Source organism: Camellia sinensis, chromosome 13 (genome assembly GCF_055761805.1).
Source record: "Camellia sinensis isolate YWXY chromosome 13, ASM5576180v1, whole genome shotgun sequence".
Taxonomy (NCBI): Eukaryota; Viridiplantae; Streptophyta; class Magnoliopsida; order Ericales; family Theaceae; genus Camellia; species Camellia sinensis.
In genome coordinates this window covers 32,247,443-32,319,531 of record NC_138973.1, presented here as the reverse complement: position 1 = coordinate 32,319,531, position 72,089 = coordinate 32,247,443, and the positions used below count along the sequence as shown (strand labels likewise).

General features: G+C 40.8%; 2 protein-coding genes across 2 annotated transcripts; both read left to right on the top strand.

The window, feature by feature from the left end:
• Window positions 1–15,239: 15,239 nt before the first annotated feature.
• On the top strand, window positions 15,240–61,569 carry LOC114259872 (uncharacterized). Its single transcript, XM_082900399.1, has 7 exons — window positions 15,240–15,517; window positions 53,374–53,418; window positions 53,529–53,575; window positions 60,524–60,616; window positions 60,717–60,996; window positions 61,099–61,265; window positions 61,406–61,569. The coding sequence occupies exons 1-7, from the start codon at window positions 15,240–15,242 to the stop codon at window positions 61,567–61,569; spliced, it is 1,074 nt and encodes a 357-aa protein (XP_082756525.1).
• A 4,492-nt stretch (window positions 61,570–66,061) lies between these two features.
• LOC114259864 (uncharacterized) lies at window positions 66,062–68,876 on the top strand. The gene is made up of 6 exons (XM_082901864.1): window positions 66,062–66,230; window positions 67,230–67,371; window positions 67,475–67,644; window positions 67,759–68,041; window positions 68,137–68,303; window positions 68,556–68,876. The coding sequence occupies exons 1-6, from the start codon at window positions 66,134–66,136 to the stop codon at window positions 68,711–68,713; spliced, it is 1,017 nt and encodes a 338-aa protein (XP_082757990.1). The 5' UTR covers window positions 66,062–66,133; the 3' UTR covers window positions 68,714–68,876.
• The last annotated feature ends 3,213 nt before the right edge of the window (window positions 68,877–72,089 follow it).

The following is a 72,089-nucleotide window of genomic DNA, read 5'->3' as shown; positions in this document are numbered from 1 at the left end:
TACTATTAGTGTTAGATGGATACTTAAGTGGTATTCTAAAGTTGATCTGTACATATAAATATACTCATAGAATGGAAATGTATGTGTGTGCATGTGCGCACACTACTTTCATGTAAAATGGAATGTAAATAATATTTTTTACCAAGGGAGAAACTATAGGTCTTGTTGATCCTTCCTCGCTTGCTTGCTTCTGACACCAAAAAATGAAAGACAATAATGTAATTATGTTAAAAAGTTTGAAACCTATATAAGTAAATTTAATAAATACGTAAAACTACTTGCCTCATTTCTCATTAAATGACTAACTACGCTCTCCAAATGTGCCACTCTTTCTTTCAATTGAGTAGCTTCTTCTTTTTCCTGAGTTTCAAAACTATCCCTTTGCGAGAGTACACATAATTTAGAAAGAGTAACTCCTTTGCCAAGCCCTCTTATTCGCCCGCGATTCTCACGACCAAGTATTTTTGAAAGAGCATCTTGTTTTACCTTAAGAACAGATGATGATACTGGATCATCAAGTTCAACTTCTTTCAATTTATCCTGAAAAAAAAATAATATTATTATTATGTCTGAGTAGATAAGGATGACCAATATGAATATCAAGATATATTATAAAAAAATAAAAAATAAAAATTATTGAATAGAGAAATGTTCTTACAATAGTTTCAGCAACAGTTGTGTTTATGGGTTCACCACTCTTTTTGGTATGTGCCTGAATCCAGACAGGAACTCTAGATAGAGATGAGGAGGTTGCACCCTTGTTTTTCTAGGGGGAAAAAAAAGACTAATACTATAGAAAAAATACAAACAGAACTAAATAAAATTTATAATAAAATTTGATGTTACCATGTCCTTAGTCAACCGTGCATATCCCTTGCGACTGCATGTATGTGGGAGTTGTTTCCTTCTAATTGTTTTGAATTTCTCACTTTTAGCCTAAAGCAATTAATCAATTTTAGTTTTTTTTTTGGGTCAACGAAAACATTCTATTTTATTGAAATTGCTACAACATTATAGTAAAATAGACAATCATGTTTAATGGAATAGCAGGATGCTCCCTAACAAAGATCAATCAACAATGATGATTAGTGATCCCCTTGCAACAAAACAGGACAAAAAGGTAAAGAAACATAGCACCCAAAAGAATGATACGCTGAAATTGAATAACAACTTTAGCCTTGCATATACAAAAACACAGATCCTTAGTTACTAGGGTATCCCCAAAATAGGAAGCACCCAAACAATAAAATGAAAAATCAAAACCCATAATGGAATTTTCTAACATCCTGATGCATAATTAGAACAATTATAATATCTATTTTTCAAATTTTCTCCATTTAACAAAGTGGTACTTTGTTAACTTTTTCATCTATGCAATTGTCTACATTCTGATTATGCACAAGTATAGGAGTTCCATAATAGTATTGATACGAATACAATTTTGCCTTTATAAAATAGTGTTGATAACAATAGAATTTGTCTTTATCATATGTTGCCTTTATAAAATAGTAATGACCACTTGAGAAATTTCTTACCTTAAACTCTTTACTTGTCTTTTCCTTCAAGAAATCCTTCCACTCATGAATTGATTTGATGTTATCAGGTCGTAGTTTAAGCCTTTCTTCTTCGTTTGATGCTTTCCTTATTTTGGTAACTAATCTTGGTTTGGAGGCCCTCCAAAGATCATCCATTGACATAAATAAATGATCTTTTTGCCACTCTTCATCTACCTTAAATCTTACCTGCAAGTCGTATTAGCATGAATGTTATGATTATTTTATGTTCAAAGCAAAGATATTTAAGTTTGGTATACTATACCTGAATAGATTTCCATAAGACTTCTCCTAGCCCCGAAGGAAGTTTCCTCCAATCAATAAGTGTTACAGGTACAATTTCTCGAACAAGAGCTCCTAAGAAGGAGGATAATTTGACCGATCCATCACCAATTGGTTGACCCAAGTCATTGTACGCTATTTCAATTAGACTTTCACCATCCACTGCAATCATTTTCAATTTGGTTGGGCCCCTTTTTCGTTTAAGACTTTGTGAACCCTCTGTAAGAACTGCAGTTGTTTCTAGGGAATCTTGAGGCAAGAGGTTGGATGGTCCTTCAAGAGTGACTTCACTTGATGTCTGCCTGGGACGTAACCTCCCTTTACAACTAGCAACCATGGTAGCCAACCTATTCAACAAAATAATAACATAGCATCAAATTCCAAACTTAGTTAGAGAAATGAATTGAAATAAAGAAAGTATCTTGAAACAAGAATTGAGTTGTATACCTTATAAATACATAAAGGCTACAAAAGGATAGAAATGACCAAGCAAAAAAAACCTGTACATACCATCATTTCCGAAAAAACTTTAAATAAAAACTTGTAAAGTGTAATATTATACATTCATCATAAGTTAAAACTCTTTTATCTTGTTTCAAACCACCATAAATAATTCTGAAACAAATTTAGAATGTAAACTAGTGCTTCAAAAAGAAATTTCAAAATAACATTATAAACTCAAAAAGACTTGAGATAAAAACTACATTCTTTTCAAGAGTAGCACACAAATCACACCAATATGCCCTCACAATCTTCTCTCACAAAACTGCATTCGTCATTATCATCATCAATGTTCAAATCAAGTGATGAAACGTGTGGTGGCCTGGAAGACATATCCTCATTCTCATCATACATTTCCAACTCATAAGAACCTCTTGGTGGTGCCTTTAGTAAAACATACCAATTAGATGAATCAGTTTCCCTCGAATAAAACACTTGTTTTGCTTGTGAGGCCAATATAAAAGTCTCCCTCTCATATTAGTTCTCACATTCGGGTAGATTAACAAGTGTAAAACCATCTTCAAATCTAACACCATGTCCAATGTTTGCCCAATCACACTTGAATATTGGAAGTTGAAATGTATGGTAATCTAATAAAATTATATCTTTGATCACACCATAATATGCAATGACATCAATAACTTGTGAAGTGTCCTTTGCACTTGCTCTGCACATGGTGCTAGCTTCAATAGAAACACCACTATTTTGAGTTGACTTCTCTGCTTCCTTTGTGTGGAATCACTGCCCATTAATTATATATCCATTATAGGACATTGCATCCTTTTCTAGGACCATATGCAAGCCATTTTAGTTTGTCCACCTCATTATTGTCCAACTCATTAGTTGATGGGGTATGAAACTGAATCTGTTAAAAAATAAGGGAATAAATTCATATGTTATGTTATCATATTCTTCTAAACAAACTAATTTGAAATAACATGTAACCTTTTCCTTTAACCATGCGGCGAAATTGTCAGCATGTCTCTTCAAAAGTAAGCTTTTATTTTTTTGAAGACCAAGGCTCCTGTTTGATTGCTTTAAGTCCTCTAAATGCAACCTGATTGAAACCAAAATATGTAAGTGGTTTATAAGTGATATCAGGTACCTAGTAAATTATGCATTGGAAATTCTATCATACTTACTCCAAATAGGGTTCCACTATGGCTGTATTGAACAACACGGCACGATGTGCAGTTTCCAACAATTCATCACTCAATGTGATTGATGTTCCACCTGAAATTGGACGACCTTCAAGAATCACATCATTATCAAAATCTTGATTGCGGCCTACTTGATAATCTACATCAATAGTTGTCTTCACACTTTTATTGCAAAATAACATGCACTCATCTGCAAGATAGCATTCTGCGATACAGCCTTCAGGTCGTGCAGGATTCCTAGCATATCCTTTGAGTATCTTCATATATCTTAAGAAAAATGAACATCACATTAAAATGATACTTCTTAACACATAGTCATATTTAATAATCATGAAATAGGTGTTCACCTTTCAAAGGGATACATCCAACGGTATTGGACTGGTCCACATAATCGTGCTTCTCATCCTATGTGAATTGTTAAATGAATCATGATGTCAAAGAATGAAGGTGGAAAGAACCTTTCAAACATGCATACGGTTTCAATGACTTCTTCTTCGAGGGCCGCTATTTGTTCTCTATCAAGGACTCGTTGACATATTCTGTTGAAGAATGAACACAACCGAAGTATGGCATTTCTTGGTCCGTTCGGCATTAATCCTTTCAAAGCTACAGGCAACAATTGTTGCATCAGAACATAACAATCGTGGGATTTGAGGCCTATAATCTTGCATTCCTCCATCGATATACAATTCCCAATATTTGAGCTATACCCATCAGGTAACTTTAGGTCAAATAACCTCTTGCAAAATATTTTCTTTTTAGTCCTTGATAGTGTATGTGCAGCTGCAGGGAGGTATGTTCTAGTCCCATGGTCTTCTGGATGCAAGTCATGTCGTATTCCCATTTCTTGATTTTCCATTGATATCCAACAAGGTGCCAATGATGCTTTCACAAACATTTTTCTCTATATGCATTACATCTAAGTTATGACGTAATGTAAGTTCCTGAGAAATCATTATAAAAACACTTATAAAATTTTTACTATCAAAAACTCAAAATAAATAAATAAATAAATAAATAAGATATATCAAAATAGTCAATAACAATTACCTTCCAATAAGGTAATTCAAAAAAAATTGACCTCTTTTTCCACGTTTGAATAGGTTCATTATCTTGCTTTCGCTTCTTCTTTCCACTTTTTCCATAATCATTCTTCATGTCTTTAATAGAAACCCGAATGTTGTTGCCAGTCATGATTTTTGGATTTCTTCTCTTTTCTTCCTTACCATCAAACCAAGTTTTTTTCTTTCGAAAAGGGTGAGATGGCGGAAGGAAGCACCTGTGGCCCATGTATGTAAATTGCCTACTAAATGTTAGCCACTGTGAATATATATTGTTGCCACATATAGGAAATGCTATTCTACCCTTCGTAGTACACCCAGAGAGATTTCCATATGCTGGAAAGTCATTTATTGTCCATAATAAAATTGCCCTCAAATTGAAAACAGTTTTTGTGAAAGCATCATAAATATTCACCCCATTATTCCACAACTCTTGCAGGTCTTCTATAAGCGGTTGTAAATATACATCAATGTCATTGCCTGGTTGCTTTTTTCCTGGAATCAATAATGTCAACATAACATTTTCTCTTTTCATACATAACCATGGTGGGAAGTTATATGCAACTAGCATCACGGGCCAACAACTGTACGTAGAACTCAAATTACGAAATGGATTGAAACCATCAGCCGCTAGACTTAGTCTTAGATTGCGAGGATCTGATGAAAAGAGTGGCATTAACCAAGTCCCATGAGCAAGAATCAACTGGGTGTCGCACCTTGCTATCTTCACTTTTATGAGTAGAATGCCACCGTAAATCTTCAGCCATTTGTAATGACCTAAACATCCTCCTAAACCTTGGGATTATAGGAAAATATCTTACCACTTTAGCAGGAACACCTTTTTTAATTTTATTGGTGCATTGATCGACCTTCCATCGTGAAAAATCACATTTTGGACAACTTTCCATTTCAGCATTCTCTTTTCTAAACAAACAGCAATCATTCACACAAGCATGAATCTTCTCATACCCTAAATCAAATGCTTTGAAAAAAAAATTCACAGAGTATACAGACTTTAGAATGACATTTCCCATTGGTAACATATCATGTAATATCTCCAGAAGTTTATTAAAATTGTTATCAAACCATTCATTTACAGCTTTGAGCTTGTAAAGAGCTACAATTGCTGACAACTTTGTGTATTTTTCACAACCTAAATATAATGGGGTTTCTGCATCTTCCAGTAATTTGAAAAAATCATCATCCCCACTTTCGTCAACAGATTTTTCATAATTGTCATCTCGCACACATGCAGCTTTAAATAAATTGTATGAGCCTAACATTTCCATATCAGGTTTATCACTGACATTTGGTTGGTCTCCATGATGAAACCAATTTGTATAAGTTTCTTCCATTCCCTTTATGACCAAATGCTCGTACACAACCTCAATACAATGGTGACTTAAGTTTCGACAATCTTTGCAAGGACATATAATCTTATCTGGATGCCCTGCATTCCTTTTAGCCATGTCCACAAAATTCCATGCTGCTTTCATGTATTCATCTGTAGTTTTATTTTACCATTCAAAGTCCAAATTTATCAAAACATTTGAGAATGAATATTTTAAGCACAACAGGTTCCAAATATAATTTTCAATACCTATTAAGATGTACCCAATCTTTCTCCATCATTAATCGTGAAGTAACTGTTTTCCTAATATGGCCAAGTAATACATATAGTTGCTTAGATCAGAAAGGTGGAGAAATTTCACACAAATAGAAGTGCATAGAAATTTCACACAAATAGAAGTGCATCTAAATAGTGAAAATAGGGATTTCTTAATAAACTATGATACATAAATATACAGGTCTTCGAACATGACCTTTACGAATTTTAGTCGTAGGCAATGCTACACCAAGGCTATATTAAGGTTTGAGACATTTTGTGATAACTGTAACGAATGTTTTAAAAGTGTCTTATAGGCATCAATTCCATTGTCTTAACTTTCATAAGAAGGAAAAAATATAAAATTGCCTATAAATGGTCATGTATAATGAGAAGATCATATGATTAGAGTAAAAAAAACAAGAATGCAATAAAGAAAGAGAATCATAATATACATGAATTTCCATAAAACAAATATAGTTCTAATAAACAGCAAAGCAATATCCAAATCAAATAAAAATACATATAATAAATAAATAACTAAACTAATATAGTTTGACGAAATTTGAACCACAAAATTTGAATAAGCCAAACAATCCCTCCCCTCCCCTCCCATAGGGAAAAAAAAAAAAAAAAAAACCCTTCTATATTGCATGATGGAGTACATTCATGCTGTACATTTTTTCCTCATCTTTCTGCATGTATTGGCTGGTTGTGGGGGTTAGGGAATTCCTATTGAGGGTTGCGTGACAGTGAGACTTAACACTAAGGATAGGGTTAAGCAGTTTGGTATTAGTCAATCTCCAGAGTGTTATGTTTGCCATAACCCTTATGAAGATCACAACCACCTGTTTTTCCACTGCCCTTTTCTCTGATAGAGTGTGGAATGTCATGAAAATAAAGTTAAATGTTTCTGGCCAGATCTGCCATGGTTTGAGCTAGTTCAGCTTCTGTCTCAACAAATTTGGGGTAAATCCCTCGGGCCGGTCATTTCCAGATTGGTTTTTAATTGCACAGTTTACCAATTGTGGATGACCAGAAATAACAGATTTTTTAATGGGGAGTTCCTCCCCGAGGAGGTGGTTATTAAGAAAATAATTGATATGGTTCGATTTTGGATGTTTTCTGTTACTAACCTGAATAGTAATCAAAGTGACAGGTTCTTTCTGGAGACACGGAGGCTGCCAGATTCAATTTTGAAGAATAGAGTTACCTCTCTGGATCCGGTTAGAAGAGTTTTGAGGGATGTGAGATCACTTCAAGTGGGTTGAGTGAATGGGAGCATAAATAGAGTGTTATCTAATTGTTTGGTTAATGTGCAGGTTGAAAGGTGCTGTTCTGGGAGCTAGACCATATCATAGAGGGTTGAGTGTGGGGAGGACATTAAATCACATAACTTTCACTGCCCATATTAAGAGAGTTTTGTTGCTAACTTGTTTACATGTTTATGAATTATTGTTCTATCTTGCAAGTTGCTTGCTGTCAACATTTCTAGAGTGTAGTGAGGTCTCATATTGTGGGTTGAGTGATGTGAGTTCATATAATGTGGGCTGTTTGTGGTTCGTATGTAAAGCTTTTTCTTGCCGATTGCATAGAGCATTGGTTCTTAGCTGTGATAGGAATTCATGTATCAGGTTGCGTGTTTGTTTCAAGTCTGTTGCTGGAAAGAAGGGTTACATAAAATGTCTGCTGGATGTCTTCTGCTGCTGGGAACACTTGCGGGCAGTTTGCCCTCTGGAATTAGGAATTTGGCAGCAAGGGATGGTGGCTGCTCTAAGCGCCTCAAGTGTGAAGAAATCCTTTAATTTTGATTGTAAAAGTCATTCTTATTTAGTCTATACTAGTATTGATGTTCAGGTGAATATTTTGTGGCCTACCCTTGCGGGCTGTGCAAGGGAAAATACTCATATCTTTGTGCTGACATTGATTCAGCTTTTGGGATTATGGGCTGACTAGTATTGACTCAGAGTGTAGTGAGGTCTCATATACTAGTATTGACTCAGATTTCGGGCTGTAGACAACCCATTTTTGACCATCCTCAAGACTTTGACGTCACCGCTTGAACACTCGGTGATCATCCATGTTCGTGTTCGTCTTGAGTTCCCGGAGGTCTCGGCTACGCGCCTTGCCTCAGGATCTCTCGACTCGACTGTTTTGTGTTTGTTTTTGCACCAAACACTTGTGTTTTTGCTTTGGAGGACAGGGAATGGCTTGTTGGCCATCCCCACACTCCACCAGCCATGGCTTGAGGCCACCGACTGTGTTTTGTTGTCATCGGCCAAATATTTGGCCGACCGGCACTCTGGATGGTTGACCGGCCATCTATTTTGGTCAAATTGCATTTTTGGCTGGCCGACCACTGTTCATCTGCTTTTGCAAATATTTTTATGCCAGCTGTGCTAGCTGGCATACACTTTGCTCCCCTCCATACACGTGTATGGAGGGATCTCCCTCTTGACTAGCTTGCTTGAGAAGCTTAACAAGAGGGATTGTCTATATAAGAGACCCCTCTTCTCCTTTGATTGGGGGAGAACAAAAACCAGAGCAAAATACATATATATTCTGATATATATACCTCCTCTCTCTATATCTCTCTCTCTCTCTCTCTCTCTCTCTCTCTCTCTCTCTTCATTTTGTGTGTGTTTAAGGGCCTAAAAGTGTGTTTTGTTCTTAGTTTTGCACTAAGGCGCACACCATTACACCATACTTCGACTTGGGAGGTCTTAAGGGTTTGTTCTTGAAGTTTTGGGTCGGTTTTGGACAGAAGAAGGTGGTTGACCTTGCTGTTCTTGAGGTGTTCTCCAAGGGTAACATTCTTACTTTAAATTCCCCAATCTTGCACTAGCTTTTGACCTACTTTGCATACTGTTTTAGACTTTGTGTATAACTAAAAAAATTCTTGTATTTCCATGCTTAAGATACTTCATTAAGATTGTTTTGGTGTTGGGGGTCGACCTCCCCCTCTAAGGCCTTGTTTGCCCCTTTTTGTGCTTCCATTGTTAAGGTTTGGTTACTTTTGTGTTTTGGCCTTCTTACCACTAAAATCCAGTGGATTTTTAGTGGTGATGAAGAGGGTTTGAAGTCTTGCACAGGGGAGGGACACCCCTCTCCCTTTTGCCTCTCTTTTGTTTGCATTTTTAGCTCATAAGGGTAACATGCATGATTAGTTGTCTTTGGCTCCATTTCAGAGGTTTTTGGGTGTCATTAGGTCATAACATGCCTCTATTTTGGGTCGGATTAATGGCCCCTCTCATGCTTAATACACTTGCTTTGTATTCCCCCCATTTTGCATATTGCCATTAGACCATCATGCTTGCACATTTTTGCCTAGCTTTGTGAAACTTTTAGTCATATTTTGCCATGCTTGAGGTCTTTTGGGTGTTGATTTGGTCATGTATTTCATGCTTTGTATAACCCCTTTGCATTCTAGCATGTTGGCATCGGGTGTGTGAGTCATTAGCATGCACTATCTCAGCTATTTTAGTGATTTGGAATCACTTATTATGTCATTTTAGTCCAAGTTTTATGCTTGCTTGTTTGCATTTTGTTATCCTTTCAATCCTTTTGAGAGACATGGTCCTATGCTCCATGTATGGCCTTTTGTGCATGCCTCTTATTTTGTGTCTCTTAGCTGCCATATCAGTGGGTTTTGGGGCATGTTTTGATGCATAAAAACTCTGTTTTGGGTTGCTTAGTTCATGCCATGTTTGCTTGGGGTAGGTGTTGAGCAATGCTCTCTTTTGTGGCCTTGAATACCTTCTATTTCGCATCCATTCCCTAGCATGTCTTGGTGTCATCTTTTGCATGCTTTTCAGGGTTTAACACGAGTGTTTAATGTCCGAGCATATTGCCTTTAAGTGTGCTTAGAGTTGTCACCTTTCATGGTTAGATGATAGGCCTTGATGTGTGCATGCTTGCATGCATAAAGTTGTACCTTTTTTTTTTTTACCCTTTTGGCCACTGTTTTAGGGTGTGGCCGAGGCTCCCCATTTCAGTCTAAGTCCATTCTTGTACATAATTGTATGTTTGATTTGTTGCCTCTCCTTGCATGCTTGCATTGAACCATACTTGCATCACATGTTTAATTGCATTGTATTGTCTCTTGCATGATTAGCACATTGCATGCTTGCATAATAGATTGCATTGCATTTGGCATGTTTTGCATCTTAGCCTCATGTTGCATTCTTGAACCATGTTTGTATACATGCATTGCATTGCTTAGTTTGGGGTGTCAAACCAAGCATGAGGATAGAGAGTGTTCGTACTCCAAGTGACGTAACATGTCTCAATCCTCGGTCGCCGACGCCCTTGATCTCAATATGATAGGGTGTTGGCATTCATCTCTTTTGTTGCATGCATTTTACATTGAACGGAAAACTTGGCCTCTTAGGCCATCATGCATCAATATGCATAATTGATGGCCCGAGGGTCGAGGGTCATGTTCCCTTGAGTCCATTGCATGATAGGGAGTGTGGCCATGCTCACATTTGCTTGAAAATTCCATGCCATACACTGCTTGCCCTCTGCTGCTGTCAACTGCAGGTTTCTGCAGGAAGCAATGGCTGGCCGGCCACCTACAGTGCCGACCGACCATCAGTGGCTGGTTGGTGGTACAAAATTTGGCCGATAAGCCCATTACCATGGCCGGTGAACTTTAATTATGGTCAGTGACATCCCAGAGCACTCAGAGGATGACTCAAAAGGGGTCTGGAGACTTTCAAAATTTTCAGAGGAGTAAGGCAGTGAAAGCAGAGGAAGCAGTGCTATGGCAGTGAATTTCTGGGCGAGACGAGCCAAGCATGCATCATTCACACATTCCGAGGAAGGGCTGCGGCCACCTTTCTTCTGCATTTAATTTGTTAATTAGTTAGGAATTCTGTAATAATTAATTTAGCGGTATTCATTTGGTTGTGTAATATTTATTCAGACCCTCCGAGTGGGGGTAATTGTGTAATAAGTGTGCATGAGTGTGTGTATGTCTCCCAACCCCACGTCTTTCTTCCCTTTTATTTGCTAGCTTTCGATGGTTAGTCTAGGGAATGTTTCAATTAGCATACAGTATGATAGCATGTTTGCATCCATTCATTCGTTTTGCAAGCACTGGGCTCGGCGCATCATTCTAACTGCATTTGTATTTCAATTCCAAATTGAATACGTGTTAGTTGTAGTATTTCACATGTCATTATAGATTAGCCGAGCCTATCTTAATTACATTTTGCATGTGTTACATTAGCCATTTTAACATGAACTAGGATCATGCATATGATTACTAACTAGTTTATGTTTTGGCTCGGAGTACACTGTAACCTTTTTCGCTTTAGTATCCCCGTACGAGTGTGAATGTTAACACGACAGCATGCTTACCATGTGGCTAGATGCTTATGTGATATAACTCCTTGAATGCCTGTGGGTGGAGGTTAAATTACCTAAAATTGGAATAATGCATTAAAACTGTGAGTTTTAAGCCCGCTAGATAGTGGCAAAACCATCTTTTCTAAAACCCACTTGAGGGTGACAAAACCTGCATTTTAGCCTACTTGCGAGTAGCAAACCATTTTCAAAACAAACATGCAATGTTTTGTTCCAATTTAGGCGATTTGGTCTATACTTATTTGCTGTGAACATAACGTAGTAATTCTAGGCTAATAACCGGATAAGAACACATAACATTTTCAAAATTGGATATCATGGTTAGTAGAGGCCGATCTTCGGATCGGGCGAGAGGGGGTGCTCATAGCTGACCTTTCCCAATCGTACCCAAGTTTCCGAGCCGAGGCAACTTTGGTGATGACAGACACGTGGCCTTTGGCACCGAGTCAGGGTTTCCTAAATTTCCCAAAATAAAAATATTTAGGTGGCGACTCTGTATCTAGCAAAGCAGTCTATGTTTGACACTTCTTTTTTAAAAATCTGTTTTCCAAAATGATTTGCCGGATTTGGACTCTTTGATTCAGATTTAGAACCGTGACAATTTGAGAGTCCTGAACTGTAGTGAACCCAAAAAATAAACAGAACGGGATTCATCCTCCTGGGGCATTCAGGGACGTCCACAGTTTCTGGTGACTCCGCTGGGGAGTTAGAGAGCTTGACTCGAACTCGTGATATCCTGTTTTGATTTCACTTATGTGTTTCTTTGCATTGCATGTGCATTGGTGCGCCTAGGACACCGTGTTTGCCATCTGCCATTCCTGAACGGTTTGCCGGAGGCTTGTCTTGTCAAGGCATGACCATAAGGCTGACTGGTTACGGGCTCTGCCAGTATGGGAACACAAATCCCGATTTTACCGGGGCACCCTTTTCCACCATTCGACCTAGTGCATATTCGGAATCCATAGTGACCATTCCAAACTAGGACAGGTTGCTTACCCGATGTTAGGTTGTTTGAAACCATTGCGTGCGTAGCGAAACCCTAGCTCCTGACAAAATAGGACAGGGAAACCCTACCCCAACATAGGGGTGTTTTGGCTCTCACTTATCTGCTATGTGCTTTAGAGTGTGTCTCTATAGGAATGCGTGTATCAGTTTGCAAGTTTGGGCATCAGGCCTGCGGGCGCCAGCTCAGTATTTGAGGATCAGTTATTTGCGGCTATCAGGTTCAGTTTTGGAAACAGTGATTCGGGGACAATAATCAGTATTGAGGAACAGTATATTCAGCTTATCAACCGTGTGTTGTGATACCCGACTATGTGTTGTGTATTTATTTTACGCTGTTATGCTGCCCGTTTGTCTGGTTATTTATTTCCTTATTACTTTATTTATTTTCTTGCTAGGTAGTTTAGCACGATTGCTTCTGACCCAGTAGATATTCCCCAAGCACTCTGGACTAGAGGTCGCCGACTCCATCGATCTGAGGATCTGGTAGACGGACAACCAGTGTTTCACTCTTTACCCCCGGTTGTCAGACGGAGTTCGAGAAGACGCAGTGTATCGGTACCAGGATTGCCAGATCAGTGGTCTGTGAATAGTCAGGTTGAAATTCCCGAGTCTACTACAGAGGCAGATACACCAGTAGTTCAGACAGACCAGGGCAGTATGGCGGTAGCAACAGAAATTGAAGAAATGATGCGCTAGTAGTTCAGACAGACCAGGGCAGTATGGCAGTACCGACAGGAGTTGAAGAAATGATGCGCTAGATGCAAGAGACCATGAGAGCCATGCAGCAATACGCTGTTCGCCGGGATGAGTTTGCCAAACAACAAGCCGAGATCATGGCCCAGCAGGCCGAGCTAATCACCAAGCTGCAACAATAAAACGGAGCCTCTGCTTTACACCAGGTTCCTCCCCCAGCAAGAGTCCCAATACCTGAGGAAACGGCAAACGTCCAGAATACTCAAGAAGATACATACATCCCAACGGGGCCAGCTTCGCCCCCGATTCCACCGCAACTATCCAAGGCACCCATGCCTATCAATGCAACGGATTCTCCCTTCGAGTTCGAAGTGGACCCCACAGCATTAAAACTGAGCAAGTTGGAAAAGATGTTTAAGAAATCCCAGGGAGTTAAGACCATCCCTGATATTGAGGACGGGTATACTGACACGGCTGTGACGCTGCTAGATCGGTTCAAGATGCCGCACATTGACCGATTTGATGGGTCCGGGGACTCCGTAGTGCACCTGAGGTTGTTTTCAGATATCTTAAGGCCGATGGGCCTCACTCGATTACAGAAGCTATCTTTGTTCGGCCGGACCCTGTTGGGTGTGGCGGCCGTCTGGTACGCCAAAGATGACATCAAGAGAAACTGGGATGAGATGGCTGAGGCCTTCATTGCACAATACTCATATAACACGCAAATCGAGATTACGACTCGTGACCTCGAGACGACGAGGCAGGAGCCTAAGGAGAGCTTCTCAAAGTTTGTGACCAGGTGGAGGGCCAAGGCCTCGATGATGACCCTAAGGCCCACAGATAAAGATCAGGTTAGGATGATTGTGAGCAATCTCCAGCCTAAGCTGATGCAGAAAATGATCGTGCTCCCCTTCCCTACCTTTTCAGATCTGCATGAGATGGGAGTACAGATTGAGGACGCCTTGAAGCAGGGCTTAATTGATAATGACCGGGAGTAACCCCGAAGAACTTTCAATCGCAACAACAATGCAGGCCCGAGCGGCGCTACAACTACAAGGCCCTCCGAAGTGAGCATGGTCACCACCACCCCCCCTCCAAGACCCATGGCAGCCACGCCATTCTCCGGTGCGTCCGGAAGCCATACACAAACAGCCAAATACCCACCCAAAAACCAAAGAACCTTCGCTCTACTATATATGCTCTTGTCCAAAGCCCTGGGGGTTTTAATTAGAAAAGGGCACTTGAAGCCCCTAGAGCCGCGGCCACTACCAGAAAAGCTTCCCCCTACCCACAACCTAGCCAAATATTGCGCATTTCACCAACAGCACGGTCATGACACCAACCAATGCTTCCGATTACGTCATGAGGTTCAAGATCTCATCAATAACGGGGTGATTTTGCCTCTCGAGAAACCCAATGTTACAACAAACCCTCTCTCACCGCACAACCAAGCTCCACCTCCCAAGAGAATCAACTTTATCCAGACTGGGGTCGTGCCTTACGATCCCAGCACATATATTACCCCAACCCGCCTACCCAAGCCGGAGGTGCCCCTTCCTGACTACACTGACTTGTGCATGTTGGACATCTCCAAAACCCAACTCGAACCAATGGTGGTGACTGTTAAAGATAGAAGAGGGGAGATTTCAGAGGAAAACGGGATTGTTGAGCCAGAGTTTGAGGAATCTGGGAGTTTTATTGAGAAGGTATACAGTCCGAGTGACTACATTTCATTAATAGGCCAGGATGGGCCAATGTGGAATTGCCGACAAGGGCAGAGCTGTGTATGATCCAAGGAGATAGATTTGGACAGAGGACAGATGGCTTGACAGCTGTGGAAGGAGACCTTGCCAACCTCCAGTTTTTCGATGACCAAGATTCAGGGGACACAGCAGTCAACTGGTTTGATTATGAGGAATCGACAGAGGCTACCGGGTGGCTGAATGATCAACCGGATGTCATGGAAGAGTTCCAACCAGAACGAGGCTCGACAGGGGCAAGAATGTCAATGACGGTCGGAAGGGCTGAAGAGCAGAATATATCGCCGGAGAGCGCTGGTGTCAAGAATCTCACTCAGGAGTGGAGCATTTTGAATACAGAAATTGTTGAACAGCTAGCTGTACTGACACAATTGGAACGGGAAAGGTTTGAGGATTCTGAGAGAATTAGGAAAACTAAAGCCCACGAGGGGACTGAAACTGCTATGTACACAGAAACAGAGAATACTGCGAGCATACGGATGGAGGGTACTACGAGTACGAGAACAGTCATACCGGAGCCGGACAGGTGTCTGTCGACTGCCGATGGAATGTGGTGGGAGGACGATGATTTATGTCTTGCCCACACGGATGAGGATTGGGGGAGTAACCAACCAGATGATACCTAGTACATTGGCGAAGTCGATCACATGACTAGAAGTGGACGGTATTTCAAGCCCCCACATCTAGATCAGCTAGAGGCGTCTGGGAAAGATAAGGAGGCAGAGAATCAGAAAGAGAAGCAACTCGAAGAAGAAGCGGTATTGAAGCAGTTGAAAAAGATACAAGCAGACATCTCCATCTGGGGACTGCTTATGGCATCACGTGTTCATCGACAGGCCGTCCTATCGGCAATGGACAAGGCCAAGCTTTCAATAGAAACCACGCCAGAGCAGCTGGTGGGATTAGTTTTTCCGGGAGGGGCTACCCCGATGCTGACTTTTTCCAACAAGGAATTGCCACCCGAGGGGGCGAACCACAACAAGCCGCTCTACGTTTCGGTGGAATATAGAAACCAATGGATCCCAGTGGTTCTTGTTGATACTGGATCCGCCATCAACGTTTGCCCGGCAAGGACAGCGTATGCAATGGGTTTAAAAATCGCAGACTTTGTGCCGACGGCCCAGGTGATTCGGGCATATGACAACACGAGCAGAGAGGTCATGGGGACAGTGAAAATCCAGACCAAGGTTGGGCCGGGACAGCATGAGATAGATTTCCATGTCTTAGAGGTTCCTGCAACTTTCAACCTGCTTTTGGGGCGGCTATGGCTGCATCAAGTGAAGGCAGTGTCATCCACCTTGCATCAGATGATGAAATACCCCCATGGGAAGGGAGTAGCCATTGTTTTTGGGAATTCGTCGATCCATCCACCACCAGAAGTATCCACGCTGGTTTTGGAAATTGAGCACGGTATGGAGGATGTGTTCATGTCAGGTTTTACCTTAGCTGAGGCTCGGGTTGTACGGAACATCATGGAAGCTAATGAGGGCGTGTATGCCAGTGCTCAATCAGTATACCTCATGAACAAACTCCAACACGTCCCCGGGATGGGATTAGGAAAGAGTGGCCGGAAGGGCGTCGCAGCATTGGCCGAAGTGCCACACAACCCACATACCTTTGGCTTGGGTTATCTACCCACCAAAGAGGATTGGATAAGAAAAGGTAAGGAGATGGCTGGAAGGGCCAGAGCGAAACAGATGGGGAAGCCTTTTGAGTTGATACACCGGCCCATCTAGGGTACCCTAAACGGACGCTTCGTCCGGGAGGGGGAGGACTTTCCATTTTATGGCTTCCCAGAGCCATGGTTGAACGCAGAGAGGAAGCGCGTGCCGGGGTTCGAGATCTTCTTTGACCTGCAATTATTCGGGAATGATGTTGCCGAAGAGCAGACAGACCCAACAGTTAAGTTTAAGCAGAGTAGGAAAGTGGAGTCTGAGGACTTTGAAATTGAAATGGGGGTAGCGCTGACTTGTCTACTTTCAGATCCTCCGATCGAACAAAAGTGCTTGGGGGATAACTTCTCGGTGTCCATGATCGAGAATGAAATGGCTGGGGGCCTACCAGCAAGCATTTTGGATGCATCCATCGCACTCTCTCTCATTTGGCAGTACGAAGAGGGATTTTTGTCAAGCAGCACCGGGTCAGGTAGTGAGCCGGAGTCTGATTCCCCTGAGTCTTGTGAGTCAGAATCAGGTTCCAGCTCGACTGAGTCTGAGTTCGATATTCCTGGGGGTGACAAGCCGGATGCCGCGGTCCTGTCTAGGTCGTCTTTTTCTTTCTCTTTCGAGTCTGTTGTAATGGAAGAATCGGACGGTTTGGAAGTACTCAATGAGAATGATGTGGCTGTGGTTTCTGAGTACTTTTCTGTGCCCTTGATTTATTGCTTGAATAAGGACTTTCAAAATTTTGATAAAAACGACGAGGAAGAAATTCCTCCGGTTTTGCAACGCTTAATTGAACAAGAACAGGAAAGATTTGTTAAACCTTTAGTTGATGAAATCACTACTGTGAATATTGGTACTGAGAAGGACCCGCGGCTGGTCCAGATCGGGTCCACGTTGTCTTTGGAGGAACGCGAGCGCTTAGTCGCTTTATTAAAAGATTTCAAAGATGTTTTCGCGTGGTCCTACGAAGGCATGCCTGGAATCGATCCTGACATTGTACAGCATCGGATCCCTCTTGATCCCGAGGCCCGACCCATCAAACAGAAACTCAGAAGGATCCGCCTGGACTGGGCCCTCAAGATTAACGAAGAGGTCACCATGAAAATTGACGCAAGATTCCTGCTGGTTTCCGAATACCCGACTTGGTTGGCCAACATCGTTTTGGTGCCGAAAAAGGATGGTAGGATTAAGGTGTGTGTGGATTTCAGGGATTTGAACAAAGCTAGTCCGAAGGACGACTTTCCCTTGCCGCATATTGATAAGCTAGTGGACTTCACAGCGGGGCATGTTTTGCTTTCGTTTATGGATGGCTTCTCAGGTTACAACCAGATAGTGGTGGCACCTGAAGACCGAGAAAAGACTGCATTCACCACCCCGTGGGGGACATACTACTACAGAGTAATGCCGTTTGGGTTGAAGAATGCTGGAGCTACATATCAATGGGCCGCGACCACAATATTACACGACATGATCCACAAAGAGGTTGAGGTGTATGTAGACGGCATGATCGTCAAGTCCAAAGAAAGAGAGGGCCACTACGCCGCCTTGCAAAAGTTCTTCCAAAGGATCAAGGAGTTTCGGTTGTGGCTGAACCCTCAGAAGTGTACGTTTGGCGTTACAGCAGGAAAGATGCTGGGGTTCTTAATTATGCAGAGAGGTATCGAAGTCGACCCTTCCAAAATCAAGGCCATCTTAGAAATGCCACCACCAAGGACTGAAAAGGAGGTGCGAGGCTTTCTAGGTAAAGTGCAATTCATAAGACGGTTTATCTCAAAATTAACCTTGACTTGTGAACCACTTTTTGGCCTCCTGAAGAAAGGAAAGAAATTCCAGTGGGATGGCCGATGCCAAGCTGCTTTTGAACAGATCAAGGAATACTTATAGAACCCACCTGTGCTGTCACCGCCTGAGCCGGGGAAGCCGTTGGTTCTGTATCTTTCAGTAACTGAAACTACAATGGGTTATATGCTCGCACAAGAATCAGAGGACAAAGTGGAAAGAGCCATCTACTATCTGAGCAAGAAGATGCTAGAGTATGAGACTCGTTAAACGCCATTGGAGAAAGCTTGCCTAGCTTTGGTATGGGCTACCAGGAAGCTGTGGCACTACCTGTTAGCTCACTCCGTAATGCTGGTTTCACGACTAGATCCCATGAAATATCTTTTCGAGAAACCGGCGCTTACGGGTAGGCTGGCTCGTTGGTTGTTGTTGCTTTCCGAATTCGATTTGAAATATGTGACGCACAAGTCAGTTACAGGAAGAGCAGTAGCAGAATTCTTAGCTGATCACTCGGTGGAAGGGGGTGGAGTAGTTGAGTACTTATTCCCAGATGAGGCCATTTTGCATATCGATGATGAAACTTGGACGATGTACTTTAACGGAGCGTCAAACCAGTACGGGTATGGGATAGGGGTGTTGCTGATAGCACCCGACACTTCCCGTATCCTCTAGCCTTCAAACTCCGATTCAAAGTCTCGAACAACGAAGCAGAATATGAGGCGTGCCTTGTCGGTTTAGAAGTGGCCCTGGAACTAGGGGTAAGACGGTTGGATGTCATCGGGGACTCGAACCTTGTTGTGTCTCAAGCAAAAGGAGATTGGAAAGTCAAAGAAGAAAAGATGATAATGTACCATCAGACCTTGGACCTGCTGGTTCCTCGGTTTGAGAAGCTAAACTTCACTCATCTACTAAGAAAAAATAACAGGTTCGCAGATTCACTTGCAACTCTATCTTCCATGATAGACATCCCGTTTGGAGTCCGGATGAGTCCAGTCATTATCGACCAGAAATTTGTGCCGGCTTACGAGTCGATTGCCGCTATAGATGAGGTTCAAGATGAGAACCCCTAGTATTACGATATTTGGAATTTCTTGGAGAAAGAAGCGTATCCACCAAGGGTAAATGCCAAGGATAAAAGGGCAATCAGAAGAATAGCCATTCAGTTCATCATCTGTGGAGGAAAATTATATAAGAGAGGTCATCTGGGAATGCATAAACTGTGTGTTGATGCCGAAGAATCAAAACGCCTGATAGAGGCCATCCATGGAGGAGAATGTGGAGCACACGTGAACGGGGTAATGCTGGCCCGAAAAATCCTCAGACAGGGTTACTACTGGTCCACCATGGAGGAGGATTGTATCGGCTTTGTTCGATGATGCCACGAATGTCAGATCCATGCAAACCGCATGAATATCCCGCCATCGAAGCTGTACAATATGACTTCACCATGGCCATTTTCAATTTGGGGAATCAATGTGATCGGGGCTGTTACTCCGAAGGGGTCGAATGGGCATGAGTTCATCCTGGTCGCGATAGATTATTTTACAAAGTGGGTCGAGGCCCAATCCTATGCGGTGTTGAAAGCTTCACATGTTGCAAAGTTTATCAGAAACAACATCATCTGCCGCTATGGGGTCCTGAATGAGATCGTTTCAGAAAACGGTTCTCACTTCAAGAAGGAAGTGATTGACTTGTTGGAGAAATGTAACGTGGCTTTTCATAAGTCATCCACATACCGGCCGCAAACCAATGGAGCAGTTGAGGCCGCCAACAAGAATATCGAACACCTACTGCAGAAAATGGTGGAAACCTGCCGGGATTAGCCAGATAAGTAGCCGTTTGCTCTGTGGGGTTACCGGACTTCAATCAGAACTTCTACTGGGGCGACTCCATATTCATTGGTTTATGGGATGGAGGTCGTCCTACCTATTAAAATTGAGGTTCCATCTTTAAGAGTGCTGGCTGAGTGTCAGATAGCCGAGGTAGATTGGCAGCAGAGCCGATTTGAAGAACTCATGCTCTTTGATGAGAGAAGACTGAAAGCACTGTACCATGTTCAAGGTTATCAGCGTAGAATTGTCAGGGCTTTCAACAAGAAAGTTAAGTCCAGGAATTTGAAAGAAGGAGATTTGGTGCTCAAGGACAACCGAGCTCCCATTCACAACCATAGGGGCAAGTTCAGACCCAATTGGACTAGTCCCTACATCATCAAGTCGATCTGGTCAGGTGGGGCTGTGGTTCTGATGGATCTAGATGGCCTAGAGTTCTCACAACCGATCAACATGGACAGGTTGAAGAAATATTATCCCTGAGAGGCTCGCTAGGCCGAAAACCCGGAAGGGCGACCTAGGCAGAAGTTAGAGCACAAAAAATTAGAAATTACAAAAACTGAGCTCGCAAGGTTGAAAACCCGCAAAGGGCGGCTTTGGCAAAAGTTAGAGCGTAAAAGGAGAGTGAAAATACTCGAGTGAACCCAAGCCTGAACTACGTAAGGCTTGATTCCCATCTTTGGGATACGTAGGCAACTTCATCCTGAAGTCCAGCCATAAACTTTTTCCCCGATCAACTTTGTCCATTTGATCATCTTGGTCATCTTTGTCTATTCAACATTCAAGAGCTTTGGTTACAATCTCCGGTGCAGTGCTTTTCAGACTAGGGGCAACTTTCCGTTGCTGTGCAGTGCCGCGGTGCTATTCAGACTAGGCGCAACTTTCCAGTTGCTAGGATCCGGGGTTGTACATCTCAGTGACAGATTTCAGGCATGTCCAGTTCTGATCCATATCAAAAATTGTTTTGAAAAGTTTTGATAAAAAGTTGACTTTGTTCAAATTAATCTTTTTACAACTTAGACCATTTTTGGACCAAAGCGGAAAACTTTCAGTACTCACAACCTTTAATTTCATTGATTTCAATACAGAGTTCTCCTGCTCTTGCATACAAATTGAAGTTGCTTTTTATTACGATCATAAAGAAAACTTGAAAGTACTAATAAAGCAATAAATCCGGGGCATAGATAAGTCAGGTGTTCCTGCGCCCCCTCCCAGAGCTGGTTGAAGCCCCTGATGCCAAGCTGGGCCCAGTTTGTGCCTCTTCATTGATCCAATCTACGCACTCGTCAGACAAAGTGCAACTGAAAGAGGGAGCGAGGGCCAGGAGCTCTCTAGTCCTCCATGCTGCGGCCTGTCGAGCAAGCTGCGCACCTTGGGCTGGGAACGCAGCTGGGTACTCTATTCCCTTTGGCGGACAAATCTGATCATGGCCGAACTGGCGTTGAAACTGGAACAGGAAGTAGAACATGTAGTGAGTTAAGCCAATCAACTGAATCCCAGTTTGCCGGGACATGCTGTAACCCATCGCCGGTAGGTTAAGCCAAGAGCACCGCCAAGCAATGCGATCTGCAGACAAACTGCACATCTAGTCGAACCACCAGCCTTCATCAAGGGCATCGACTAGACGTTGTCGGAAGAAGTAACCACGAGCTGAGTATGCTGAGCAAGAGTCCACAACCTGCAGCTTATCCATCAACCATACCTGGGAAGGGATGAAAAATGAGAGAATAAAAAATAGAGAGACGTACGAGAAGAGAAAAGTGAGAAAAGGGTTTTGTGAGAAAAACCGAGCTTGAGGGCCGAGTGAGGTGAGCAACACATATATGAGATTGGGTGGGAAACATTACCTGCAGCAATAGTGGATCCCCCGCAAATCTGGTCGTCTCTCGGCGATAGAAGGCGTCTAAGCCCATCAATGTCTCAGCCAGAGTCAGGGCAACGTAGCTCTTGCCCTCCTTCAAGCCTTGGGCAATCTCGATCAACCGGACGTTGGATCCTCCGAAGCCCGAGACGAACAAGAAATGGGATAGCATGCACAAACAAAGGGCATGTCGCCAAAAGCCTTGCCAATGATGGTCACCGCGGTCACCGGCATCGGAAAACCGACAAATCAAACTCGGAATATCTAGCATTCCGCCACAAATCAAAGATCGAGCGTCGTGCATAGTGAGTCCACACAAGCGCCCTAAGGCTTGGGCGTGGCCAAAGTGAAGCTGAGGCAAGATGTCCTCATCGCACTCGGATTCCATCAAAGCTTGGAAGTCTTCGAAGGTAGGACACACCTCTTGCTCGCCAACGCTAAAGACAAGTGTTACCGGATTCCAAAACCTTACCGCAGCGTGGAGAAACGGAAAGTGCAGCGGAGTGCGACTCAGCGTGAATAGTGCATTGTAGACACCCCATTTTTGACCGTCCTCAAGACTTGGACGTCACCATTTGAACACTCGGTGATCATCCATGTTTGTGTTCGTTTGGAGTTCCCGGAGGTCTCGGCTACGTGCCTTGCCTCCGGATCTCCGAACTCGACTATTTAGTGTCTGGTTTTGCACCAAACACTTGTGTTTTGCCTTGGAGGGGCAGGGAATGCTTTGTGAGGCATCCCCACACACCACCGGCAGTGGCTAGAGGTCACCGGCTGGTTTTTGCTACCATCGGCACTTTTTGTTGCCGGTCGGCACTCCTTTTTGCCAAAATGGCATCTTTGGCTGGCCGACTACTGTGCATCTGCTTTTGCAAATATTTTATCACAGGTGTCTTTCTTTTGGCTCCCCTCCATACACGTGTATGGAGGGATCTCTCTCTTTGGATGGTTGTCTTGTAAGCTTTACAAGACAAAAGGCTCTATAAGAGAGAGCCTTCTCTCTTGGCCTTAGGGTTAGACATTTGAGAGACTTGAGATATTTTTAGACAGCCATTTTTAGGGTTTTGAGTTCTAGGGTTAGAAACCATACACTTTCTATCTCTATATCTCCCTCTTGTGTGTGTTTAAGTGCATTTGTGTCTTACTATTGCAAACAAACACATAGTGTTTCACCTTCACTTAGCTACTGAGGTTCTAAGAGGTTGGTTTTGAAGTTTTGGAGCTGTTTTCAAGCCAAGGAGGGCTGTTGGAGCACCATTTGTGAAGGGGTCTTCAAGGGTAACAATTTTGCCTCTTTATTCCCCAATCTTGCATTGTATTTCTACCTGTCTTAAAATCATTTTTTAGCTTGGTGTATAATACAAAAAAGTTCTTCTTTTAGGCCCTCTAAATTGTTTGTTTAGAGTGTTTTGTGGTTTGGAGGTGTTTGACCCCTCTTAGGCCTTGAAAGGCCCCAGTTTGTGCTATTTTGAGTGAGTTTCGAGACTTTGGTGTTTGGGCCTCTTCACCACTGAAATCTTGAGGGATTTCAGTGGCGAAGATGGTGCCTTGAAGTCTCCAAAAGGGGAGGGTCACCCCCTCTCCTTGTTGTCCTTGAAATGGACCCTTTTTGGCCTCTTGAGAGAGCATCATGTTAGAGTGTGTATTGATCATATCTTGGCTGTTTTCCATGCTTATTATGCCATGATATAACCTTGTTGTGTGTTGGTTTTGGTACACCATGCATGCTTAGCATACCTACCATGTAATGCCTTGTTATTGCCTTAATATGTCTTAGGTTGTTAGCCTTTGCTCGAGCATGTTTTGGGTCTCGTTTTGTGAAGCTTGTGTGCTTATTTTGCCATGCTAGAGGTCTGTCCATAGTTGTTTGGGTCGGCCATGGCACGCATTATATGCCCCCTTTGCATTTTGGCTTGTTGGCCTCAAGTGTGTGAGTTTGTAGCATGCACTATTTGCTTTATTCTAATGATTTGGCATCATTTTTAGCATAATTTCAGACCTTATAGCATGCTTGTATGTTTGCTTTGGACACTTCTTCGAAGCTTTAGAAGCTTGACTAGCATGTTCCATGTTTTGGCCACTGTACATGCCTTTGATTTTGAGCCACTTAGATGCCATCTAGGGGGTCCCCTTTGCATGGTCTAGGTCTGCCTTGAACCTATTTTAAGTCCCCTTAGCCTTGTGAGGCTTGGTTGGCTTGGTCATGGTTCAAGCCCCTTTGACTTGTTTCAAGCACTTGGGCCATTTGTTGCATGTTTAGCTTGATTTATTGCTTGGTTTGGCACCATGTTTTAACATGATTTTCAGAGCTTATGTTGCATGCTAATTGTCCATGATTACCTTCTTTCAAATGTGTTTGAGAGTTGTCCCATTTGTGCCTAAGTGTTGGCCCTTAATCATGTGCATGCGTGCATGTGTATTTGGTCCCTTATTATAGCACTATGGCCATTGTTTTAGGCCTATTTAGAGTTGCCTAAATCATGTATAAGTCCACCCTTCCATCAATTTGCATTGCCTCATGTTTGCTTGTATGCTTGCATAAGTGTCTTGCCATGCCATGTTGCATCCTTAGCATGTATGCCTAGGTTACATTGCATCTTGCATGCATGCCATATTCCTTGACTTGGTGATAGGAATTGGGCCTTGGTTTTGTTTGTTTGGTTTACATTTCATTTGACATGAAAGTTGCACACTTGATTCTTTGGGCCGTCATGCATGGAAATGCGTGATTGGCGGTCCGAGAATCGAGACACGTGTCCTTTTGAGTCATAAACATGATAGAGGGCATAATTGGTGCATACATTGTTTGAATTGTATTGCCATGCAAGTTATGTCCTCTACTGCTGTGAGTTGCAGGTTCTGCAGGCATTCTTTGCCGACCGGCAGTGTACATTGCCGGGCGGCAATAATTCACCAGCCGATGGATTCATTTTGTGCCGGTGACCACATACCACTGCCGGTGGTAATTATACTCAGCCGGTGGTGATTCCCAGTATCTAGAGAAACATCCCTGAGGTTTTGGTAGCCTCCAGAGGAGCAGAGCAGGGAAAACAGAGGCAAACTATGCATGGCCGTGCACTTCCGAACGGGACCCGAGCATGCGCTGCATCTGGCTTTCCTCCCGAGGTGGTTTACTGTTTTTCCTAGCTTAGTTAATTTGTTAATTAATTAGGAAATTTGTAATATTTAATTAATTTGTATTATTTATTTGGTCCCTCCGGGCGAGGGCAAATCTATAATAAGTGTGTGTGAGTGGTGTGTATGTCTTCCAATCCCCACTTCTTTCTTCCCTTTTATTTACCTGCTTTGATGGTAGATTAGGGCACGTTCAAATTAGCATACCTTATGCAATGCATGCGTGCATTCATTCATCTGTTTTGCATGCACCGGGCTCGGTACATCACGCTAACTGCATTTGTACTTCAATTCCAAATTGAATACGTGCATCAATTGACTGCATTTCACATGCCATGCTTAGGTTAGCCGAGCCTACTCTAATTGCATTTTGCATGCGTTGCATTAGCCACTCTAACATGAATTAGGATCATGCATGTTTGCTAACTAGTTTATTGTTTTGGCACGGAGTACTATGTAAGTATTTTCCTGCTTTAGCATACTGCATGCGTGCGAGTGTTGCCATGACAGTATGTCTGCCATGCGGCTAAATGCTTACGTGATATAATTGTTTGGATGCCTGTGGGTGAAGGTTGGATTGTTTGAGTTGGAAAAACTCGTTGAAATTCATATTTTAGCCTACTTGCGAGTAGCAAATTCCAAAACATTTTTCCAAAACAAACGGATATGCAATGCTTATTTCCAAATTAGGCAATCTAGTCTATACTTGTTTGCTGTGCGCATAACATAGTAATTCTAGGCTAACAAATGGAATAAGAACACATAACGTTTTCAAAATCGGATATCATGGTTAGTAGAGGCCGGTCTTCGGACCGGGCGAAAGGGGGTGCTCATAGCTGACCTTCCCCGATCGTACCCTAGCTCCCGAGCCGAGACAACTCCAGTGATGACGGACACGTGGCCTTTGGCACCGAGTCAGGGTTTCCTAAATTCCCCCATTTTAAAATATTTAGGTGGCGACTCTGTATCTGGCAAAGCAGTCCATGTTTGGCACTTCTTTCCTAAAATCTGTTTTCTCAAAGCGATTTGCCAGATTTGGACTCTTTGGTTCGAGATTAAGAACCGTGACACAAAATCGAGTCCGAACTGTAGTAGCGGGGTCCCTCGCGGGCGCGTGCTACAGTTTCTGGCGACTCTGCTGGGGACTTAGAGAGCTTGACTCGAACTCGTGATATCCTGCTTTGATTTTGTTTATGTGTCTCTTTGCATTGCATGTGCATTGGTGCGCCTAGGAACACAATGTTTGCCATCTGCCATTCCTGAACGGTTTGCCAGAGGCTTGTCTTGTCAAGACATGACCATAAGGCTGACCGGTTATGGGCTCTGACAGTATGGGAACACAAACCCCGGTTTTACCGGGGCACCCTTTTCGACCATTCGACCTAGTGCAAATTCGGATCCATAGTGACCATTCCAAGTTAGGACAGGCTGCTTACCCGATGTTAGGTTGTTTGAAAACTGCTGCATGCAGAGCGAAACCCTAGCTCCTGACAAAATAGGACAGGGAAACCCTACCCCAACATAGGGGTGTTTTGGCTCTCTTTATTTGCTCTGTGCTTTTAGAGTGTATCTCTACAGGAAAATACATATCAGTTTGCAAGTTTGAGTACCTGGCCTGAGGGCACCAGTATCAGTGTTGTTGAGAAATCAGTTATCTGCGGGTATCAGGTTCAGCTTTTGGGACAGTGATTTCTGGGAACAGTGATCAGCAGTAGAGTACAGTTGTTCAGCTACACCCGTGTTTGATCTGTTTTGGCTGAAATGCTGTTTGTTTCTCCTTTCAGTCCAGAGTGTCCAGAGAATTGGTACAGAATAGCTAGTACCCCCCCTTGCCGAGGCAGGGCTTATAATGACGCAGAATTCGGAAGAGATCGTGATTATGACGGCTGCATTGGAGCAGGGGATCACTCTGCAAAGTGAGGCCAACACTGATGTGTCACATCCACCCAGGTCGCCTGTTGCGCACCCGGTTTGGGCCCCCCAACTATACCAGGCTCGCGAGCCTACTACATTCGAACTAATGGGGATGATAGGTGATCTCCAGAGGTCTGTGGCGGATCTCGCCTATGGAATGTCAGCTTCACCTCCAGCCGCGCCATATGCCGGGAGTTTTGTGCCCCAGGAGCCCCTGCTGTTGGGGCGAATTGTGATCGAACTGAGCCAACCGGAGATGGCCTCCAACTATGGCAATGACATGCCGATATCAACCCAAACCCTCGATCAGGTTGAGGCCAGAGGAAAAGACAAAATGAAGGCAGATGCCGATCCCATTGAACAACTGCTGTGGGCAGTCGAGGCTTTGAAAGCCGGGGGGATGAACAAGCAACAGATATCCGCAGTTGTGGCAAAAACTGTGGAGGATGCTTTCCCCACTCCACCTGATGGTAGTTCAAGCCAGTCAGAAAATCGGGATAGGCCCCGTCATGCCAGAACAGTTCCTCTTGTTCCCGCTTCTGCACCTGGGAAAGATCAGAAAGCTAAGGTGGCGCCTGCCGACCCTTTCGCTTGTGCGGCTAGTAAGAACGCTCAGATTCCAAAGTACCTGCCCCGGGGGCGCAGGACCTTTCATGCTCTCTACATGCCTCTGTCCAAGGCACTTCAGATCCTTGCCGAGGGGGGGCACCTTAAACCCTTGGAGCCTCGTCCTCTCCCGAAGAATCTCCCTGCTACGCATGATGCTGCTCAGTACTGCGTGTACCACCAGCAGACAGGCCATGCTACCGACAATTGTTTCCGCCTCCGTCATGAGGTGCAAGATTTGATTGACAACGAGGTTATCCTCCCGCCTACCTCAGCCAAGTCTGTTACCACCCAGTTATTGGACTTTGAGGACACAGATACTGCAAGTATGTAATCAGAAGGTGAACCACCTACGGGCGGCATCTGGCACGCATTTTTGAGTGGCTGTGAACGCACGCTAGCTTTGTAAATCCTGGCTTGGGTATCGAGTCAGTCTTTTGTTTTGAGTCTGTCTCTTTGTCTTGAGTCAGTCTTTTTGCTTAAAGGTCTGTCTTGTTGTAGCGAGTCAGTCCCCCTTGTATAGAATACCAGGTGATTCTGGGGTTGTTGTCCCGAACACCATTTTGTCTTGTAATTACCTGTTTTTGTTTTGAGTCTGTTTCTGCCGAGGGGCCAGTTACACCAACAAATCTGAATGAAACAGCTGTTGCTATCTCACTTTCATGCTTTCTTTCAGTTTAAGTGCCAGAGGATTTGAATGGGCTGACGGTACATCTCGCATGCTCTCCTGCGCGCCAAACTCATTGCATTGACCTAAGTTTTTCAAAAACCTCTTTTGAACACCGCGGTGATAAAAACGAAGAGGAGGGAATTCCTCAGGTTTTGCAAAATTTTGATCATTTTGAGAGAAAGAGAGGCATGCTAAGCCCTTGATGAATGAAATCATGCTTGTCGGCGTGAGTACTAAGAAGGACCCTGGCTTGATCCAGATTGGTTCCACACTATCTTCTGCACGAGCGATTTGTCGCTTTCTTAAAAACTTTCAAAAGCAAATGTTTTACACGGCCCTGTGAAGACCTGTGTGGAACCGCTCTTGAGATTGTGCAACCTAGGATCGCTCTCAGCCTCAAGATTCGACCTGTTGTCTCGAACCTCGAACTCATTCGGAACATTCCACAGTCAACTGTCAGAGGAGGCTCGTGTGGCCAGTTTTGAAGCAGCCCTCGACCAAGAGGCGCCGAAATTGAACCAAAGGATTAGATCTCACCAGAAGAAGCTCGTGGAACAACCATGATGGGTTCTTCCGCAAATCAGTGCAACAGTCGTTCTCCTAGACACAGAGAGGCTTCAACTCAAAAAACCATTTGGCATGGACTTGTTACACTTTTACCCTTTGAGAGGCTCGCTGGGTCGAAAACCCGGAAGGGCGACCAAGGCAAAAGTTAGAGCAAGAGAAAAATACAGAAAGAAGCAAAAAAGAAAGAAGCAAAAAAGAAAAGAAAAGAAAAATGCGGAAAAGAAAAGAAAAAGAAATGAACAAAAGAAAATGAATAAAAGAAGCTCGCAAGGTCGAAAACCCGCATCGGGCGCCTTGGCAAAAGTTAGAGCCTGAAAAGTGAAGGTTAAAATACCCGAGTGTACCTTAACCGGAACTACGTAAGGCTTGATTCCCATGTTTGGGATACGTAGGCAACTTCTTCATGAAGTCCAGCCCCCAACGCTTTCATAGCGTCTCAGTCCATGCAATGGTTTTGATTTCATCTCAAAGTCCAGTCGCCAACACCCTCCAAGGTGACTGTGTCCATATATTTGTTGTGACCGTCATCGTTACCTCTGTGTCCAAGAGCTCGACCACCGCCAATGAAGACTGCCTACGGACTGTTGCGGCACTGTCCAAACAAGGGGCAACTTTCCGTTGCCACGAGTCGTCGCGAGACGCCATTCAAACCAGGGGCAACTTCCCGTTGCCATCCGCCCCCTTTAAGCCAGGGGCAATTTTCCATTGCCTCCGATCCGAGGTTGCGCATCTCAAAGAGTAAGTTCCATGCTCGTTGAGCATTGACTGTTTGCAAAATAGTTTTTGAAAATTTTTACTGAGGTTGACTATTTTCTCGAAAACTATTCCATTTTCCAAAACTGGACCATTTTCTTGGACCCAAAAAAGGGAAAATTTTCGATGCTTACAACCTGACTTGCATGGCTTTCAAATCAAAAATCGAACAAGTACGTTAATCCGACTCTCATATTGATCAAAACTGTTTTAGTAGAAAGCAAAAACAAAGAATGGTTAAAGTGATGAACTAGGGGCACAGTTGAGCCAGGCGTTCTGTCTCCCCCCCGTCGTCAACATACTTGCCAGAAGGGCACTCTATCCACCAGAAGAAATAGCTGTGAGCTAACGGCATTGAGCATGAACCCACACCTTTCTATTTATCCATCAATCACCCTAGGGAGGGACGAAAAATGAGAGAATGAAGAATAGAGAGGTGTGAGTTGAGAGAAAAGTGAGGAAAAGGGTTTTGCAAGAAAAACCGAGTTTGAGGGTCGAGCGATGTGAGAATCACAAATGAAGAAAGGGTGGGAAACAATACCCAGAGAAACTGGCTCCTCGTGATCCGAGGTCCCCCGTCTTCGTTGACGCGTCTGTGTGTCGTGTCTTTTGATTTGTCGGCCTCAACCTTTGCTTTAGGTTTCTTCCGAGCGTGTCTCATTGTGTTTAGGTCGTGTACCCTTTTGTTTGAGTCCTCCCCGCTGTGTTCAGTTGTAGGCTCGATACCCCGGTTTGAAAAACCCTTATTTAATTTCAAAAATCATCTATACTCAGAATGCGGTGCCATTCTCTATATTTGAGCGTGCTTCAACTCCAACCGGTTCCATCTTTGAACTCCGTCTTGTCAGATTGGGCCGTTCACTCAGGATTTGCTGTGTGCAGAATGAACCGAATGCTGTGTTATGGGCTGTATGCAGATTAATCCCCAGTAGAGTAAAAGGGCTGTGTGTCCAGAATCAGGCAGTGGGTTGCTTGGGTTTATTTTGCTGTTGGCTGTTTAGTTATCTGATTATTACAGTGCAAGTGTTCAATTTTCAGACAACTAATCATATTTCATTTACATTGAGGTGTAACATGGTGCGATGCAATACATAAGATATGTAAATGTAACACTTTTTAAGCAAAAAATTTGTTCATTTCATAATCTTTTTTAAGTACAAAGTTTTGAGGAAAACAAAAATCTGCCTGCGGCAGTACAAAGTATCCTAACTACCAACAAAAGGAAAAGTACAAGAAAGAAGAAAGACAACAAAATCTGTATCTGTGTCCAGTGACTCCAACGGCTAACGGTCTGTCCTAGTCCTCTTCCTGGACGAAGGTCCAGGAGCATCAGCAGCGTCGTCGTCAAAGCCCGAGCTAGTGCCGCCTCCGGTCTCCTCCTCCGATGCCTCCGCCTCCGACTCGACCTCCGCCTCCGACTCGTCATCCTCATCATCGTCATCATCAGGAACGGGAGCCCGCGAACTACTCCCGGCATGAGTGCGCCCCGCCTTGGAGCGGGGGAATACTCTGCCCTCCTCATCTCTCCCTCGGGCGGGGACGGAAGGTCCAGCCGGAGCACCTCCTACCCCGGGAATCTGGAAGGGAGGCTGAAAAAGTACACAAAAGGCAAATGCATCAGTATACTGTGGACAGTTTATCATTGCAGAATGCAGTGTATGAGTACAGTGTGTGAATGCCGAAGGCAGTATATCAGTGCAGAATGCAGTGTATGAGTACAGTGTGTGAATGCCGTGAGCAGTTTATCAGTGCAGAGTACAGTGCAGAATACAGTGTATGAGTACAATGTGTGAATGCCGTGAGCAGTTTATCAGTGCAGAGTACAGTGCAGAATGCAGTGTATGCAGTGTATCAGATGCTGTGAGATCAGTGCATCAGGTGTAGTGCCGTGCATCAGATTACGTGAATCAGCTTGTGAGTGATTTGAGGCCGTGATCAGAAAAACATACCGGAATGCTGTAGAGGGCCAGGAGATCAAAGGTCCGCTGTAGCGTCCCCATCATGGAGGCATTCATCTCCAATGACTGCCGGGTATACTCAGAAGAAGCCTGCAAAAAAATATCAGATGCATCAATATTCTGTGGAATATTAAATAAACTGAAATGAAATGACTGTGCAAAAATGCAGTAATACATACCGGAGGCAAGTCGGGGACACCGACAAACTCGTGATCAGCCGGCGGAGGGGCGAAAGGGACCTAATAGGTCGCCCCACCCTGCCCTCGGAAAGTCAGTGAAGTAGGCAGAACAGGCCAACCGGTCCCCCGTCCCCCCTGAACTCCGCCCCTGCCACGAACTCGGGCCCTCCTCGAAGCTCCAACTCCAGCTCCCGCTCCTGTCCTCGCTGCTGGCGCCACGGGTCTAACTCCCTCAGCTTGACGGCCACCGCTCAGAGGCCGCATAAGATACGTCTGCATGTACTCTCGGTAGTCGCCGATGCCTCTAAAGCAGGTCACCTCCCAACCGATGGTATAGTCGGCCATCTGCTCAGTAGTGAGCCTCTCGGTCTCCCTCATATCCTCGGGAGGGTGAACCGGGACTATCTGCTCCGGTAACCCTAGGGTCTGGCGTAAGAAACGCTCACCCAGGTACCAAGCCCGACAGACCGGGCCCTCCAGCAAGATCCGGAAATGCGAGGTCTCATCGGCACCGGCAAACCGATCCCGCGTCATCGCTGGCAAAGGAGCCCAAGGCTGCCAGGTGATCTGAAAATGCAATACAGTTTGTTATCTACTGTTATTGAAATATGCAGTGGAAAGGCGAAGCTTAAATGAACTGCAAGTAAAACATACCTCTGCGGGGGTAATGGTGTCGAAGAAGCGGCGGAAGAAGCTAAAAGTCTCTCGCGGCCTCCGGGTGCATCTCCCGTCAAAGCGACGCGAAAAGGGGACGACCAGAGGAGTCTCCGTGACCGGTACGGGTGCGAGCCTAGGAAAGTAGGCGTAAACCCACAACTGCAGAGAAAACATCGATATGATTATCAGATAAAGCAGAATATAGAGTAAGAGCAGAAATAGCAGAGCCACGTGTTGTGCAGTGTATTGTGCAGAGTGTGCAGTGTAAGCAGTGTACAGTCAGTGTAAAGCAGAGTGTATGTGTGTGCCGTGTGTACAGTATACAGCAAGTATAAAGCAGACTACAGTGTGTGCAGTGTACAGAGTACAGAAAAGATAGAAAAGCAGAAATGAAAAGCGGAGAAGAAACGTACCTCCCAGACCCGCCAGTAGCCCCCAAACAACTGTCCGCTGCCGCGGGAAGCTGAGCTCATATATCCATAGAGAGTGGCCAGAGCGGCGCCACCCCAGTCGTAATGCAAGATGCCTCAGACGTCCACCAGTGCGCTGAGCAGGCAGAGAGGCACTGTGTTCGCCCGGTCGGCGAAAATAGTCGTCCCAAATAAAAACATGAGGAAGCCGCGTGCGTACCTCTCCACGGCCTCCGGAGTCATCGGGGCTGCATCAACAAGGGTGGGCTGGACCCGGAACTACACCTCGAACCAGGAATATCGAACGTAGCCTGGGTGGGCGAGGGGTGGCACCTCACCAAGTAGATGGATCTGAGCGGCGGTCCACTCGTCCATGTCAGTATCAAAGGGGATCGGATCACCCCCTACCCCGATGCCTGTGTGCATCGAGAAATCGTAAGGGGTCATCGTCATGTCCCCTGCCGCGGAGAAATGGAATGAATCAGTGGTGTCCCACCACCTCTCCACCAGAGTGGCGAGCAAAGGTCTGCATGTAGTGAGCCTGGAAAGTCCTCTGCAGAAGGCGCCGAAACCCGCCTGGTCCACGATGCGACGGACCGCATCGGGAAGCTCGGCGTACCAGTCCCGGGCGCCAGTGTTCCCATACCCACGGATGGTATGGGAATCCCCCTGTAAACAGAAAACAACAATTGCAAGGCAATATTCAAAATGCAGTTCTAAGCAGTATATAGATGTAGCATGTGTGCAAGTTTGATAAGTTTAAACAAATACCGGATGCCGGTGTGCCTACAGTGAACTACAACGTGTGATGCGTCAGCGTGTTCGGGTGGTTCAGGGTAGATGTAGCATGTGTGCAAGTTTGACAGGTTTAAATAAATACCGGGTGCCGGTGTGCCTACAGTGAACTACAACATGTGATGTGTCAGCGTGTTTGGGTGGTTCAGGATGGATGAAGCATGTGTACAAGTTTTACAAATTTAAACAAATACCGGGTGCCGGTGTGCTTACAGTGAACTACAACGTGTGATGCGTCAGCGTGTTTGGGTGGTTCAGTACAGTATAGCATGTGTGCGTGTTAACAGACTCAAGCAAATACGGGGTACCAGTGTATGTGCAGTGAAATACAGTGTGCGCCGTGTGTTTGGGTGATTCAGGGCTAGTGCAGTGTGTGTGCATGTGTCAGTCTCAAGCAGATATCAGTTACACGTATGTTTACAATCAACTACAGTATACAAGGTATCTAAGCTAAAGCAATTAAAGAGCACAACTAGCTACGACAGTTTTGTATCCTACATTGCAGAAAGTAAAGCAGAGAAAAGAGAGTTACCTCGGAAGCGTCAAAGGACAGGTGGGAGGTAGGCTCACGCAGTAATAGCTCAGGCGGCACGTGCCTCTCGAAGCTCCGAAACTGGCACAGTCCGTCAGGGGGCAGAACATGAATCGCCAGCCGGTAGGTCACCGGGTCGAACGGGCACTCGCTCAAGGGTAGGAGCTCAACCCCGGGATCTATCTCGTGATCCGGAGGAGTCCCGCCGCGTGGAATGTCATCCCCCATGTCAAGAATGATGAGAAAATAGCCGGAGGAAGGAAAACCGGGCTAGAATATGGAAAGTCAACCGAAAAGTCAATTCCCGAGAAGGTCAAAAATGACCGAAAAAGCTGGGATGTGAAAAGGGCACGGAAATCAAGAGGAAAGCAAGGGGAACAAACCCCGAAAAGGTGGGAACGGCAAAAGAGGCACCGAAACAAAGATTTGTTCGGTTGAAAATGTCCGAAACGCGAAGAAAATCGCGAATCCGATGACGAAACGGGCGTAGAACGCGAAGAAACGGAGGAAAGAGGAGAGGGAAACACTCTAGAGAGAGAAAGTGTGGATTTTCGGCGGAGAAGGAAGTAAAAAATAGGGTTTAGAAACCCTATTTTAAAACACCCGTGGTGAAATGTCGAATCTGCCCCGACTCAGGAACTTTTTGCCAGTCGGCAACATTTTGTGCCGGCCGGCAGAATATTGTGCCGATGGTATTATTTTTCAGCCGATAGACAGCCGGTGGCTTCCCCTCCCGGCCGGTGGTGTTCCCACAACCTTGTTTAGGCCATATGAGTAGTTTTTGGTCTTCATAGCTCAAGAAAGTGCAAGAAAGTGTATCTCCGACGCTCAACCGGCCTCCGTTGTGACCTCGGATCGTGTCTTCCATGCGTGGTACTCGAATTCGTGCAAGGTGTATCCTTTTTATATCCTTCTAGCTTTTTACAAAAGCTCAAAAGTTGCCCCATGTGTATCGCATATCATCGCACTGTTTTGTGCATTGCATTTCAATCGCACTGTTTTGTGCATTGCATTTCAATCGCACTGTCTTGTGCATTTCAAAGTCACTCGCGCTGTTTAGCGCATCGCACTGTTTTGTGCATTGCATTTCAATCGCGCTGTTTAGCGCATCGCACTGTTTTGTGCATTGCATTTCAATCACGCTGTTTAGCGTATCGTACTGTTTTGTGCATTGCATTTCAATCGCGCTGTTTAGCGCATCGCACTGTTTTGTGCATTGCATTTCAATCGCGCTGTTTAGCGTATCGCACTTTCTTGTGCATTTTAAGTCAATCACACTGTCTTGTGCATTTCAAAATCACTCGCGCTTTCTTGCGCATCGCACTGTTTTGTGCACCTTACTTGCATTCTGCATGCATCCTATCGCGCTATCTTGCGCACCTCACTTGCACTTGTTAGTACATTGCATTGTTTTGAATACGAACCGGCTTCGCGTAGCGTATAAGTCCAATTGTCAAAGTCTTCTTTCACATTATTCTGCATCTTATGAGGCACGCATGTCTCATTTTTTTTATTTTACATTCCGTGTGGCATGCGTGTCACACTTGCATCATTCTGCATGTTATGAGGCACGTGTGTCTCATTTGTTTCATTTTATATTCCGTGTGGCATACGTGTCACACTTGCATCATTTGTTTCATTTTATATTCCGTGTGGCATACGTGTCACACTTGCATCATTTTGCATCTTATGAGGCATGCGTGTCTCATTTGTATCATTTTACATTCCGTGTGGCATGCGTGTCACACTTACATCATTCTGCATCTTATGAGGCATGCGTGTCTCATTTGTATCATTTTACATTCCGTGTGGCATGCGTGTCACACTTGCATCATTTTACATCTTATGAGGCATGCGTGTCTCATTTGTATCATTTTATATTCTATGTGGCATACGTGTCACACTTATATCATTCTGCATCTTATGAGGCATGCGTGTCTCATTTGTTTCGTTTTACATTCCGTGTGGCATGCGTGTCACACTTGCATCATTTTGCATCTTATGAGGCATGCGTGTCTCATTTGTATCATTTTGCATCTTATGAGGCACGCGTGTCTCATTTGTATCATCTTGCATCATGCCTCATTTGCATCGGCACGTGTGCCTCATTTTCATCGGCATGTGTGCCTCATTTTCATCGGCATGTGTATCATGGCATGTGTGCCCCATCTTCATCGGCATGCGTGTCACATTTTCGTTGGCATGTGTGTCGTCATTTTCATCGGCATGTGTGCCTCTTTTGCATTGTCATGCATGTTGCTAACGACATTGTACCTGTTAAGTTTGCTTTCTTTTCAGGCACGATATTGTATGTACAGTTCATTTGAGGCTAGAGCGACCAGACGAACCGCACAGGTATTTTACACGGTCTAGGAGACCTTAAATCCTTGGGAGGTGCAAAACCTCCGGTGCGTTGATGTGTGCAGTTTACCTACATTGTTATGCATTTCTTGTGCAATCTACATGGTCTAGGAGACCTTAAATCCTTGGGAGGTGCGAGACCTCCGGTGCATTGATGTGTGCAGTTCGTTTGCATTGTTATGCATATCTTAAGCCGCGTGTTGTCGCGCATTCCATGCAACATGCATTTTATACATCATTTGCATTTCAAAAACAAACAAAAAACATGCATTGTCATGCATACATTTTGCATCCCGGTCTAGGAGACCCTAAATCCTCTGAAGGTGCAATTCCTTTGGTGTTTGTTGTGCTCGAACGACTTTCGGTGGTCTGGTAAAGCCACCTGCCTATGTTCGTGGTGAGTTCCTAGAAGACCAACTGGGACGGTGGAAACTAGAGTTCGAATGGCTAATGCCTAGAACGCAAAGGTTCGGGAGTTCCGAGACTAAAGTCTAGTTTAAATACCCAGGGGTGTATCCTCGGCTCGAAATCTGTATGGAAGCCCCATAGATTGAGGCAGCATGTCGGCGCCTCAGTTCTGGATACTGAACCAACCTAGTATATTGCCCTGTTGGTAAGATAGGGAAAGTTGCAATCATAGCCGTTGCATCATAGTGCATTGTCATGCATTTCCATTGTAGCTTGCATGCATTCATTGCATTTTCCCCAGTAGATCGCATCATACTGCATTGTCATCCATTATGTTGCATTTCCATTCCATTGCATATTTGTAGATATTGCATTGTAGATTGCATGCATTCATTGCATCACCTTCCATCTATGGCTTGCGCCTTTCCATATTGAGCTTGGTTTGGTATGTGCCCTTACTTTTCACGTTAAAGCACAGTTCTGCATGTGTACGCGCCTATTCCACGCTGGTATGTTAGTTTGAGGGTTGCGGCACCTTTTCTGGGTTAGACATGGCTCGTACGCGTACATGCCTTTCCTAGGCAAAACTTGGTTTGGCCCGCAGGCCATACCCATTGTAAATATCCATTTCCATTGCATTTTAGATTACATGCATTCATTGCATTGTAGCTTTATGGCTTGCGCCTTTCCATGTTGAGCTTGGTCTGGTATGTGCCCATACTTCTCGTGTCGAAGCATAGTTCAGTGGACCGTTCTATGTTAGACATGGCTTGTACGCGTACATGCCTTACCTAGGCAAGATTTGGTTTGGCCCGCGTGCCATATCCATTGCCATCTCCCCAGCATATCCATATATATATTGCATTGTAGTGTAATTTTTGCATCCAGCATTAGGATCATTGTCCTTTCTCCAGCGGGTTGTTTCCCCACTTATGTCATTCCCCCCAAATACTTGTTCTTGTGTCTGTCTACAATGCTCATAGTTCAGTTGACCGTTCTATGGTAGACAGACTTGTTACCTCCATCAATCTATTTGACATTTGTGTGGTTTCGAACCACTCACGATTGGATCATGATTCAATTGCCTTGCATGTAGTTTGCACTGTTTCAATTATATTGCATCTTCATTTGCATTATTTATACATTGTTTTGTATATACTGCATATCATCTCGCATCCATTTTTGCATTGTCATGCATGTTGCTAACAATATTGTACCTGTTAAGTTTGCTTTCTTTTCAGGCACAATATTGTATGTACGGTTCATTCGAGGCTGGTGCAACCAGACGAGCCGCACAGGTATTATATCCTCTAAGTGAGACGTATTGAGAATTACATAATTCTCTTACATCCTTTCTGCATTGTAGTGTAATTTGGTGTATGATAGCTTAAAACGGTCGCATGTTATGCTTCATTACAGCTTTCTTTGCATGATCATAAGTTGTGTCCGGCTTCGTGCATTGTCTTGCATTTTGCCCCTACCTTCGGGCGCATACCTTATTTGTCTTGCATGTTTGTCTGAGTCTTCGGCCTTGTCAAAAATGGGTCGTCTCTGGGCTTTGACATTCACTCCCGTCATTGTTATGACATTCGAGTTCTGTTAAAGAGGGGCAACTGTAGACACCCCATTTTTGACCGTCCTCAAGACTTGGACGTCACCGTTTGAACACTCGGTGATCATCCACGTTTGTGTTCGTTTGGAGTTCCCGGAGGTCTCGGCTACGCGCCTTGCCTCAAGATCTCCGAACTCAACTATTTAGTGTCTGGTTTTGCACCAAACACTTGTGTTTTGCCTTGGAGGGGCAGGGAATGCTTTGTGAGGCATCCCCACACACCACCGGCAGTGGCTAGAGGTTACCGGCTGGTTTTTGCTGCCATCGGCACTTTTTGTTGCCGGTCGGCACTATTTGTTGCCGGTCGGCACTCCTTTTTGCCAAAATGGCATCTTTGGCCGGCCGACTACTGTGCATCTGCTTTTGCAGATATTTTATCACAGGTGTCTTGCTTTTGGCTCCCCTCCATACACGTGTATGGAGGGATCTCTCTCTTTGGAAGCTTGTCTTGTAAGCTTTACAAGACAAAAGGCTCTATAAGAGAGAGCCTTCTCTCTTGACCTTAGGGTTAGACACTTGAGAGACTTGAGATATTTTTAGACAGCCATTTTTAGGGTTTTGAGTTCTAGGGTTAGAAACCATACACTTTCTATCTCTATATCTCCCTCTTGTGTGTGTTTAAGTGCATTTGTGTCTTACTATTGCACACAAACACATAGTGTTTCACCTTCACTTAGCTACTGAGGTTCTAAGAGGTTGGTTTTGAAGTTTTGGAGCTGTTTTCAAGCCAAGGAGGGCTGTTGGAGCACCATTTGTGAAGGGGTCTTCAAGGGTAACAATTTTGCCTCTTTATTCCCCAATCTTGCATTGTATTTCTACCTGTCTTAAAATCATTTTTGAGCTTGGTGTATAATACAAAAAAGTTCTGTTTTTAGACCCTCTAAATTGTTTGTTTAGAGTGTTTTGTGGTTTGGAGGTGTTTGACCCCTCTTAGGCCTTGAAAGGCCCCATTTTGTGCTATTTTGAGTGAGTTTCGAGACTTTGGTGTTTGGGCCTCTTCACCACTGAAATCTTGAGGGATTTCAGTGGCGAAGATGGTGCCTTGAAGTCTCCAAAAGGGGAGGGTCACCCCCTCTCCTTGTTGTCCTTGAAATGGACCCTTTTTGGCCTCTTGAGAGAGCATCATGTTAGAGTGTGTATTGATCATATCTTGGCTGTTTTCCATGCTTATTATGCCATGATATAACCTTGTTGTGTGTTGGTTTTGGTACACCATGTATGCTTAGCATACCTACCATGTAATGCCTTGTTATTGCCTTAATATGCCTTAGGTTGTTAGCCTTTGCTCGAGCATGTTTTAGGTCTCATTTTGTGAAGCTTGTGTGCTTATTTTGCCATGCTAGAGGTCTTTCCATAGTTGTTTGGGTCGGCCATGGCACGCATTATATGCCCCCTTTGCATTTTGGCTTGTTGGCCTCAAGTGTGTGAGTTTGTAGCATGCACTATTTGCTTTATTCTAATGATTTGGCATCATTTTTAGCATAATTTCAGACCTTATAGCATGCTTGTATGTTTGCTTTGGACACTTCTTCGAAGCTTTAGAAGCTTGACTAGCATGTTCCATGTTTTGGCCATTGTACATGCCTTTGATTTTGAGCCACTTAGATGCCATCTAGGGGGTCCCCTTTGCATGGTCTATGTCTGCCTTGAACCTATTTTAAGTCCCCTTAGCCTTGTGAGGCTTGGTTGGCTTGGTCATGGTTCAAGCCCCTTTGACTTGCTTCAAGCACTTGGCCATTTGTTGCATGTTTAGCTTGATTTATTGCTTGGTTTGGCACCATGTTTTAACATGATTTTCAGAGCTTATGTTGCATGCTAATTGTCCATGATTACCTTCTTTCAAATGTGTTTGAGAGTTGTCCCATTTGTGCCTAAGTGTTGGCCCTTAATCATGTGCATGTGTGCATGTGTATTTGGTCCCTTATTATAGCACTATGGCCATTGTTTTAGGCCTATTTAGAGTTGCCTAAATCATGTATAAGTCCACCCTTCCATCAACTTGCATTGCCTCATGTTTGCTTGTATGCTTGCATAAGTGTCTTGCCATGCCATGTTGCATCCTTAGCATGTATGCCTAGGTTGCATTGCATCTTGCATGCATGCCATATTCCTTGACTTGGTGATAGGAATTAGGCCTTGGTTTTGTTTGTTTGGTTTACATTTCATTTGACATGAAAGTTGCACACTTGATTCTTTGGGCCGTAATGCATGGAAATGCGTAATTGGCGGTCCGAGAATCGAGACACGTGTCCTTTTGAGTCATAAACATGATAGAGGGCATAATTGGTGCATACATTGTTTGAATTGTATTGCCATGCAGGTTCTGTCCTCTGCTGCTGTGAGTTGCAGGTTCTGCAGGCATTCTTTGCCGACCGGCAGTGTACATTGCCGGCCGGCAGTAATTCACCAGCCAATGGATTCATTTTGTGCCGGTGACCACATACCACTGCCGGTGGTAATTATACTCAGCCGGTGGTGATTCCCAGTATCCAGAGAAACATCCCTGAGGTTTTGGTAGCCTCCAGAAGAGCAGAGCAGGGAAAACAGAGGAAGACTATGCATGGCCGTGCACTTCCGAACGGGACCCGAGCATGCGCTGCATCTGGCTTTCCTCCCGAGGCGGTTTACTGTTTTTCCTAGCTTAGTTAATTTGTTAATTAATTAGGCAATTTGTAATATTTAATTTGTATTATTTATTTGGTCCCTCCGGGCGAGGGCAAATCTGTAATAAATGTGTGTGAGTGGTGTGTATGTCTTCCAATCCCCACTTCTTTCTTCCCTTTTATTTACCTGCTTTGATGGTAGATTAGGGCACGTTCAAATTAGCATACCTTATGCAATGCATGCGTGCATTCATTCATCTGTTTTGCATGCACCGGGCTCGGTACATCACGCTAACTGCATTTGTACTTCAATTCCAAATTGAATACGTGCATCAATTGACTGCATTTCACATGCAATGCTTAGGTTAGCCGAGCCTACTCTAATTGCATTTTGCATGCGTTGCATTAGCCACTCTAACATGAACTAGGATCATGCATGTTTGCTAACTAGTTTATTGTTTTGGCACGGAGTACTATGTAAGTATTTTCCTGCTTTAGCATACTGCATGCGTGCGAGTGTTGCCATGACAGTATGTCTGCCATGCGGCTAAATGCTTACGTGATATAATTGTTTGGATGCCTGTGGGTGAAGGTTGGATTGTTTGAGTTGGAAAAACTCGTTGAAATCCATATTTTAGCCTACTTGCGAGTAGCAAATTCCAAAACATTTTTCCAAAACAAACGGATATGCAATGCTTATTTTCAAATTAGGCAATCTAGTCTATACTTGTTTGCTGTGCGCATAACATAGTAATTCTAGGCTAACAAATGGAATAAGAACACATAACGTTTTCAAAATCGGATATCATGGTTAGTAGAGGCCGGTCTTCGGACCGGACGAAAGGGGGTGCTCACAGCTGACCTTCCCCGATCGTACCCTAGCTCCCGAGCCGAGACAACTCCGGTGATGACGGACACGTGGCCTTTGGCACCGAGTCAGGGTTTCCTAAATTCCCCCATTTTAAAATATTTAGGTGGCGACTCTGTATCTGGCAAAGCAGTCCATGTTTGGCACTTCTTTCCTAAAATTTATTTTCTCAAAACGATTTGCCAAATTTGGACTCTTTGGTTCAAGATTAAGAACCGTAACACAAAATCGAGTCCGAACTGTAGTAGCGGGGTCCCTCGCGGGCACGTGCTACATGCATTCATGCCGAAACCCCGGAAGTTCAGCTTTTCCGAACCGTCCAAGTCGGCAATCCAAGCTATGAGATTTTGGGCATGAAACTCTTCCATTTGGAGCAAATCAATATGGAATTAAGAAAAACTACGAAGCTGAAGCCTTTTGTAGGGGATAAGATTGAGTAGAGGACAGATGTCAGTATTCTGCTGGTCTCTGTCATTTATGGCCGGCCGGCCAAATATAGTGCCGACCAACCACAACTTTTGGCCGATTTATCAAAGATGTTGGCCGATGGCCATTTGTTGAGGCCGATGGTTTTCTCCTGTGGCCAGTGGTATTCCTTCTTGCCCCCTGAGCTGTTTACATGTTGAACATGCTGAGGATTTGCGGAATACCACCACTCCCAATGCCCTCCGATGATGACTTTTGCGGCGTCACGCCCATTTGCTTATTGAGTTGTTGTAAGTTAGCTTATCGAGTTGTATTTCACATTCCTTAAGTCTTTGTGTTGCTTATCGAGTTGGACTCGCTCTTGGCTAGCTAATCAAGTTTCTTTGTTTATCGAGTTGTAAGTCGGTTCACTACCTGGTTATTACGATGCAAGTGCTCGATTTTCAAACCAAGTTCAATTTCGTTCACATTGCTATGTGATACCATGCGATGCGATGCATAGAAAGCACAAATGTAACACCTTTTCAAACAAAATAGCTGTTTCATTTCCCTCATGTGTTTTGCAAAAATACACACTTTTGAAAATTAAAACCTGTCTGAGGCAGTGCAATGTGCTTAAATTAATAGTAAAAAGAAAAGTAAAGCAAAAGAAGAGCAGGGCAGCAGAGTATCGGAATTGATACCGGTAACCTCCCCTTGCGGCCAATACACCTCCTGCGCCCTTGTTCGGGTCAACTATATGGTTTGGTACCTTCATTACTCAAGACAGTGCAAGGGAGTGCACTTTCAGAACATTAGTAGGCTTTCAAGTTGACCTCAAGCCGTGCCTTCTATGAGCGATGCTCGGTGCGCGCGAGGAACGTCCCTTCCCGTATCCTTTTCGTATCTTATGAATTCCACAAATCGCTTCAATTATACTGTGTTGCAGTGCTTTGCACTTCAATTTCATGAACAACATGTCTTTACCATGCTTCAAGTTGAATCTGTCCCTTCAAGTTCTCTTTATACACATTGCATGCGTTGTCGCGTTATGCTTTACTTACATGTGTTCAAGTTTCTCTTTATACACATTGCATGCGTTGTCGCGTTATGCTTTACTTACATGTGTTCAAGTTTCTCTTTATACACATTTCATGCGTTGTCGCGTTATGCTTTACTTACATGTGTTCAAGTCCTTTTTATACACATTGCATGCATTGTCGCGTTATGCTTTACTTACATGTGTTCAAGTTCCTTTTTATACACATTGCATGTGTTGTCGCGTTATGCTTTACTTACATGTGTTCAAGTCCTTTTTATACACATTGCATGCGTTGTCGCGTTATGCTTTACTTACATGTGTTCAAGTTCTCTTTATACACATTGCATGCATTGTCGCGTTATGCTTTACTTACATATGTTCAAGTTCCTTCTACACATTGCGTGCGTACGCGCATTGCTTTACTTACATGTGTTCAAATTCCTCATCATATGCATTGTATACGTTGCTGCGTATACTTTACTTACATGTGTCTACATCTTCACACATTGTGCATGTTGTCACGTGTTCTTTACTTACATGTGTTTGTGCCTTCATAACATTGTTATGTTTCCCACTCTGCTTGCGTTGTCACGCACTTTCAATTGCATTGCTATGCATACTGCTAACGACATCATACCTGTTAAGTTTTATTTCTTTTTCGGGCACGATATTGTATGTACGGTTCATTTGAAGCTGGTGCAACCAGACGAACTGCGCAGGTATTGTATTCTCCGAGTGAGACGTAGCGAGAATTGCATAATTCTCTTACATCCTTTCTACATTGTAATGTAGTTGGATTTGTGTTTGATTGCTTAAAACTGCTGCATGATATGCTTCGTTACAGCTTTCTTTGCATGATCATAAGTTATGTTCGGCTTCTTGTATTGTCAGTTGCATTTTGCCCCTACCCTCGGGCGCATATCTTATCTGTAACTTGTATGTTTGTCTAAGTCTTCGGCCTTGTCAAAAATGGGTCGTCTTTGGGCTTTGACACTCACTCCCGTCATTGTTATGACTTTCGAGTTCTGTCAAAGAGGGGCAACTGTAGACACCCCATTTTTTACCGTACTTGGACGTCACCGCTTGAACACTCGGTGATCATCTATGTTCGTGTTCGTCTTGAGTTCCCGGAGGTCTCGGCTACACGCCTTGCCTCAGGATCTCTCGACTCGACTGTTTTGTGTTTGTTTTTGCAGCAAACACTTGTGTTTTTGCTTTGGAGGACAGGAAATGGCTTGTTGGCCATCTCCACACTCCACCAGCCATGGCTTGAGGCCATCGGCTGTGTTTTGTTGCCATCGGCCAAATGTTTAGCCGACCGGCACTCTGGATGGTCGACCAGCCATCTATTTTGGTCAAATTGCATTTTTGGCTGGCCAACCACTGTTCATCTGCTTTTGTAGATATTTTTATGCCAGCTATGCTAGCTGGCATACACTTTGCTCCCCTCCATACACGTGTATGGAGGGATCTCCCTCTTGACTAGCTTGCTTGAGAAGCTTAACAAGAGGGATTGTCTATATAAGAGACCCCTCTTCTCCTTTGATTGGGGGAGAACAAAAACCAGAGCAAAATACATATATATTCTGATATATACACCTCCTCTCTCTATCTCTCTCTCTCTCTCTCTCTCTCTCTCTCTCTCTCTCTCTCTTCATTTTGTGTGTGTTTAAGGGCCTAGAAGTGTGTTTTGTTCTTAGTTTTGCACTAAGACACACACCATTACACCATACTTCGACTTGGGAGGTCTTGAGGGTTTGTTCTTGAAGTTTTGGGTTGATTTTGGACAAAAGAAGGTGACTGACCTTGCTGTTCTTGAGGTGTTCTCCAAGGGTAACATTCTTATTTTAAATTCCCCAATCTTGCACTAGCTTTTGACCTGCTTTGCATACTGTTTTAGACTTTGTGTATAACTAAAAAAATTCTTGTATTTGCATGCTTAAGATACTTCATTAAGGTTGTTTTGGTGTTGGGGGTCAACCTCCCCCTCTAAGGCCTTGTTTGCCCCTTTTTGTGCTTCCATTGTTAAGTTTTGGTTACTTTTGTGTTTTGGCCTTCTCACCACTAAAATCCGTGGATTTTCAGTGATGATGAAGAATGTTTGAAGTCTTGCATAGGGGAGGGACACCCCTCTCCCTTTTGCCTCTCTTTTACTTGCATTTTTGGCTCATAAGGGTAGCATGCATGATTAGTTGTCTTTGGCTCCATTTCAAAGGTTTTTGGGTGTCATTAGGTCATAACATGCCTCTGTTTTGGGTCGGATTAATGGCCCCTCTCATGCTTAATACACTTGCTTTGTATTCCCTCCATTTTGCATATTGCCATTAGACCATCATGCTTGCACATTTTTGCCTAGCTTTGTGAAACTTTTAGTCATATTTTGCCATGCTTGAGGTCTGTTGGGTGTTGATTTGGTCATGCATTTCATGCTTTGTATAACCCCTTTGCATTCTAGCATGTTGGCATCGGGTGTGTGAGTCATTAGCATGCACTATCTCGGCTATTTTAGTGATTTGGAATCACTTATTATGTCATTTCAGTCCACGTTTTATGCTTGCATGTTTGCATTTTGTTATCCTTTCAATGCTTTGGAGAGACATGGTTCTATGCTCCATGTATGGCCTTTTGTGCATGCCTCTTGTTTTGTGTCTCTTAGCTGCCATATCAGTGGGTTTTGGGGCATGTTTTGATGCATAAAAACTCTGTTCTGGGTTGCTTAGTTCATGCCATGCTTGCTTGGGGTAGGTGTTGAGCAATGCTCTCTTTTGTGGCCTTGAATACCTTCTATTTCACATCCATTCCCAAGCATGTCTTGGTGTCATCTTTTGCATGCTTTTCAGGGTTTAACATGAGTATTTAATGTCCAAGCATATTGCCTTTAAGTGTGCTTAGAGTTGTCACCTTTCATGCTTAGATGATAGGCCTTGATGTGTGCATGCTTGCATGTATAAAGTTGTACCTTTTTTTTTTACCCTTTTGGCCACTGTTTTAGGGTGTGGCCGAGGCTCCCCATTTCAGTCTAAGTCCATTCTTGTACATAATTGTATGTTTGACTTGTTGCCTCTCCTTGCATGCTTGCATTGAACCATACTTGCATCACATGTTTAATTGCATTGTATTATCTCTTGCATGATTAGCACATTGCGTGCTTGCATAATAGATTGCATCGCATTTGGCATGTTTTGCATCTTAGCCTCATGTTGCATTCTTGAACCATGTTTGTATACATGCATTGCATTGCTTAGTTTCGGGTGTCAAACCAAGCATGAGGATAGAGAGTGTTCGTACTCCAAGTGACGTAACATGTCTCAACACTCGGTCGCCGACGCCCTTGATCTCAATATGATAGGGTGTTGGCATTCATCTCTTTTGTTGCATGCATTTTACATTGAACGGCAAACTTGGCCTCTTAGGCCATCATGCATCAATATGCATAATTGATGGCCCGAGGGTCGAGGGTCATGTTCCCTTGAGTCCATTGCATGATAGGAAGTGTGGCCATGCTCACATTTGCTTGAAAATTCCGTGCCATACACTGCTTGCCCTCTGCTGCTGTCAACTGTAGGATTCTGCAGGAAGCAATGGCCGGCCGGCCACCTACAGTGCCGACTGACCATCAGTGGTTGGCCGGTGGTACAAAATTTGGCCGATAAGCCCATTACCATGGCCGGTGAACTTTAATTATGGCCGGTGACATCCCAGAGCACTCAGAGGATAACTTAAAAGGGGTCTGGAGACTTTCAGAATTTTCAGAGAAGCAAGGCAGTGAAAGCAGAGGAAGCAGTGCTATGGCAGTGAATTTCCGGGCGAGACGAGTCAAGCATGCATCATTCACACATTCTGAGAAAGGGCTGCGGCCACCTTTCTTCTGCATTTAATTTGTTAATTAGTTAGGAATTCTGTAATAATTAATTTAGCGGTATTCATTTGGTTGTGTAATATTTATTCAGACCCTCCGAGTGGGGGCAATTGTGTAATAAGTGTGTGTGAGTGTGTGTATGTCTCCCAACCCCACGTCTTTCTTCCATTTTATTTACTAGCTTTCGATGGTTAGTCTAGGGCATGTTTCAATTAGCATACAGTATGATAGCATGTTTGCATCCATTCATTCGTTTTGCATGCACCGGGCTCGGCGCATCATTCTAACTGTATTTGTATTTCAATTCCAAATTGAATACGTGTTAGTTGTAGCATTTCACATGTCATTGTAGATTAGCCGAGCCTATGTTAATTACATTTTGCATGTGTTACATTAGCCATTTTAACATGAACTAGGATCATGCATATGATTACTAACTAGTTTATGTTTTGGCTCGGAGTACACTGTAAGCTTTTTCGCTTTAGCATTCCCGCACGAGTGTGAATGTTAACACGGCAGCATGCTTACCATGTGGCTAGATGGTTATGTGATATAACTGCTTGAATGCCTGTGGGTGGTGGTTGAATTACCTAAAATTGGAATAATGCATTAAAACTGTGAGTTTTAAGCCCGCTAGATAGTGGCAAAACTATCTTTTCTAAAACCCACTTGAGGGTGCCAAAACCTGCATTTTAGCCTACTTACGAGTAGCAAACCATTTTCAAAACAAACATGCAATGTTTTGTTCCAATTTAGGCGATTTGGTCTATACTTATTTACTGTGCGCATAACGTAGTTATTCTAGGCTAATAACCGGATAAGAACACATAACATTTTCAAAATTGGATATCATGGTTAGCAGAGGCCGATCTTCGGATCGGGCGAGAGGGGGTGCTCATAGCTGACCTTCCCCAATCGTACCCAAGTTCCCGAGCCGAGGCAACTTTGGTGATGACGGACACGTGGCCTTTGGCACCGAGTCAGGGTTTCCTAAATTTCCGAAAATAAAATATTTAGGTGGCGACTCTGTATCTGGCAAAGCAGTCCATGTTTGGCACTTCTTTTCTAAAAATCTGTTTTCCAAAACGATTTGCCGGATTTGGACTCTTTGGTTCAGATTTAGAACCGTGACAATTTGAGAGTCCTGAACTGTAGTGAACCCAAAAACGAACAGAACGGGATTCATCCTCCCGGGGCGTTCGGGGACGTCCACAGCAGCTAGCAGTTAACCTCCCCTGTGTGACACCTCTGGACACACAGCAGTAAGCAACTATACAGGAGTAACAACTTTCTCAGGAGCTCTCCAACCAAACCCAATACTGCTGCTGCTGCTCACCAAGGCCAGAACCAAGGCAATAACCAGGATTAATGACACAAAGCAGTAGCTGCTCACCCAGAAAGCTAGAACAGAACAGAATAAGAATCAGACCATCCCAATAGATTTATGCACTAGACCACTGAAGCTGCTGCTGCAAGCCTAGTAATCTAGACATCTTCTAACCTGATGCAGGTTATGTAACCAAATCATTGACAGAAACTTGATTGATTTTAGTCTGGAAATATCTAACTAATATCTAACTCTAACAAATATCTAATATCTCTAATAGACAGATATAGGAACAGAAGCTGAACTAGATCTGAAGCTGCAGCTGTGAGATGGACGTGAGTGCTGCTGATATAGTGGTGGCACTAATGTCTTAGACTGTAGCAACATAAGCTGTGACTTCAACTGCTGCTGTATTCAGATTCTTCTTTGTCCTGCTCTTCATCACAATGAAAAAAAGATGAACTCCTCAATTCTTTATTCAATACTTGTATTGTAGCTACATTATTGTTTATATAGACATTTGTATAACGACTGTCTAACTATCTAACAACTTGTCTAACAAACTTCTACCCAATCTTCTAACTAATATCTAACTCTAACAAATATCTAATATCTCTAACAGACATATATAGGAACAGAAGCTAACACAACTGATTAACAGCAGAAAAATGACCCAAGTTGGGGGCATGCATATGTTGACACAACTGATTAACAGTAAAGGAGATGTTAGGTCTGGTGATAGTTAAGTACTGCAAAGCCCCAACTATACTGCGATAAAGAGAAGGATTGTCAAACAATTCAGTGAAAGAACTAGTAAGACTAGGCTTGACAGACATAGGTGAAGAACAGGGCTTGCATTCAGCTATTCCAGCTCGCACAAGTATGTCATGAGCATACTTTTGTTAACAAAGTGTATAACCAGTAGCAATAGCTTGAACTGAAATGCCCAAGAAATAGGACACAGGACCCAATTCTTTCATAGAAAAAACCTCATGCATATGAGCAATAAGAGAGGTAATATGAGCATTATTATTTCCTGTGAGTAATATGTCATCAACATAGATTAAAAGCACAGTAATAGTGCTATCAGACTTCTGAATGAATACAGATGAATCACATTTACTATTCTAAAACCCCTGAGATAGAAGAAATGCAGAGAAGGTGGAGTACCAGGCTCTAGGTGCTTGTTTGAGCCCATATAAGGCCTTGTAAAGTTTGCAGACATGAGTGGATTGAGAAGGATGAACAAAGCCAAGAGGCTGCAACATATGCACCTCTTCTTCAAGAACTCCATGAAGGAAAGCATTAGATATGTCAAACTACTTGATCGACCAATTGTGATAAAGAGCAAGACATAGAAGAATCCGATCCGTGTTCCTATTATTCCTACTGTTCGGTTCCTTATCAGTTTGCAGTATATATATATACTAGTTCCTACTGTTCGGTTCCTAATCTACTCTAAAACTTGATTAATCCGATCCGTGTACAATCCTAATTTTTACATATTTTTGTAATATATGTTATGTATTTTTATAATAAATATTAAGTAGTTGTGTATCATATATAACTTTTTTTACTTATTTTTTGAGGCAATTATTGCATTTTTTTTCTTGCATCATTTGTGACGAATATTACGGATTGTTTTTTAATACATAATTTGTACTTCATAAATAAAATTACATATTTTCTAATAATGTTAAAATTTTTAAAAATGTGTAACTAACAGTGTATATGATACATATCTTCCATAGCATTAAAACACTAATACAATATTAATAAATTTTACCTCCATCTCAATTTCAATCACTCCTCTATCTCTCAAAACAAATGGTAATAATAATTAACATCTTGTTGCAGAACTAATAAAAGATAGTAGGTGGCTCACGTGATGCGTGTGCAAGTTCAATAAATAAAATATTTAACATATATTGGTTGTAATCTCAAGTGTTAAGATTATTCCTTATCAAATTTGTGCTCTTAACTTCAAGTCTTGGCCTATTCTTTTCTCTAGCATTTTTTTTTTTTTTGGTTTTTGATAGATCACTAGACACTTGGTATGAAGAGAGACAAAGCTTAAAAGACACCAATTTAGGTGCTCACATATATAATAATATAGATAAAAACAAATAAAATATTTAAAATATATTAGTTGTAATCTCAAGTGATAAGATTCTTCCTTATTAAATTTGTGGTCTTCAGTTCTAAGTGTTGGCCCATTCTCTTCTCTAGTATTTTTTTTTTTTTTTTTGGTTTTTGATATATCACTGGACACCTGGCATGAAGAGAGACAAAGCTTCAAGACACCAATTTAGGTTCTCACATATATAATAGTATAGATGGTATAGAATTTTCGTATATGTGTATATTTGTTTTGGTGTGGGGTAATGAGTTTCTTCGACTAGTAGGGTGTAGTGGCATAATAAGTGGTATTGTAAACTTTTTGGCTCAAGTGTTCAACGATAGTCATGGTGGGAAGCTAACGGTTATATGGTTGGAGTACTTGATCACTATACAGTTTAAAAAGAAAAAATCGTACCAAGAAAAATTCAGAACATTCTACTTGGTTTAAGTGCACGTTTTTGAACCCTGGTTCTTTCAACTTTTGGACCCAAAAAAAAAAGAAGGGTATTTACACAGTGATCCCTTAAACTATTGTCAAGTATCCTTTTGACCTTTTATATTAAGAAACCATACAAACTGACTTTCTAAATTATGGATATTGTAAGAGGGAGAGGTCAGTTTGCAGTTCTATTTTCTCATTTCTTGGTTGAGCTTGTATATAAGAGTTGGCTGCTAGTTCTCAGTTCTACAGTTTATGGCAGTTTGCAGCAGCAGATTGGGTGTAGATGTGTCCATCCGAGTGCTTGTTGCTACTGTTAACTAATATCTAATAAAAGGTCCATAATTGCTCAGGTATAATCAGTTTAACCCTTACAAAGAGAGTTTTGAATATTAATTAAGTTCCCATAACTTGAGATCAATTTAAATCTATAAATTTTAATTTCATTTACAAATCCAAATTTACATATCCAAATAGAGTTTAATTGGAGTTAAATCACATACCTTCTTTTTTTTTTGGGTTCAATCGGTCATAGATTAATTTCAAATAATGATTCAAAATCCAACAATACCTTTAAAGTCAACAATTTCCAAACTCAATAACAATCACATGAAGAACTACATATAACCCGATCGAACTATACTCCATAAAAGTTAAATAACAACCTCAAACTACATAGTATTGCTATATCAATAGGCCAAAAACCCTTACTCACCTACCCATTTTCTTTTACCCATCGTGTTTTTAATGACGGCATGGATAGAAGAAAAACTCACACATAACTTTCACAAATGGTTGGAAATGTTGACATAAAATACAATGCACTGATATAATATCTACTTTTAGCCAATGTTATTGCCATTTTACCATAAACCATAATTTTTTTTCTTTGAAAACAGAAGAAAAATAAAAATCCAGAATCCTTTTTTTTTTTTTTTTTTTTTTTGTGATGGCTTCTATATATAACATTTTTGTTTCACCAAACTTTCCATCTCCTTGGTGAGTTCTCATTTATAATAACATGATAAATTTCAAATATAGTGCTTATCTTTATGTGTACATATATATAAATATAGATATAGATATAGATACTAATACAGATATTAAAAAAACTCATAAGAAAACAGTATACAAGTTCAGCCACTCTTAGTGGCATTTTATCAAGCACCTAAGAGGCATAATAATATATACTATTGCAATATATCAGAGAAACTATGACCCTATATAACTTTACCTCCTATGTAGACAATTTCAACAACCCAAACAATACACTACTATTCAAAAACATTGTACAATACAAAACCAGAATGAAAATTGAAGAAAATCCTTCAAGAAGATGAAAAACTCATTTCAACTTCATACTAAAATCACAAAAATGGTTAATGTACTTCTTACTAAATTAAAACCAAATCATCCAAAATAACAGAGCATTGAGTGTTTCTTCTTATTCTTCTTTTTCTTTTTTTGGTTCAATTTTTCGGAAAAAAAGAAAAAAAAATGACCCAAAGAGAAAGAAGTACATAAAACATCAAATTACCTATGAAACTTCAACGATGAATAACAGAGCTTCAACTCCTTACAGCTCTAATCCAGTAAATCGACCAACTCGTCCAATCGGAGACACAAACTTGCCAAATCAAACGCAAAAACTTGAAACAAATTCCAAGTGTTTTCTAGGGTTTTTTTGTATGCTCGATTTGCGATTATATGTGGAAGAAATACAACGCAAGAGAGGGGTCGTGCAAGAGATGGAAACTGAATGGAAAAATCGCGGCAAATTTAGAGCGCCTTTTTTCTTTCAGGTTTCAATAGCATTCTTTCTTTGCTATATCCTGTAGAACGAAGTTCCGTACTTAGGAAACCTTTAATATTGGTTTTCATTTGCTATTAAAATATAAAAAATTAAATGTTATTATTCAAAAATCTTTTACAGCATTTTATTAAAAAATGTTATGTATACCTTTTATTTTATAACATTCATAAAAAAATGCTATAAACAAATGTTATTAATTATACTTTTTGTTGTAGTGAGAGTTATGAATCAGACATTTTTGAAGCCAGTGGCTACAAATGGTAAGTGATTTTACTCTCTTTCTGTTGCTGAAATTTCCTTCTACATTTTTGTTGAAGTTATGCATAAGCTGATTCTTAGTGTTGTATATTGTGTTGAATTGAATTTGAAGGAGATTATCTCTCTACCCAAATGGTGATGGAAAAAGAAATGGAAAAGGTTACTGTGGGTGTTGATTTCCGACCACACAACCAAAAGGGAAAACTTAGCTGGAGAGCACTAGCAGAATAGATTAAGCCCGAACAACCTGTCATAGAAAGATAAGAATCCCGCGGTGGTTCGTCCACCTGGGGGCACTCCGACGATCAAGTCAGTAAAATATCTCTCAAAGATAACCAATAGCACTTAACTCACTAGACAAAGCATAAAAGACATACCTTAGACCCATGAGGGTGCCTTACTTTTATAATGATCAGTGTCCAACTTCCCCTAGAAGTCTTACTTCATGGGACTCTATCCTTTACAATGATAACATCTATCACAACTCACACTATTCAGATTAAGATGAACTTTCTCAAGAGTCTCATCTCTATCCAAATAGGTAGTTTGACGTCATCTAGGACTCTAGTCCTCTATCCAAAATATCTCAAATTCCGGTATTATTACACCATATCTTGGCATCATGGTCCGCCCACATGGTACCTCGGCTAACAACCTCGGCCACGTGGACTATCAAAAAATATGTCCCCACAACTGCCCCCTAGGTTCTATTACCTCGGCAAACTAAGGTGATGAAACCTATACATGTACTCCTTCGACCGAGATCGTGACTTGTCGGCGCCAAGAAATAAGCACTCATATGTCCACTCGTCAAGAATCAAGAACCACCATGTTCTATCTCATCCAAGTCCAACATCTCAACAGAGATCACATTACCAGTAGTGATCATGACTTGCTAGTTCAAGAACATCAAGATCCTAGTATCAACTCATCAAGAACTATGAACAAACAAGTTCAGCCCCCATCCAATTTCAATATCTCAACCAAGATCAACATTTCAACCGAGATCAATATCTCAACTAAGATCGCACTTCTCAATCAAGATCATCATCAGATTGGAGCATACCAATCACGTCCCCATTGTGTCGCATTAGTTCTGCCCCCCGCCGCTTGATGTCAGTGCGGGCACGTCAGGACTCGAAATCATAACTTTTTTCCATCTTTTTTCAATTCTAGCAAAAACCTTTTCATTTTCTCATTTCGTCTCTATCTGTGTCCCTAGACTCTCTTTCTCTTGGCCTCTGCAAACCATCATCGCTGTTCTTGAAGAACTCATTCTTATTACAACTCTGGTCACCACTTCTGGCGTGCACTCAGCAGTTCTGTTTCAATCATAACGTTGTTTGACTCCGGCGAATCCTTTTCCGGCATTTGCTTCCTCGGCTTCACTTTGTAAGTCCTTAATTTCTTTTACTTTAACTTCAGTTCTCCACTGTTTTCAAATATATTCCTTCTGTGGATTGTTACACATCACACACGGTATCTGTATCTGCATCTACATTGCTATCTGGTATTCATACTCGAGTCTCATTGTTCTCAATGCCTTCATTTGCTTTGACTCATATTTTGTCCTTCATTTTCTTGAGCCCATCTTCACATTTTTTCTATTTTCTTGTTGCATTTTGCCAGATTCTTGCCTCCAATTTTCTATTTCCACATAGATTTTAGGCTTGTCTCAGGATGAGGAGGGCGAGGTCCAAAAGACCACTTCGGAGGCCGAGGTCGATACTGCCAACAAGTGCCTGGATGCTACACTTCGTGAAATCGATGCTGAGGTCCAGGCTGAAAATATCTGCTCAGCTGTCTGCCGAGGCTGACACAACGCCAATTGCTGAGGCAGGGCACACTGTGGAAAATGTATAGGCTTTAGTTTTTCCTCTTTTGAGTCTTTGCTCTCTTTTTACTTTCGAATAGTTGTAAATCTCTTTGTTTGTGAACAATGTTAACTCTGTATTTAGCCGATGTGCCTTCTTGTAATCAAAACAAGTAGTCTTTTTGTAGGCCAAAGTGCCCTTTTTCTTCTTTCAATGCAAGTACTCCTTTTTTACTAAGTGTTTCAATGCTTGTCTTTCCTTTACTGCCTTGTATGATTCCATACTTAGAATGTTTTGTATGTCTTCAAAGTACACCTTAACTGTGCAATCTCTTCGGGGTAAAATACCTCGGACATAATTTCCAACTTTGTTCATCTCGGCCTTGGCTTAACACTTGAAAACATTTGTAAATATTTTCACAAGTGTCGCTTAAAACTTGCCACTTTCTCATTGTCTTCTGTCAAGACTTCCGTCTTCCATACTTGAAGTTTTGGCAACCTGGTAATACCTCGGACATATCTTCCAACTTGTAATTTTTCTCAAAATTTCAACAAATGTTAGACCATCCTTCTTTTGATAGAATCTCGGCTTAACTTCAACTTGTAAATTTTCTCAAAATTTCAACAAATGTTAAGCCAACCTTCTTTCGATATAACCTCGGTTTAACTTCAACTTGTAAATTTTCTCAAAATTTCAACAAGTGTTAAACTAACATTCTTTCGATATAACCTCGGTTTAACTTCAACTTATAAATTTTCTCAAAATTTCAACAACCGTTAAGCCAACTTAGTTCAACTCTATTATATGCAAGTATGGTTCTACTTTTCCATATAATAAGTCTAAGTTATTCGTCATGTTTCAATCAGAAACATCGTCAACTTAGTTCAACTCTATTATATGCAAGTATGGTTCTACTCTGCCATATAATAAGTCTAAGTTATTTGTCATGTTTCAATCAGAAACATGACCAACTTAGTTCAATTCTATTATATGCAAGTATGGTTCTACTCTGCCATATAATAAGTCTAAGTTATTCATCATGTTTCAATCAGAAACATCGCCAACTTAGTTCAACTCTATTATATGCAAGTATGGTTCTATTCTGCCATATAATAAGTCTAAGTTATTCGTCATGTTCACCATAGGAACATCGTCATAAGACTATTCAGTCTTATCGCACAATCATGGATTCCAACAACATTTTCACACTTCTTTACATATGTAACGCCCTCAAAATAAAACCCATAATCCAACATTCAAAACATGCTTAGACATAAAAGAAATAAGCATAATTACATTTCATCAGAGTATTCATTACAAAATGTACTACATGTTGACAACAAAAGTAAATGCCCTATAGGCTTACAACTTTCCAAGTCAACACTTGGTTACAAAGGAGAGTACTAACTCTACAAAAATAAGCCCTTGGCATGATATACATGTAATACAACTAAAAAAAAAAAACAACAAAAGGTGTCCCCGCCACTAAGCCTCCCAAGCTACATCCTTGGAGGTGGCATGCTACCTGTACCTGAAAATGATGTCCCATATAAGGTGAGCCAATGCCCAGTAGAGATATGCTAAACATAATATGAGCAATAACTAAAACATTAGCATTTGATAAACGTTTAACTCACATAAATCAATTCATAGTCCATTTCAATTACATGACAAATGTGTCCATGTTCCATTCCATTTTCCATTTCTTATCCAATTTCTCAATTCACAACCCTGGCTCAGAACCTGGCCATACTTTAAATGAGATTACTTCTCATATCAATAATTCTTCCATTTCAACAATTCAAATGAGATACCGACTCATATCAAAACACTTCCATAAGCCATAATAGATACACAGATTCGCTGTATCAATAACACATGAAACACTTCCATACTTCACAAATGATACACGGATTTGCTGTATCAATAATTCAATAGATACACGGATTTACTATATAAATGAAGTTCATCCCCTATCTCCTCCCAAACAATATCCGGTTTAGGAGTCCGTCCCCTATCTCCCCGTAAACCGTGGAGTACATCCCCTATCTACTCCCACACAACACAATGTATATAAACACATATCATATACATAATCAATCAATACATAAGTTTGATGTATTATTCCAACCGTCATATTCGATGACATATGCAATTGATTAGTTTTATTTTGCCTAATCATCATGCATTGTCTACAACAATCAAGACTATCCTCCACCGATAGCCCAAAGCAGTTATTTCTAAACAGATAATAAATGCATCAACAGGTAAATTTATCAATGTTTTCAAGGGTGAGTGATTAATAAATCTAACTCCACCATTCCATCTCATATTATGCCAATTCCACTAATTTCAACTCAATTTCAAGTTTCCAAAATTTCCAAATTAATTACATGAATTAATTTGCCATAGCAATTTCGGGGTTTTTCCCCCATTTCTCAATATTAACCCAAAGGCCCAAAATAACTTCAACACTGCCATTTTAAGACCCAAATTACACATTTATGAGTCAAAACCACAAAACCCCTCTTTTGAAAATAACACATCTCAAACCCTAATTTGTTCCAAATCAACCCATCTATACAAATAACTCAATATCTATGTTAAAGCACATAAGAATGAGTAGGAATTCCTACCTCAAATTCGGAGCTCAAAGGAGGAAGATCAAGAAATTCGAAATGCTCCAAACCCCAATATTTTCGGATCAAAATGTAGCCCTCAACGATCCCCACACTTTTTACAAAGGCCCAAAGATAGAAGATCACTCCTACTAGATCAAACCCTAGAGAGAAGTTGTGTTTTTAGAGTGAGGTGCTCTCAAATGGAGGTTTGGAAAAGTAAGAGAGAGAAAGAAAGTGTGAAAAGTGATTTAAAATCACCCAGCTACCAACTGATATACGTATGACCCGCTCGAGCGGAGAATAGGACACTCGAGCGTCAAGCACAAAAACTGGACCTGCTAGAGCGTGAAGGGTGCCCGCTCGAGCGCCAAGACACAACTGCAAAACACACTCGCTCGAGCGCAAAGGGAAAGCCGCTCGAGCGTAGATTTCCCCCTTCCAGGACTTTTACAGACAATGAACTACCCGCTCGAGCGCCAAAATACCCGCTCGAGCGCGACCCGCTCGAGCGTAAGAAAATTCGCTCGAGCGTGAAAAACACATCTGCAGAAGTTTTGCAGAGGCACGAAATGCTGAAAGTGTGTAAACACCGCTCGAGCGCAAGAAGACCCGCTCGAGCGGATAACCAAAAATCAAACTCCGCTCGAGCGCAGAGAAACCCGCTCGAGCGTACCACCAAAATTTTGGGCAACAAGGAATGGGACTAAAGCTCAACCAACCTGTTCGAAACACGCCCAATACATTCTAAAACTCAAATACACGGAATTAAAGGATAACAAAAAGATATACAACCACCAACTCCACGGAACCCAAGTCCGGAATACAACAATCAAAGGAAGAGAGACCGGGATCGCTATAACATAGACTTCGACATCCTTTTGCATGTAGGTCCACCAAAATCCCTGTGATATAGCTCTGTGGGCAAGGGATCTGCCCCCTGCATGGCTTCTATATACTCCTTCGTGGATCTCGTATAAAAAGTCTTCAACCTGGGAATGATGTACACATCGCAATACAGGCCTACTAAAAGTCCTTCTATATAGATGGCCTTCTGCCGATAGGCAGAACCTGGCCGACTTCAATCTGATCTTGTGTGCTTCTTTTTTATCTTCTGGGATCTGGGATCTGCTCACTTAGATTGAGTTCTTCTCTTCTTGGACCTATTCATCTAGGTCAAGATCTTGTCTTCTGGAATCTTGGATCTGCTCACTCAGGCTGAGCTCTTCTCTTCTCGGACCTAATCATCTAGGCCGAGATCTTGTCTTCTAGGATTTGGGGTCCAGGATCTGAAATCCTTGATCTGCTCACTTAGACTGAGCTCTTGTCTTCTCGGACCTACTCATCTAGGCCGAAATCTTGTCTTCTAGGATCTAGGATCTGGGATCTGCTCACTTAGGCTGAGCTCTTGTCTTCTCGGACCTACTCATCTAGGCCGAGATCTTGTCTTCTAGGATCTAGGATCCGGGATCTGCTCACTTAGGCTGAGCTCTTGTCTTCTCAGACCTACTCATCTAGGCTGAGATCTTGTCTCCTAAGATCTGGGATCCGGGATCTGCTCGCTTAGACTGAGCTCTTGTCTTCTCGGACCTAATCATCTAGGCCGAGATCTTGTCTTCTAGGAACTGGGATCCGGGATCTGGAATTTGGGATCTGCTCACTTAGACTAAGCTCTTCTCTTCTCGGACCTAATCATCTAGGGCGAGATCTGGTTTTCTGGGCACTAGTTTTGGTTGCTGGTGCCAGGATGTCTTGTAATAGGGATGTCAGTTGTATCACGTCGTTCTGCATCGTGAGGTTGACCATTATTTATAGATTTGTCAACTTATTTGCCATGCCTTTCAGTTTTCTCCTATTTTCTCCTGCCTCTGTCCTTCCATACCTGAAGGTTTCTTTCACAGTAGTACTCATCTCGGCTACTCTTTTTGTTCCCTTCCTGGCCTTTGGTGACATTATTTGCCTCAGGATTCACTTATTGCACTTTTTCGTTATGGTCCCTTCCTTCAGTGTTAGCATCTACATGCTCCTCCTCCTTACTGTGGATGTTGTCCCCAATCCTCACTTCCTGTTCATTGTTGGCCATCTATCTTTACAAAGTTCCCACAGACGGCGCTAAATTGTGGGTGTTGATTTCCAACCACACAACCAAAAGGGGGAACTCAGCTGGAGAGCACCCGCATAATAGATTAAGCCCGAACAACCTGTCACAGAAAGATAAGAATCCCGCGGTGGTTTGTCCACCCGGGGGCACTCCGATGATCAAGTCAATAAAATATCTCTCAAAGATAACCAATAGTGCTTAACTCACTAGACAAAGCATAAAAGACATACCTTAGACCCATGAGGGTGCCTTACTTTTATAATGATCAGTGTCCAACTTCCTTAGAAGTCTTACTTCAGAGGACACTATTCTTTACAAGGATAACATCTATCACAACTCACACTATTCAGATTAAGATGAACTTTCTCAAGAGTCCCATCTCTATCCAAATAGATAGTTTGACGTCATCTAGGACTCTAATTCTCTATCCAAAATATCTTAAATTCCGGTATTATAGCACCATAACTCGGCATCATGGTCCGCCTACGTCGTACCTCGGCTAACAACCTCGACCACATGGACTACCCAAAAATATGTTCCCACAGTTACATCTCTCTGTACTTGGTAATTGCAGAGACAATTAAATTACCTCTTGGTTGGGAAGTCAATGTGAACTTCAAATTGTTTGTCTATAATCAAATTCAAGACAAGTACTTGACCATCCAAGGTATTGCTTATTAACTTATCAATTTCTTTTCTGATACTTTTTTATCCTTCCAAATTTTCATCCTACAAACCAAATGTTTTAAATTCTTCAAAATTATCAGATACCAATGGGAAGGTAAATCACTTTCATGGGATGACAACAGAGTGGGGTTTTCCTCAGTTGCTTTCACTTAGTACCTTTAGTGATCCTTCTAATGGATACCTCGTTCTTGACAAATGCATGTTTGTAGCAGATGTTTTTGTTTTGAATTATAGTAGCAGAGCTGAGTTTCTGAGTTTTAAGGAACTTGACATTATTCACACTTGGAAGATTGAAAAATTTTCATCTCTGGATGATAAATTTATTACCTCTGATGTCTTCACCATTGAAAGTTGCGAGTGGTATACATTTTTTGAATTTTTATCTTCTCTGTATTACTAAGTTGTTTGATTGGCAAAATAGAGCAGTTAACTGCTTTTCATGGATTCTTGTAATGACTCCAGGATATCATGTCTCTATCCCAAAGGATCTTCAGAAGAAAAGGACAAGCACCTGTCTCTTTATTTAGGGTTATATAATGGTGAAGAGTTTCCTCTAGAACGAAAATTATATGCACATTACAACTTGTGCATAAGGAACCAACACAATGGCAAGCATAAGAAATTTACAGGTGAAATTGCACACATTTTTTCAGCAGATGTCTCTTTATCTAATTATTGACATCCATTGGATTTGTTCATTTAATTATCGACTTGGATACATGTTTTTGGCAATCATATAGTTAATAGTTGCGCAACTATTGTGATGCAGGTGGCAGCTGGTTCAGTGCTACTTCACATTTCGCTTATGGTGACAATACATTATTGTCGCTAACTGATCTCCATGATTCCTCCAAGGGATTCCTCGTCAACAACACTTTAATTGTCGAGTGCAAAGTAATTGTTGTCTCCAAAGTGAAAAACTTTGCTCAATAGTTCTTAACCCTTGATTATATATGTTTTTTAATTGTTGAACTCAAATCAGTAGTCAGTTTCAAGATGATCCAATGATATCTGTGCATTAAGTTTCAACAATTTAGTCAGCTAGCTTTTGTTATTACTTTATTCAGCTAAAGCTATTCTGGTTGTATCCATTGTTATAGTTGAAATTCTAAGAAACTAGATGTTTGATCCTAGAATTTACACTGAATTTTGATTATCAGTCCGAATTCAATTCTTGAATGGGGCATCCTATTTGTAAAATAAATCTCCCCCACACTTTTATTTGTTCTCAAGTTACTGGTAAAACGTTATGTGTTTGTATTGTCTTCTCAAGTTATTGGTAAATTTCTAGATTAATATTTTGATTTGTAGTGTTACTGTAAAGTAAATTATAGAGAAAATTAGTGAAACATTCATCTCCAACTTTAGGTAGTAGGAGAGGTCCAATATGTTTTTTTTTTTATTAGCTAAGGTCCCTTGATGAAATTTCTCTATGATCATACCAGATAAATTTTGAAATTTCTCTATGAAATTAGAGAAATTTCTTTGTGAAAATTGAAATTTCTATATGTCAGGGAGAAATTTCTGTATATCGAATTTTTTATGTGAAAATGTTGAGGGACTACAACTGATATTAAGATTTTATAAGATAAAAGATATGCAATATTTTTATAGTAGTTGGAGTCCCTCAATATTTTCACAGAAAAAATTTGATATAGAGAAATTTCTCTCTAACATAGAGAAATTTCAATTTTCACAGAGAAATTTCAAAATTTATCTGGTATAATCACAGAGAAATTTCATCGAGGGACCTTAGTTAATAAAATAAAATAAAAACATATTGGACCTCTCCTACTATCCAAAGTTGGAGATGGATGTTTCACTAATTTTCTCTATAATTTACTTTACAATAATACTACAAATCAAAGTATTAATCTAGAAAAAAATACCCCTAATAATATTCACATTTACATTGTAAAAAATATTAATCAAAAAAATTATTTAAGATAAAGCCACCCTAAATTGTAGGTCATATTTTAGTCCTAATAAATTTAAATTATAAGGGCCCTTTTTCATAAATCCCTTTTCACCTACTTATATTTCATTTAATCCACATTATTTTGTTATGTTTTAATAAGTCCTATGGGTGACATAGTTACCAAAATACCCCTAATAATATTCACATTTACATTGTAAATGTTACGCGATGTGAATGTTCACATCGTCAATGTGAATGTTAACATGTCAATGTGGATATTCACATTGTAAAATACCTTTGATTGCTACATCTTTAAAGTCATGTGGTTGTTTCCCTTTAATTGCTTTGACCAATGCCTTCTTTAAAACAGGACCAGTGAGCCTTGTTTCCTTTGGGAATCTTCGCCTTAGGAATGGCGTCTTTGGCTTCTTTGAGTATCTTAATGACATGGCGCCTTGTCCACATTCCAAACCAAAAATCATGGTCATGTCATTGTTTGTAAAGGTCAAGTTCTTCTTACTAATTGTGAATGCTTTTGTTTTTTCATTGTATCTTTGGATGATTGCAACTACATCATCATCTGATTTTCTACACTTCCTCGGATCCATCCTTCCCGTTGTTAGAGCTTGGATCAAATACCAGAATTGGGTCTTTTGAAGCTCTACAACTTGGTTTGAATTGAATATAAGTGTTTGAAAAAAGGAGACAACAAATGATAGGTTTGATCGGTATTGAATGATGTAATTAGCTCTCTTCCTTTGGAGTTTAATAGGTTTTTCCCCTTTGAGCTTGAGTCTTTTGAAGTTTGCGTATTCATCTTCATGCTTGTTGCTTCTTCAACTTGGACTTCTATTTTTTGGCAAGGAGTTTGTGATGTTTTGCTACCTTTTGATCTAAGATCATAACTACCAGACTCGGAGAGTTTGTGTTTCTTCGTTGGTGTTTCTAGTGTTTTGTTGCTTTTGCGTTTTTCCATTTCTAAACAATGAAAACATAAAGATGTCAACATTAAATCCCAGAGAAAACTAAACATGCCAGATAAAATTAAACATGTCAGAGAAAATTACTCATAAGAGAGAAAACTAAGGTGGCCAAAGAAAATTATAAATGTTAAAGGAAATTAAACACAGAAAATTAGACACGGAAAATTAGATGTCAAAGAAAATAAACAAAGCAACATAAATATGCTAGAGAAATTTTTAATAATTGCTAAAATTACATATAGAAGTAAAATATAAGCAGAGAAAATTCAAAAAAGAAACATAAATGTAGCAAGCCACAGAAAATTAAAATGCCAGAGAACATTACACATGCCAGAGAAAATTAAACATGGCAAGACAGAGAAAATTAAACATAGCAAGACAGAGAAAATTTTCATTCCACAATTAGCAAGAGAAAACAAACAAAGCAACATAAACATGCCACAAAAAATTACACAACAGAGAATTTTGGAGGAAACTAAGAATTGAACAAAATAAACATAATAGAGAAATTTTCAAAAAAGAAACATAAATCTAGCAAGCCACAGAATATTAAAATACCAGAGAAATTTACAGACAACCAAAGAAAATTAAACTTGGCAGACACACAAAAGAGAGAAAAGTAATGTGGCTAGAAAAAATTATAAATGTCAGAGAAAATTAGACATAAACAAGAGAAAATTTCCATTCCTGGATAAATTCATCTCAGCAACATAAACATGACAACGAAATTTGGAGGAAAATAAGAATTGAACAAAATAAACATGACAGACAAATTTGCAAAAAAGAAACATAAATCTAGCAAGTCACAGAATATTAAAATGCCAGAGAAAATTATAGACAACCAAAGAAAATTAAACATGGCAGACACACAGAAGGGAGAAAAGTAATGTGGTCAGAGAAAATTAGACATAGACAAGTGAAAATTTCCATTTCTAGAGAAATTCACACAACCAGAGAAATTTGAATGAATTGAACTTGAAAATTACACAGAGAAATACAGAAAAATTAACAATGCCAGAGAAAATGGGAAAATAAACAAAAACAAAAGGTCGTTCAAAAAAAAAAAAAAAAACAAATGGTGGAATAAACATGCCAGATAAAATTCAAAGAAGAAACTTAGATCAAGCAAATTCCAGAGAAATTTACAGATAAAATCACATTTTTCAAAATCACAAAACAATCTTCAAGAATATGTTCAAAATGCAAAGAAATAACATTTTTAAAATTCATGTAGCTTTTATTAAGAAATTGAAACCCTAATTAATGGAAGGTTAATAAAAAATGCAATTAATTGTGTTTCTAGAGAAAAACTCATTGGATTGTAGAAAAACTTACCAGAGTAGGGATGAAACCCAAATTACGAACTGATATGCCTTGAGATGAAGATACACTATAATGAAGATGAACTGAGATGATGATTAACAGTAAAAACGGATTAGAGAAATTTGTGAGGAAAGAATGAAAAAGATTTTCACAAAAGATAATGAAACCGTAATGTCGATAGTGAAGATGATTGTGAAATCCTAATTCTGCTCTTCTTTTGCTCATGAAGATGGTTGGATATCAAGACTGGAACTAAGTCGTCGGAATGTAGTTCAGTTTTTCGGTTGATTGTGAAGGGTATGTTGGTCCAAGAAGTAAATAAAAAGCGCGCGTCCTTAGTTAAGGGACCTACGGCATCATCCCTTTTTTTTTTGTATCCTTTATCATTGAAATTACTATTATTAGGGACCTTAAAAAAAATTCCCCATAGTAAATTATCAAAATTGTTAATTGAAATATATTTCTGACATCATTCAAAATTATTAAATAAAAAATTGATAATAAAATATTTATAATTTCTAAAATTATAATAGATAATTTATATTTTAAATAAACTTTAAAAAGATGTGTTTATAATTTATTTTAGATTAATGCGGCAGACCCCCAGTTTCCCGGACCCCCAGTGACCCCTAGCCCACGTGGCTGTGGGTGATTGGAAAAAAAAAAAAAAAAAAAAAAAAAAAAAAATTCTGGACCAATGAAAAAAAACTGAGAGTGCTGGGGTGCCCCACTGGGAGTCCCTAGCACCGTTGTTTATTTTATTATTATAAAATTAAAATATTACTTAGGAAGTAAGCTTGCAGCTCTGCCCAGTTTGGTACTACTACGTGGTGCAAACTTTTTCATATGAATGGGTTTGCTTTTTAGTGGTGCCCCACTTCTACGTGTTGCAAACTTTTTTTTGTTTTATTCATGGGTTTGCTTTTTAGTTTGCAGTTTTGCCACCCACTCGGCTAAAGGTTTTATCGCGGTGTTTGGTAATAACTTTTTTTTAATTTAGTTTGATTTTTTTTTGTTAAAAGATAAAATTTTTATAAAATTTAAAAAAAATAAATTCAAACAAAATATCATATTAAATTTTATAATTATTTTATTTTTTCTCTTATAAACATTACAGTTAAGCACAAAAATATTTAACTATCTTTCTAAACACTAAAATATTTTTTCGTAATAATATCCTGAAACTAAAAAAAATATACGTAAAAACCCGCGGCTCAAACACCCACTATAAAAGCTTGGTTTCGGTGCGGAGACTACGCAGTAGACTTTGGCAATGAAGTGTTCTCCCAAATCCTGTGGAGAGGCTGCAGACAACATGGAAGAAGAGAAATCATGCCATCCTATCCCTCCTCTTCACAATGCCAACTCTGGTACCTCTCTCCTTCTCTCTCTCTCTCTCTCTCTCTCTCTCTCTCTCTCTCTACATATACATATATATATAGTGTTGTATCTGTGTCTGGACATTAAGTTCTATACGGATGATCCGTAAAAGCCATCTTTCACAGGCCACTAATCAGTGGTTGAGCCAAGAAAATGGAAAAAAGCTCCCATTTTGTTGTCATCGTCTCCTCCCCTTCATTCCTTTCCTCTGAACGTTGTTGTGCCTTCCTCAAACGATTAGGGTTTTGTGTTTTGGGTTCAATGGGTTTTATAAAAATTCAACTGATTATCATGCTGAAATTATGATGCTAATCAACAAATGGTTTGGTGATTGAGAATGAGAAGTATTCAAGAGAGAGACTCTTTGATTTTATATAGGGTAATACCCAAATTTTTTACTAGTACTGTTAACAACATTTATACTGTAAATACATACATACATACATACTGTTGGTGCATATTTTATGCACAAGGTATTTTAATATTCAAAAATTATACTTTGTAATAATAATATTATTTAATATATGTTGTGAAATTTATTTAATAATAAAAAAACATATGGAAGGAGTTAGAACTCCTCCACTGCCTCTTGTATTTGGTAAAAGGCAAAATGGTAATTAGTAGAAGCATGGAGAAGAATTGAGAAACATGATGTGATGAAATGGCTTTAAAATTAAAAAAAAAAAAAAAAAAGAGAAGTTTCTTGTTCTTTGCTGACTAAGGTGTGATCAAGAAAGAATAAAGCCTCTACTCTTATGACTTTATATTTGTTATTATTTTATGTTGTGTTTTTCCCATTATGCAAACAGTGAGATTCTTTAATTATTATTGCCATGGAAAAAGATGACTTCTTTTGGCAATTTATTTGAGTAGAACCTTTATGACATCATGTGTGTGACACGAGTACTTCATATATTTAAAAGAACCCATGCATCATAGGCTGAATTATACAAATACAGAATAAATTAGTTTTCTTTAACATTTTGCAGATATAGCAAGATCGCTGAGAGATATACCGCCAGCTCACTACACTCTTAAGATTGAGTCATTCTCAGAACTCGCACAGTTATTATTGGATGCTGAAGTGCAGAATTATGAATCAGATATTTTTGAAGCCGGTGGCTACAAATGGTTGAGTACTTAATAAAATATTTTTTGTGTAGTTTTTCTTTTCATTCCAATTAAGACATATATATATATATATATATAAGCTGACTCTTCCTTCGTGTTAAAGGAAATTGTGTCTCCACCCAAATGGTGATAAAGAAACAAATGGGGAAGGACACATCTCTCTGTACTTGGTAATCGCTGAGACTAGTGATTTAACTCTTGGTTGGGAGGTCAATGTGAACTTCAAATTGTTTGTGTATGATCAGATTCAAGACAAGTACATGACCATCCAAGGTAGTTAGATTCTTTAGTAACTATTTAATCTCATTTGAACATGGGTAAGGCTTTTAAATTTTCGTCCTCGTGCATTACTCTACACCCCTGATTTTATTCCATTCCAATGCTCAGATGCCAATGGGAAGGTTAGACGCTTTCATAGGATGAAAACCAAGTGGGGTTTTGCCCAATTACTCCCACTTGGTACTTTTAATGATGCTGCTAATGGATACCTCATCCACGACACTTGCGTGTTTGGGGCTGAAGTTCTTGTTATAAATTATAATGGCAGAGGAGAGTGTCTAACTGTATTGAAGGGACTTGACAGTACGTACACTTGGAAGATTGATAACTTCTCATCTCTAGATGGCGAAACTCATTATTCTGAAGTCTTCACTATTGGAAATCGGAAGTCGTATGCAATCATTAACTTCGCTCCTCTCAATTACAATAGGCAGATTGATAATCTAACAATTAACTACTTTTTACGACTTCGTATAACAAAACCAGGAAGTTAGACCTCCATCCCAAAGGAGATTCAAGGGCAAACGACAAATGCTTGTCCCTCTTTTTGTGGTTAGATGATTGGGAAACATTTCCTTCTTATCGAAAAACGTATGCAAAATTCAAGCTGCTCATAAGGAACCAATGTCAAGGCCAACATGTTGAAACTACAGGTGAAAGTTACATTTCCACCATTTTTCTGTTCATCTGGTGATCTTGGTGCCACTGATGACATGATCATTACTAATTTATGTTCTTAAATACAAATATTCATGACTCCAGTCTGAAGCTAACCTCACCAAACCCAAAAATAAAAAAATCATATCCACGGGATTCCATTTGTTTTCTGGAGATGATGATGATTTTTGCATTTATGGTGATCCTTTGGGTTATCAAACAATAATTGTCCATCTACTCTCTTGCAGATACAGCATGCTTTGCTCCAACCGTTGACTGGGGCTGCAGTTCATTTTTGTCGTTAACTGACCTCCATGATGCTTCTAAGGGATTCCTTGTGAAGGATACTTTAATTGTTGAGGCCGAAGTTAGCGTCTTATCCACATTAAAGAATTTCTCAGAGTAAATATAGATTAGGCTTTTATCTTAGTAATAGAAGGATGTTAGTGAGCTTGTCCTGTTAATCTGTTTTTATCATCTTGTGGACCAACTTATGAGCTGGAATCTTGTATACAATCTCAGACTTCTTGTTATGATTGAATTTTATGCCTGTGATATTTGCCGTGGAATAGTACTTAGCTTACGAATCAAAATTGGTATTGAAAAAAAGAAAAGAAAAAAAAAAAGTTGGTGATATTATGTAGTTTATATATCAAGTATCCCAATATTAGTGGTTATTTCTTTTGCAGAAAGTGTTTCTTTTGTATTTGTACTGTTTTACATCTTCCATCTAAGGGTTAAAAATGTCCATTGGAATATTCATGTGAAACAATGATTGAGCCACTTAGGAGAGCTTTTATGAACCCCATGAGTTTCATCATCAATGTGTGTTGTTCTGCAGTGCCTTAATGACTAACAGAGCAGATACAGACCCCCCCTCAGATTCCCACCTTCACCACCCCCACACAAACGTGGTGGTTGGTGAGTGAGGGAGAAGAAAAAAAAATAATAATAATTTCAACCAATGAGAGACAGAGGGGGTCGTGGGGGTGGCTGCAAAAGGGGGTCTAAGTCTTTTTGGAATGACTAATTATCACTTGAGTTGAGAACATTGGGAACCCTTCGGGAAGAGCATTTATACTTTGAAACTAGAAATAAATTTTCAACAAGCTCTGGACTTAGATTGGGGGATTCTCTCTCTCTCTCTCTCTCTCTCTCTCTCATATTATTGTATAAATTCGGAACAACCATGCTACTAATACAAAAATAAATCATTGCAGACATGTACAATCTCATATTATATGAGATCTATAAGCATATGTGAGTGTGTGTATTACATTTTGTGATTTATTTGTATATTAGTGCATATTCGTGCTTTCAGGCACGGTGTAAATAAAAATAAGTAAACAAAAAAGAAAAAATAAAAAATAAAAAATAGAGAAAAAAAAATGGAAAAAAAAAAAAAAAGAGAGGGAGGGAGGGCGGGAGGGAGAGAGGTGGGATCATTCATAGAATTATTCATGAGATCATGGAAGGATTGGTAAGAAAAGAAAAAAGTAAGAGAGAGAATTAGGAAAGTAAAAATTGTATATGTAGGATATTTTTTAAAAAATACATCTCAGTCATTTTTTTGTAATTTGAATAGATCTGAGCCGTTCAAATATCTTAATAGGACAAAAATATGTTGAAAATTCAAAAACCTTTCTGCTTTATTATATAGATTAGTAAATGGAATATGAATGATCACAATGTGGTGAGAACGTTGACCTTAATAAAAGTTTATCTTAAAATTATATTTGGTTTTAATTTTCTGAGTTCAATTTTTCGAAAATTAAATTTTTTGTTTTTCATGTTTTTTTTAGTGAATATTTTTAAAAGTTTAAGCAATTTTTTTAGTTTTTTAGATGCATCTTACTTAGATGTATCTAAAAAATTAGGGTTGCACAAAAATATATTTAAAAATAATAATAATAAATCTATTTGGTCTAGACTTTGATTTGATTTACTTAATATTTGGTTTGGTCTAAATCCCAATTCATGATTTTGATTCACAATTTTCTAATCATAGTTCTGGTTTATAATCAAATTGTACCATTCTGATATATAAACATAGATAAATTCTTACCATACACTTGAATACATAACAAGAACCTTTATTTATATTACCCAATCTTGTAACCCTAATCTCATATATAACTTGTTGCTTCTTATTTGAAAAATGATAAAATGTTGCATTTTTTGAAAATATCAATGTGGCATGTCATTTAATGTTTGAAATAAATTGTGTTTTGCTTGATATTTGATATATTGAACAATATTTTGTGAGTAAGTTATGAATGATGCCAAGTTAGAAACCATGGTTTCAAACTAAACTAAATTGCATCTCAAATGGTTTGAATTAGTTTGATGTTTTAATGTTTGATTTTGTTTTAAATTTTATGAAATTGTATATAGCGATTCAGTCATACATTTTCTCCTAAATCAAACCAAACCGAACCATAATATGATTTGATTCTTGGTGGGTAAACCTAAAGATCCCCAAGATGGTTGGACTGCCACTGGGCTATTTCACTAATGCTGTGTTTGGTTAGAGGATTTGGGGAGAGATTTGGAAAGGGAAAAGGAAAAGGTGTGTGAAACTATGTGAAATTTATGCATATTTTATTCTCATTTCACCTACCTTTTCCATTTCCCTTTCCAAATCCCTCCTCAAATCCCCCAACCAAATACAGCATAAGTAAAAAAATGAGTTGCATGATACAACAGTGTTGACGCTCATAATAGTTTATCGTAAAACTATTGACTGTAAAAAAAGTGACTTTCTGGGAATTTATTCAAATAGAACCTTTCATGTGTTTGATGTGAGCACTTCATATATATTTAAAAGAACTAATGCTACATAAGTAGGATTATACAAACAGAACAAATTAGATCTCTTTAACATTTTGCAAATGTAGCAAGATCGTTAAGAGATATACCACTAGCTCACAACACTCTTAAGTAGAGTCATTCGCACAACTCACACAATTATTGTCAGATGCTACAGTGCAGAATTGTGAATCAGGCATTTTTGAAGCTAGTGACTACAAATGGTTAGAGTACTTGAGTTAATAATAAACTCTTGTTTTTGTAGTTTTCCTTTTCATTCCAATTAAAGACATATATGAGCTAACTCTTTGTTCTTTTGGGCTAAAGGAAATTGTGTCTCTACCCAAATGGCGATAAAGAAAGAAACGAGGAAGGACACATCTCTCTATACTTGGTAATTGCAGAGACAAGTAAATTACCTCTTGGTTGGGAGGTCAATGTGAGATTCACATTGTTTGAGTATGATCATATTCAAAACAAGTACATGACCTTCCAAGATAGTTATTAAAACTGTTGGACAATCTTTACTGTATTCGAAGAATTAAAGAAATGAGAGAAACTGTTTGATTACAAAAATCAAAACAGTATATAAAATAAAATAAAACAACAGATTTTTATTTTGTTACAAAAACAAAATCAGAATCCGATAAAAATAAATAAAACAGAAAGTAAATTAATTACTTACTTTATTAATTTGTGGGACAAATTTTTAATCAAGTCCAGTATTTAACACTGTGTACTTAAGACAAATTCGTCATCTCCATAATGCTTTAAGATTGTGAACGTCTATCTCATAAAATAAAATGATCAACAACGAATAGTAGCAGCACTACAAACTATTCGCACTACAAACTATTCGCACAACGAACACACTTTATGTTTACACTCGTTCTCACAGGAAAATAATGCAGCAAAATGCAGAGAGAGCAATGGCAGAATTGAGGACAAAAATTAAGTGAAAAATCCAAATGAGA

Excerpts from the sequence above, each read along its gene's own strand:
- LOC114259872 (XM_082900399.1), top strand. The coding sequence starts at position 15,240 with ATGACGGTCGGAAGGGCTGAAGAGCAGAATATATCGCCGGAGAGCGCT. Across the intron at positions 53,419-53,528 it reads GAAGCCAGTGGCTACAAATG|GAGATTATCTCTCTACCCAA; the intron begins GTAAGTGATTTT and ends TTGAATTTGAAG. Across the intron at positions 60,997-61,098 it reads ACCATTGAAAGTTGCGAGTG|GATATCATGTCTCTATCCCA; the intron begins GTATACATTTTT and ends TAATGACTCCAG.
- LOC114259864 (XM_082901864.1), top strand. The coding sequence starts at position 66,134 with ATGAAGTGTTCTCCCAAATCCTGTGGAGAGGCTGCAGACAACATGGAA. Across the intron at positions 67,645-67,758 it reads CAAGTACATGACCATCCAAG|ATGCCAATGGGAAGGTTAGA; the intron begins GTAGTTAGATTC and ends TCCAATGCTCAG. Across the intron at positions 68,304-68,555 it reads CCAACATGTTGAAACTACAG|ATACAGCATGCTTTGCTCCA; the intron begins GTGAAAGTTACA and ends ACTCTCTTGCAG.